Source organism: Amblyraja radiata, chromosome 36 (assembly GCF_010909765.2).
Source record: "Amblyraja radiata isolate CabotCenter1 chromosome 36, sAmbRad1.1.pri, whole genome shotgun sequence".
NCBI classification, from domain to species: domain Eukaryota; kingdom Metazoa; phylum Chordata; class Chondrichthyes; order Rajiformes; family Rajidae; genus Amblyraja; species Amblyraja radiata.
This window is the reverse complement of record NC_045991.1, coordinates 4,558,966-4,631,054: the sequence shown is the minus strand read 5'-3', so window position 1 is coordinate 4,631,054 and position 72,089 is coordinate 4,558,966.

The following is a 72,089-nucleotide window of genomic DNA, read 5'->3' as shown; positions in this document are numbered from 1 at the left end:
GAACTGGGAATTTCTGCCCAGAAATCTGCTGCAGAGATCCATACTGGGAACCGTAGTGTATATAACTGATATCATTGATTTGGGCAAGCTTATTGCCGCGTGTAATTGCAGAGCACATTTAGGGAGATATAGACATAGGGCTGGCCCGGTGGCGCAGCGGTAGAGTTGCTGGCTTATGACGCCAGCGACCCGAGTTCGATTCTGACTACAGGTGCGGTCTGTAAGGTGCGTGTGCGTTCTCCCCGTCACCTGCGTTGTTTTTACCCGGCTGCTCCGGCTTCCTTCCACACTACAAAGAGGTACAGGTATGTAACTTAATTGGCTTTGGTAAAATTGTATGTGGTCCCAAGTGTGTATAGGGCGGTATTAGTATACTGGGATCGCTGGTCAGCTCGGACTCGGTGGGTCGATGGGACTAGGAATAAACTGAAGGTGCTAGTTTAATGCGAAGATCGACGGAAGAAGCTGGAGTAACTCAGCGGGACAGGCAGCATCTCTGGAGGGAAGGAAATGGTGACGGTTCTTCAGACTGATTCCTTCTCGTCAAACATACTGCCTGCCCGGATGAGTTACTCGAGTCTATCTATCGAGTGTGTCTATCTTCGGCGGGCCGACGGGCCTGTTTCCGCGGTGTATCTCCAAATTAAACATACAAACTAAATATAACGGAATGAAAAATGTCAGGAAATAGCCGATGGAACGCAAAAGGATATAAGGAGGGATCGTGTAAGTTGTTCTGAAGTAAAGGGATCATTATCGTTTTCAAATAAAGGCCTAAAGCTGATGATATCCGCACCGATTTTGTTGTATCCAGAAAAGCATCATGTAGGTGCCGCTCCAACACCGACTTGAGTTTACGAGCCCAACACTACTTTTGTTCAATTGTGCTGCAATGGGATAACGTCCCAAACATTATAAGGACACGGTTGCGGTAGATGAACTGGCGCGAATGTTAAAACCGTGATGCATCGGAGAGGAATATGTCTTCTATAAAATGATACAACATTTGAGACCTTTATAGAGTATCATTGTCATTAGTTTATTGTCCCGTGTACAGTGAAAATCTATTGTTGTGTGCTAACCAGTGAGACGAAAAACAATACATGATTATAATCGAGCCGTCCACAGTATACAGAGACACGATAAAGGGAATATCGGCAATAACATTTAGCTCTGGATAAAGCCTGTAAAGACCGATCTAAGATAGTCCAAAGGTCTCCAATGAGGTTAATATCAGTTCAGGACTGCTCTCTGGTTGACCAATACGGTGGGGTGTTATCCGATTTATAGTAGTGGAGCAGGTACATAAAGGTTTGTGTGGGGGAAAGCCTGGCAAGTGAAGAGGTAGATACACATGAGGAAAGTTTGGTTCGCAGATGGGTAGAGTGAGTGACAAAGACTAGATGTGGAAATGTGGCAAGATCTGTCGGATACGGAGAGAAGACGCTGAAATATAAAGCTAGAGGAAGTGACGTCGATTGGCTGGAACAGGCGGTAGTTTTAGTCTGTATGTTGTATTAATAGCGAATAACGTGATATTACACAACATATTATCTTTCATTCACGACGCAACAAAATGGTTCAATCCTAACCTTGACCCCTTCCTTTTGATGAGGTCAGTTCCACAATCTGACAATTTATTGCAATATTTCGCAATTTTTGGCAATAGATATTTTAACATTGTCTTTAACTCTTCCCTAAATATACTCTGGATCACCGCATGAATAAACGTATTTGTGCAGCAACTGAGAAGCAGAAGCATATACCCTGCTTCCTAGAGATTATAAGCAGGGTCATTACATCGAGAGTATGTTTAAATTCTGGTAAATTGAAAATATAAGTAATGCCCAGCGTATGTCAGCCATAACAGTATAAAGATGCCGGATATGCTGAAAAGTAAAATGATTGATGTTCTCCGGTTAGGTTAGGCTAGGTTAGGTTAGAGATAATGCCCGCAAACAGACCATTCGGCCCAACGAGTCCTCACCGACCTGCAATCCCCACACACCAACACCGTTCCACACTCAATATGGACATTTTGCACATACACCAAGCCAATTAACCTGTACGTCTTTGGAGTGAGGGAGGAAACCGAATTTCTCTGAGAAAACCCAAGCTGTCACGGGGAGAACATATGAAGGTCCCCTTGCACTCTGGCAATTGCAGCGCCCTAACTAAGGTTCTTTTCGGGTGCTACGGCATGGGCTACTACTTTTGTATTGCACATGGGGGTCGGCAAGAGGCTGTGTCGGTGGCTCGCTTGATGCCGGCCCATTTGGACCTGAGTGAGGCAGGCCAAGTGGCCGAACCACGACGTCAAGGGCGTTCTCCGTTTCGGGTCCCACCTAATCCTTCCTTGCAGGGTCGCCCCCCTTCGCGTGGGAATGTGCGTACGAGGTCCGGCCGCCTCGTTCGGCTGCCAGTCCGTTTTTGTGCGTCTGGTTCTGGGAGGGGACCATGTGGCGGCCTCCATGTACTGTGGAGGTGAGCCATGCACAGTACATAACCTTCTGCTCTGGGGGGTGTCACGTATCCCGTTGACGAGAGTTAGGGGGCACGGAATGGTCACAGGTGCCCCTGTGGCTATTTAAGGCGGTAATCGCGCGCGCACGGGGTGCGGATTTGGGAGTCTTAGGGTAGGAATAAAGAATTATGTGTTCGGACAAACTTGGCGTCCTGCCTCATTCTTTGACGGACAGCTCCGTGTCCGCTACAGGTATCAATATTGTGTGTGTTTCTGCCACGTCTTGATGACTAACGATATATGAAGTGTACGGTGATCTGATTGAACAAACAATTGCACTAATTCGTAGAGGAAGTACTTAAAGGGAACAACAAATGGAGACGAGGTTGAGAATTTTGGAATGAAACTTTGATTCACCTGGAACGGTGTATTCACACCCGGATGTTGGTGAGGGGGGGGAGAGTGTGATAATTTTAGTTCGCCGCGCCATAACCAGTTCTCCAAAGCGCTCCCATTCACAATTCAATTTCCTGTCAATCACCGCTGCACGTTGGGGCAGCCGTGGGGTTCCTGTCTTACACCGATTACAGCGCCAGAGACCGGGATTGATCCTGGCCAAAAGTTGTGTCTATACGGTGTTGCTGTCCGTTCTCCCCGTGACCCCGTGGGTTTCTTCAGAGTTCATCGCTTTCCTTTCACACTTCAATGACGCACAGGTGTGTCGCGGTAATTGGCTTGGCAAAAATCGCTTAGTTTTATTGTAAATTGTCCCTAGTCTGCGTAGGATAGTGTTAAAGTGTGTGGATCGCTGGTTGGCGTCGACTCATTGAAACATAGGTGCAGTAGAGCAAGGCACCGTCATTCAATGTGATCATGGCTGATCATCTAAAATCGTGCTTTTTCCCCAGATTCCTTGATTCCTTTGGCCATAATAATTAAATCTAACTCTCTTTTGAAATCATCCGGTGAATTGGCCTCTACTGCCTTCAGTGGCAGTGAATTCAACAGATTCACACCTCAACAGATTCACACCTCGTCTGTCTTAAATGCCTTATTCTTAAACTGTGACCTCTGGTTCTGGACACCGCCAACAACGGTAGCATTTCCCATCATCTAATCTGTCCAATCATTTAAGAATTTTATATATTTCTACAGGACCCCTTCTCCGACTTCTAAATTCCAGTGAATACACGCCCTGTCGCTCAATTTTTTCATCATATGTCTGGCCCGCCATACCTGGAAATAACATGGTGAAACTACCCTGTACTCCCTCAATAGCAATAATGCCTTCCTCAAATTGGAGACCAAAAGTACACACAATGCTCCAGGTGCGGACACTGTGGGCTGAAAGAGCAGTTTCCCACTGGTGTTATTAAACTAAAATTAAATCCACCAGAGAACGATCCTCGGGTTAACCAGTTCTAGATTGTCTTAGCCCTCACAGAAAAATCCAGGTAACATCAATAATATCTTTACTTTGGTTCGTCAAATTGAAAATACTACGCGGTCTTCTGGTGTCATTTAAACCGGTTTCCGTAAAGAATGAATGGCTCCGAATCTACCTGTTGATTCAGTAAACTCCGGAGCACTGCTTGGTTAGCCCTGTCAATATCCTACTTTTGTAATACTGGGCCATTTGAATTTTACTCGCAGTAATACAAGTGTCTACTGACCCTGTGGATGCTCCGAAACTCAAACGACGTCATGTCTGTGGAAGGTCATTTTTGTAATGTTTTTTATTGTGCACAGAAAAATAAATGTTGGCAAGGAAGTTGCTAATTTCCCTCGACTGGAATTAACATCAGTGACGGCGGGTGCAATTTGCGCCACTGGGGAGATATTCCCTTCTAATAATAGGGGATTTATTCGTGGCCTTATTCCATAGTGTTGATGAGAGCAGCACTAGCGGCTTTAATCGATTTGAGCGGGTTCTCGACATGGAGACAACGAGGAGTTTCAACGAATTTCAACTTTATCTGTTCCTTCTGAAAGCACAACGGATATATTACCCGCTGCTCGCCGTCTTTGCTGTCCCCGGTATGTGCCTTGATGCAGACATTAATTCATCATATCATGCTTTGGTATAAGGATGCTGTCGTTTTGTAAGCTCCGGAATTCAAACAGATATCGTATTCTTTTGCTCAGCTTTGTATTGGTTTTGTTAAATCTTACGTTTAGATTATTTCAGTTACACATTCAATGTTCTGAGATCCCAAAAGGCGCAAGATGAAAGAAAAAGCATTTCCCAAACAGTGGAGTCCTCTCAATATTAACAACTCCGCATGTGTACAGCGCAGAAAAGGCTACATATATTTGTTGGGACCTTAAAAAACTGGTCTAGCCGAGTGGACCATATAGTGGCGCAGCTGCGAGGGTTTAGTTTTGTTTAGCGACACAGCGTGGAAACAGGCCCTTCCGCCCATCGAGACGGCACTGACCAGCGATCTGAAGAAGCGTCTCGACCCGAAACATCACCCATTCCTTCTCTCCAGAAATGCTGCTTTCCCGCTAAGTTACTGCAAATTGTTATGTCGATATTCGGTTTAAGCCAGCATCTACAGTTCCTTCTGACACAGGTACCAGTACGTGGGGCTGTACCCTACGTAAATTTTGATTCTGATGTCAGAGATACAGCGCGGAAACATGGCCTTCTGCCCACCGACCAGCGATCCCCGCACACTAACACTATCCTACACACTTGGGTCAATTTACAATTTTACCAAAGCCACTTAACCTACAAACCTAAAAACCTGTATTTTTGGGGGCGTTTGGAAGGAAACCGGAGCACACGGAGAACCCACACGCGGACACAGGGAGAACCTACAAACCCCGTGTAAACAGTACCCGTATCAGGATCGAACCCGGGTCACTGGCGCTGTAACGCAGCAACTCTACCGCTGTACCACTCTATTTGACACAGTATTTTTGTTACGTTTCGTTTAGTGGCGTTTAGTTTAGTTTAGTTTAGTTTGTTTTAATTTAGTTTAGTTTAGTTTATTGACACAGAATTTGAACCGCACTTTCGGCCCATCGTGACCATGCTATCTATGTGATAGTCTTGCGTTTTGTCCTGGTGCTCCGGCTTCGTCCCGCATCCTGAAATCCCGCTGGTTTATAAGTTAATCTTTTCCTTGTAAATTGTATACAGCATCCTTAAAGACTGGACGAGAAAGTGGGAGAGACCTTGTGAGATTGGGTCTTCCAGGAAGTAGTAGTCCGAAGGTTCTGTTCCCTCCCAGACTGTTTACATTTTTTCGCTGTTATGTCATCCATTCCCTGCAAACAGATACAATTTACAGAAGCCCATTAACCTGTAATCCCGCACGTCTTTGGAACGTGGGAAGAAACAGGATCACCATTTGAAACGTCAGATGGTCATAGGGGAACATGCAAACTCAACACAGACAGCACCCGAGGTCAGGATCGAAATCGAATCTGAGCTGAAACGTTATTCTTGCGATAGTCATCATTCACTGGTAAAGCGGCGGATTGAACACACATTATAGGAATCCCACACCTCACACTGAATCGTGCTCTGACCTCAACCATGTTGTGCCCACTCTTTACACGAATATGCAGTTGTGCCGTTCACAGAGTGGTTGGGTTTCTCCAGCGATTTATGCTATTCACTCAAGTGGCCGAACGATGGCGAAGCGGTAGAGTCAAAACCCCCGGTTCGTCCCTGACGATGTGTGCTGTCTGTATGGAATTTGTACATTATCCAAGTGGGTTTTCCGTAGGTTATCTAGTTTCCTCACACGCTCCAAAGACGTGCAGGTTTGTCGTTTAATTGGGTCGGTAAATAATGTAAATTGTCCCCAGTATGTAGGACAGTATAAGTGTAGGATCGTTGGCCGGCACGACTTCGGTGGACCGATGGGCCTGCTTTCGCGCTGTACCTCGAAACTAAACTAAAACTAAACTAAACTAAACTAAACTAAACTAAGCTAAACTAAACTAAACTAAACTAAACTAAACTAAACTAAACTCTAATCTAAACTAAAGTGAACAATTTCACCCCCTATTGGGTACGGTCGTGCTTTTTGGAAGAGACGAATATATTTCCTCTTCAAGTAGTAACTCTTTTCTCCGAGAAATGCCTAAAGTCTGTTTATTTTCCTTCCTCGTAGTTAACACGGTGACGATTGGCATCCTCTCGCGTGGTAAGTGCGGTCTCTCCAGGTGTGTAACTCGCTACCTGGTGGCCATGGCGGCGGCTGATTTTCTGGTTATCATCCTGGATTTGATACTGCGGCAGATCCCCATAGCTTTTGCTGTGTATTTCCTTCCTATGCTCGATCTCCCTATTTGCAATGTCCACGCCGTGCTGCTTTACACCGCCACGGACTGTTCTATCTGGTTCACCGTCACCTTCACCTTTGATCGATTTGTCGCCATTAATTGCCAGAAGCTGAAAGTCAAATATTGTACCGAGAGAACGGCGGCTGCTGTCCTGGGAACAGTCACCGTGCTGAGCTGCTTAAAGAACAGCACCTGGTACTTTACATTAAGTGAGCAATACGCCTATCTAAATTTCCCCTGGTTTTGTGCCATCCCACTCTAGTTTATGGAATCGCCGATCTGGGGGTCTGTCGAAGTCCTTCATTACTTCCTCAGCCCCGGACTGCCATTCGCCCTGATCCTCTTGCTTAACGTTTTCACCGTCAGGCACATTGTAGCTGCGACCAGAGCGCGCAGGAGGCTCCGGGCTCACAGCGGCGGGGGGAGGCCCATTGACCCGGAATTGGTCAGCAGAAGAAAAGCCATCATTTTACTCTTTTTCATCTCGTGGAATTTCATCCTGCTCTGGGCGGTATTTCTCGTGTACACCATATGGTTCAGAATGTGGTGGCTGGGCTTTCAGTCCGTAATTATGCCAGTTTTTGTACAGGAAATAGGCTTCATGCTGCAACTGCTCAGCTGCTGTACAGACACTGCTATATACACCGCGACCCAGACAAAGTTCAAAGAACAGTTGAAGATTCTGTTGAAATATCCTATTGTACTAATTGCGGAATTCAATAAAAAATGATGTGACCTGCACGGATTTCCTTTGTGTTGGTACCAGAAACAATACAGACAGCAAGAAAAATGGAGTAGTAAATGCAAGTCGTAGAATCCTAGCGTCATGGCACTAATTCACGCCGTTCGCTCCACTTGTTTAACGCTGACAAAGCTGACATAATGGGCCAGTCCCATTTAGCCCATATCCAACTCAAACCTACGTCTCCGCATATTTATCAACATGGTTTGCAGATGTTGTAATTCTGTCCGCTTCTTTCCCTTCCTCCATCAGTTCAAGATTTCAAGGTTTCAAGGTCATGGTCAGTTTATTGTCACATGCACCACTTACGGTAGAGTGAAATTCGATTTACCGTACAGCTATACGAAAAAAAAGCAACAAGGCACACAACCGCATAAAATACAGCGTAAACATCCACAACAGCGGATTCCCCACGTTCCTCACTACGATCGAAGGCACTAAAGTCTCAGCAAACACCTCTTTATTCTTCCGCGGTCGGGGCAGTCGGAACATCCGCAGTCTGGGCGATCGAAGCTCCTCCGTCGGGGCGGCGAAGCTCGTGCGGCTTGCATCTCCCGAAGTCGGTCTTCGACCAAAGCCGGCAAACTCCACGATGGTAAATCCGCACGCTCCCGCGGTTGGAGCTCCAAGATCGATCCCCGGCGGGGATCGCGGTTTCCGCGATTTAAAGTCCGCAAGCTGCCGCGGTTCAAGCTGCCGAAGTCAGTCTCCAGTAGATGCCTCCAGCTCTTCGTTGGCAGGCCGCAGTGCGGACGGAGATATGATACGGAGATATAATCGGCCATCATTTAGATAATAGTCTAATTTCCTGTTTTTGCCACCAAAGTGGATAACCTCACATGTATCCACATCATACTGCATCTGCCATGCATTTTCCCACTCATCCAGGCTATCAAAGTCACCCTGCAACCTCCTAGCATCCTCCTCACAGCTAACACTGCCCCCTAGCTTAGTGTCATCCGCAAACCTGGAGATGTTGCCTTCAATTTCCACATCCAGATAATTAATATATATAGTAAATAGCTGGGGTCCCAGCACTGAGCCTTGCGGTACCCCACTAGTCACTGCCTGCCATTAAGAAAAGGACCCGTTTACTCCTACTCTTTGCTTCCTGTCTGCCAGCTAGTTATCTATCCACATCAATACTGAACCACCAATACCGTGTGCTTTAAGCTTGTATACTAATCTCTTATGTGGGACCTTGTCGAAAGCCTTCTGATAGTCCAGATATAACACATCCACTGGTTCTCCCTTATCCACTCTACTAGTTACATCCTCCAAAAATTATGTAAGATTTGTCAGACATGATTTACCTTTCGTAAATCAATGCTGACTTTGTTCAATGATTTCACCACGTTCCAAATGTGCTGCTATCCCATCTTTAATAACTGACTCTAGCAGTTTCCCCACTACCGATGTTAGACTAACTGGTCTGTAATTCCCCGTTTTCTATCTCCCTCCCTTTTAAAAAATGGGGTTACATTAGCTACCCTCCAATCCTCAGGAACTACTCCAGAATATAAAGAGTTGTGAAAGATTATCACTAATTCATCCACTATTTCTGGGGACTACTTCCTTAAGTACTCTGGGATGCAGCCTATCCGGCCCTGGAGATGTATAGGCCTTTATTCCATTCAATTTAACTAACACCACTTCTCGGCTAACCTGGATTTCACTCAGTTCCTCCACCTCATTTGACCCGCGGTCCCCTGCTATTTCTGGCAGATTATTTATGTCTTCCTCAGTGGAGACGGAATTAAAGTAGTTATTCAATTGGTCTGCCATGGCTTTGTTCCCCATGATCAATCCAACTGTTTCTGACTGCACGATACCTACATTTGTTTTAACTAATCTCTTTCTCTTCATATATCTATAAACACCTTTGCAGTCAGTTTTTATGTTTCCAGCCAGTCTTCTTTCATAATTTATTTTCCCTTCCTAATTAAACCCTTTGTCCTCCTCTGCTGGACTCTGAATTTCTTCTTTATACATTGACATTTTCATTAGTTTATTGTCACGTGTACAGTGAAAAACATTTGTTGTTTGCTAACCAGTGACAGAAATGACTATACATCATTGCAATCGAGCCGTCCACAGTGTACAGATATATGATACAGTGAATATCGTGAATAACATTTAGTGCTAGATAAAGCCAGTAATGTCCGATCAAAGATAGTCCAAGGGTCTCCAATGAGGGTAATAGTAGTTCAGGGCTGCTCTCTGAATGACGAATGGTTGGGGGGGGGGGGGAGGGGGGATGATGTATCGAAATTAGCAAGCGGTCCCCTCTAAAGCAGGCAGCAAAACACGTTCCGTTGCAGTTAGGACTTTGGCAAAATATACATTGTATCTTTATGCGGGTCATCTGATCCAATTGGAGTATAACGATCGAATAACATGAGATTCATAAACCAAACATACAAATAATGGATCGACTGGGCTTGTATTCACTGGAATTTTCAAAAACGAGAGGGGATCTTATAGAAACAAACAAGATTCTTGAGGGATTACTTGAGCAAATTTCTTCCTGGTCTAAGCGACCTATGTGACCCGCTACACTAGCTGACACAAAAGGATGTAGTTTGGTGGTGGGCACAGGTGCATGCCGGGGCGGTGATGAACATAAAGAAGCTAGTAACTGCAGAGCCAGTACTTAGATACGATGATCCATCCATGGAGCTGAGAGTACAAGCCGGCGCGTCAGAAACTGGACTTGGTGCGGCGTTGATGCTGGAGGGCAATCCAGTTGCCTATGGAGGGCCATCCAGTTGCCTATGCCAGCAGGGCCCTGACGGACGCGGAGACAACATATGCACAAAAATAAAAATAATTGTTGGCAGTGGTGTTTGGTCTAGAGAGGTCCCCTGTGTACACATATGGAAGGCCAGTGAATGTGCAGTCAGACCATCAGCCACTGGAGATAATCGAAACAAAACCACTTCAACGTGCACCAAAGAGATTGCAGAGGATGCTGGTGAGGACGCAGACCTATGATGTGACAATAAGATACAGACCAGGGAAGGAGATGCAGCTTGCGGACACGCTAAGCAGAGCATGTATTCAGACTGGCAATACTGACATGACCATGGGAGAACTGGAGACGGTAAACAAGGCAAGGCACATCCCAATATCACAGCCTCTGCTAAATGGTATAAGGGATGCACGAAAAAAGATGAGACTATGCAGCGACTGCAGGGGGTGTTCAAACGAGGCTGTCCAGAGAACAAGAAAGATGTTGACCCAGAGTTTATCTCCTATTTCCATGCGAGGGACGAGCTGAGTGTTGGAGATGACCTCATATTTAGAGTAGAGGGAGTAATTATACCTAAAGCCAGGAGACGAAACATGATCACACGAGTACATGATTCCCACATTGGTGTGAATGGCTGTCGAAGATGGGCAAGAGAATGTCGCACTGGCCCGTAATTAGTGCTTACATCAAATACTTTGTACAGTAATGTGAGACATGTCAAGCTCAAGGGAAAGAGCAACCAAAAGATACACTACATTCCCATGAAATACCAGAGAGGCCATGGGCGAAGGTGGGTGCAGATTTGTTCCACGTGGATGGAAGGAACTACTTGATCACTGTGGACTACTTCTCAGGATATTGGGAAACAGAGGATCTAGGGAAAATACTGGCATTTAACGTCATCCATAAATTCAAATGCCAGTTCGCAAGATATGGAACACCAGATCAGCTCATCACAGATAATGAGCCACACTTCACAGCTGAGGAGTTCAACAGATATGCCACGAAGTGGCAGTTTGAAAATAGAGCAGTGTGAACGTTGCAAAGTCATTGCTGAGGAAACATAGAAACATAGAAAATAGGTGCAGCAGTAGGCCATTCGGTCCTTCGGAAGGCTAAGGCTGCAATTGCTGACCCTTACCGTAGCATGCTAGCTTTCCGCAACACACCAACACCTGGACTTGGCAGTCCAGTACAAAGTCTGATGAACACTGGTGATCCAGTGACTTGGATAGGCTGGGTGAGTGGGCAAATGTTTGGCAGATGCAGTATAATGTGGATAAATGTGAGGTTATCCATTTTGGTTGCAAAAACAGGAAAGCAGACTATTATCTAAATGGTGGCCGACTAGGAAAAGGGGAGATGCAGCGAGACCTGGGTGTCATGGTACACCAGTCATTGAAAGTGGGCATGCAGGTGCAGCAGGCAGTGAAGAAAGCGAATGGTATGTTAGCTTTTATAGCAAAAGGATTTGAGTATAGGAGCAGAAAGGTTCTACTGCAGTTGTACAGGGTCTTGGTGAGACCAGACCTGGAGTATTGCGTACAGTTTTGGTCTCCAAATCTGAGGAAGGACATTATTGCCATAGGGGGAGTGCAGAGAAGGTTCACCAGACTGATTCCTGGGATGTCAGGACTGTCTTATGAAGAAAGACTGGATAGACTTGGTTTATACTCTCTAGAATTTAGGAGATTGAGAGGGGATCTTATAGAAACTTACAAAATTCTTAAGGGGTTGGACAGGCTAGATGCAGGAAGATTGCTCCCGATGTTGGGGAAGTCCAGGACAAGGGGTCACAGCTTAAGGATAAGGGGGAAATCCTTTAAAACCGAGATGAGAAGAATGTTTTCACACAGAGAGTGGTGAATCTCTGGAACTCCCTACCACAGAGGGTAGTCGAGGCCAGTTCATTGGCTATATTTAAGAGGGAGTTAGATGTGGCCCTTGTGGCTAAGGGGATCAGAGGGTATGGAGAGAAGGCAGGTACGGGATACTGAGTTGGATGATCAGCCATGATCATATTGATTGGCGGTGCAGGCTCGAAGGGCCGAATGGCCTACTCATGAACCTAATTTCTATGTTTCTATGTTTCTATGTAACAGACGTACCAGGACCATTATACCAACTACTCAGAGACTGTTCAAACAGAAAATTCGGAAAAAATGTAGGAGCTAAGTAGAGAGAAGCTGGAGACAGACAAGCAGACTACTACAACAGAGGATCCAAAGATCAGATTCCCCTGAACACTGGTGATCCAGTGAAGCCGACCGGTGACCGATGCAACTCAGATCTTATGAAGTCAGAACTCAACCAGGCGCACCATAGATCCAAGGAATGAGAATTTGGAAGCTACCACGGAAATGGACTAGCAAATGCATGTTGGAAAAAAGGACTGTTGGACGCATGTTGGACATTGAAATAAGATGCCATGGAAGAATTTAATTTATTGTTATACATGCAAAGTGCCTGTACAAATGTGTTTTGTAAACAAAAGGGGTTGTTATAGGAATAGCGCCATAGATGGTGCAGTACCGATGATGCAATACCCATGAGGCAGTAGCCAAGATGGATCCTGAATTATGTATGGCTGAACCCAAGGCTCAAGTGTAAAGGCTCTGTTAATTAGTAGTGTAGCTGTAACAGTATACAGTAAGGAAACACAATATTAAAACACCGGATATGGATAAAAGCAAAATGATTAATTTTCTCCTCTTAGGTTAGGCTAGGTTAGGTTAGAGAGGCAGCGCGGAGACAAGTCTCCCAATGTGCATGACACTCCGAGGTACGAAATGCACGCGCAAGCGGCACAGAAGCGCAACCTCACAGCACCAGAGATCCGGGTTCCATGGTAACCTCGGGTAGACACAAAATGCCGGAGTAACTCAGCGACACCGGCATTATTCCTGGAGTGACGTTTCGGGTCGAGACCCTGCTTCAGACAAACCTCGGGTACTGTCTGGTTACTGTCTGTCTGGGTAATTACTCCTTGTGACCGCTTGGGCTCCTCCGTGTGATCCGATTTCCTCCCACAGACCAAAGAAGTGGAGTTTGTTGGTTAATTGTCCGCTGTAAAATTCCATATAGGCTGTGGGCCGAGCATCAAAAATGTGTCTAGAAATCGATTTTCGTGACCTACATCTCGAAATTACATGAACATTTCCACAGATTTAGATGAAATATAATTGACAAGGAAGTCATAACTCGTCAGTGCCAAAAGTTGCACATTAATTAATTAAACTAATTAGAAAATGAGATCGGATAAGTAAGCGCCATCAAGTGGCCAATACCCATATTGCACAATGGGGAGCCTATTTCCGTGTTGCAGTCCATTTAAACTATATATTATTATACATATATATATATATATTTGATTTGTAAATATGAATGTAATCATATATAAGTAAGTATAATTATATTATATAAAAATAATATAATGAATATAATTGTTAAATCCTAATTAACTATTAAATCCTAATCAACACAACCTTACAGAAGATTGTATTAATACTATGCACAGCATGAGTCTATTTCCTAAAATCACTAGACCGAGTAGAATTACTTCCCATTGCGCTACACTCATTGACAATATATTTAATAATGATGTGGAAAATAAAATAGTAAGTGGATTATTAATTAATGATATAAGTGACTATCTGCCAGTTTTTATAGTTTATGATAATATCCACAGGAACAACAAACCAAACAAATTAATAGAATATAGACGAGTGAGATCGGAGGAAGCTATCAATGCACTAAAAAAGGATCTATTGGCACAAAACTGGGATATAATATACCAAAAAAGAGACACCGATAGTGCTTATGAAACATTTATTGCAATATTTAAGTCATTATATGATATAAAATTGTCCAATTAAAGAATATAATAGAAAATCAAACTATACTAAATGTCCATGGATTACAAAGGGATTACAAAATGCTTGTAAAAAAAAGAATGCCCTATACAGAGATTTTATAAGAGAGAGAACTAAAGATACAGAAAATAAATATAAAAAGTATAAAAATAAATTAACTTACATCATAAGAGAAAGCAAGAAAGATTATTATAAGAAGAAATTAGATGAAAATAAAGACAATATAAAAAGAATATGGAGCATACTTAATAGCATTATCAGAAATGGTCCGGGGAGAACAAATTATCCGAAGTATTTTATTGATAAGGATAAGGAAAATTACAATATGGAAGATATAGCTAATAGTTTTAATAATTTTTTTGTAAATATTGGACCAGACCTGGCTAAACAAATCCCCGATTCAGAGACATCTGGAGAAACTCCTGAGAATTTAGTGGAGAGAAATCCCTGCTCTATGTTTCTTACGGCAGTAGAAGAAAAAGAACTGTTGGATATTGTCAAAACATGTAAAAATAAAAAGTCTACCGATTTCAACGACATTGACATGTCGCTAGTTAAGATGGTCATTGAGGGGATCTCCAAACCTTTAACATTCATCTGTAATTTATCCTTCCAAACCGGTACTTTCCCAATTCAAATGAAAATAGCAAAAATAATACCAATATACAAAACTGGGAACAAGCATCATTTTACAAACTATAGACCTGTTTCCTTACTCCCACAATTTTCCAAAATATTAGAAAAAATGTTTAATAATAGATTAGACAAATTTGTAGAAAAGAATAAATTAATCACAGAAAGTCAATATGGATTCAGAACAAATAGATCAACATCACTTGCAATACTAGAATTAATTGAAGACATCACAAACGCCATTGATAAGAAATTATATGCAGCTGGGATATTTATTGACATAAAAAAAGCATTTGATACAATTAATCATGATATTTTATTTTAAAAATTGGAGAGGTATGGAATTAGAGGAATAGTACTGGACTGGATTAAAAGCTACTTAAGGAACAGGCAACAGTTTGTAAATCTGGGTAGTCATAATTCTACATGCTTGGACATTGTGTGTGGTGTACCACAGGGGTCAGTGCTGGGCCCAAAATTATTTATCATGTACATAAATGATATTTGTAATGTGTCCAATGTCTTGAGGCTGGTTTTGTTTGCAGATGATACAAATATTTTTTGTTCTGGGGAAAATTTAAAACAGCTATTGGATAAAATAATAAAAGAAATGGGTAAATTGAAAATATGGTTTGATAGGAATAAAATTTCATTAAATCTGAGTAAAACTAAAATAATGTTATTTGGTAATTGTAGAATAAATACACTAGTAAGTATAAAGATAAATGGGGTGGAAGTTGAAAGAGTGCATGAAAATAAATTTCTTGGGGTTATAATTGACGATAAAATAAGCTGGAAATCACATATTAAACATGTAAAATTAAAATTGTCAAAAAGTATCTCTGTATTATACAAAGCCAAGCAAGCTCTGGATTACAAATCACTCCGTATTCTTTATTGTTCATTGATTTTACCCTACTTAAATTATTGTGCAGAAGTCTGGGGTAATAACTATAAAAATTCGATACACTCATTAACCATGATGCAAAAAAGAGCAATTCGTATTATCCATAATGCTAAGTATCTGGGTCATACGAATCCATTATTTTTAGAGTCAAAATTATTAAAATTAGAAGATTTGGTTACATTCAAAACAGCTCAGATAATGTTTAGGGCCAAAAATAAAAATTTACCTGGAAACATTCAAAAATTATTTAACGAGCGTGTGGGGGGTTACAATTTAAGAGGAATATTTAACTTTAAGAAACAAAAAGTCCGTACGACTAGAAAAACCTTTTGTATTTCGGTTTGTGGAGTAGGAGTGTGGAATAAATTGAACGGGGAATTGAAGCAATGCACAAACATGAATCATTTTAAAATGATATATAAAAAAATAATTCTCAAGGGGTACAGGGATGGAGGGGATGGTTGACAAGTGGGGGTTAGTGTTTATCTATTGCTTTACTATTGTTTACTTATGTTTGGGTACTTCAGTTATGAAGTTTGTATGTACATAATAGTTGTATGTATATATATGTCTGTAGGTATTACGGGAAATTGCCTAGGGTAGTATTATTAATAGTAATGAATTGATTTTTAGATATGGTAGAAGTGTTGGGGAAAAGGGGTGAGATTTAATAAGTTATTCTTCTTCTCACTCCTTTTCGAGCTTGTACAGACACAGAGTTGGACATTGGAACTTTGAATTTGTTCTTCTCATTGCTTTGTAAATATTGATTGTAATGTCCAATTGTTTGATAATTTCGATGTTGTTAATATTAATGTCGTTAATGTCTTTACTTGTTCGGAATAAATAAATAAATAAAAATAAATTAAAAAAAAATAAAAACAAATTGTGAGTGTGTGTTTTGTATGAGTGCTGCAGAGGTCTGGCTCCTGAAGCAGCCTTATTAATGGGTGAGGGCAGTTCTTGTGGGTCCCTCCCTTTACTGAATCCCACTGACTGCCAGTGTGCAGAGTGGGGGTCACCGGCATAGTGGGACTGGGACACTGCCAGGCTGGGGGACAGACCTGCAAGGCATCTTCCAGTCGCTTTAATAGGAAGTTGATTGAGACTGCCGCAGAGGTCCCTGGTTTTAAGGGCTCATGAACCTGCTAATTAAAGGGTCAGGACAGATCCCCTGGGTTCCCGCGTTTACTGAACCCCACTGACTGACATAGTGGGGGGTCACGGACATAGAGGGACTGGGGCAGTGCCAGGTTGGAAGACAGAGCTGTAAGAGTAACATTTTATTTCTGATGTTGCTGTCACATCCTGAACAAGAATCGAATGCACTGATGTTTACTTGATGAGTATTCGTATTAAGCTACAATGAGCCTATATTTCTGTTAAAGACCAGTCCCCCCCCCCCCCCCCCCCCCCCCAGAATGCCTTTGCGAATGAGGGCTATTACCTTATAAGAAACTAAAAAGTGTTTCATTGTTTGAGTATCTGCATTTTGTTTGTGTGTCTGTGTGATCCTGTCAAGCGTGTATCTGTAGCTGTGTGGATGAAAATGTGTGGATGTGTGTGTATGTGAATGGATGTATGTGTGCATATATGTGTGGATGTGTGTGTGGATGTATGTGTGCGTGTGTGGATGTATATGTGTGAATGGATGTGCGCATGTATGTCTGAGTGCGGATGGATGTGTGGATGTGTGTGTGTGCGGATGTCTGTGTGGATGCGTGGATGTAGGTGTCCATGTATTGTGTGTGCATCCAAGGAAGTGTGCGTTCGGATGGATACAATACAATACAACCAATACTATCAGTTTTGCAGATAAAATGCAAGTGAAGTGAATTTGCCAGCAGCGGTACAATGATAAAAAACACACAAAAACACACTGACAATATAACACAAACATCCACCACAGCATTTATCACTGTGGTGGAAGGCACAACATTTATCCAGTCAACCACCATTTCCCCCGTGGTCGGGACCTCAACCCTCCGCAGCCGCCGCTGCGGGCGTCCAGATATACAGACAGGTAAAACTCCAGGTAAGTCCAGAATCGGCTCTTCCCCACCGGAGACCGCGGCTTAAGTTTGGTGTAGGCCGCAGGCCCGCGGTCGAAAATTTAAAGTCCCCGCCGCGCCGCAGCCAGAATCACCGCAGGCCGCAGGGCCGGCAGTCGAAGCTCCCCTCCAGGGGTCTCCGGCGAGGGACCCCGCTCCTGATGCTAAGTCCACGCCGGGCCCGCGGTAGAAGTAGGCCGCGGGCCGGAGGTGGAAGCTTCTTCTTCTCCCGGAACCCCCACGAGGGATCCCAGCCTGCGGAGCTCTGCAGACCGCGACTTCAGGCTGCCGGCTGCCGCGGGCCAGCGAATCGGAGCGTTCCCCTCCGGCGAGCCCCGATGAGGGCTCGCCCGCTCCACGCCGAGAGTCCGCGGTGCGCCCGCCCCTGAAGCCCCGGGCGCGTCTCCGGCAAAGGCCGCCCGATCCTCGTTGTTAGCCCACGGGGGAGGCGACCTGGAAAAAGTCGCTTCTGTGTGGAGGATGCGACCGAAACGGTTTCATCCTCACCCCCCCCCCCCCCCCCCCCCACACCACCCCCCAAACAAGACACGCGAAGAAACATTAAAAACACACTTTAAAACACACTGTGTGTGTGGATAGGGGGTGTTGTGGATAATGAAGAGGATTTCCAAAGTCTACAGTGTGATTTAGGCCATTTGGAAAAATGGGCTGAAAGATGGCAGATGTAGTTTAATGCTGATAAATGTCAGGTGTTACACCTTGGCAGGACAAATCAAAATAGGACGTACATGATAAATTGTAGGGAATTGAAGAATACAGTTGAACAGAGGGATCTGGGAATAACCGTGCATAGTTCCTTGAAGGTGGAATCTCATATAGATAGGGTCGTAAATAAATTTTTTGGTATGCTAGCCTTTATAAATCAGAGCATTGAGTATAGAAGCTGGGATGTAATGTTAAAATTGTACAAGTCATTGGTGAGACCAAATCTGGAGTATGGTGTACAATTTTGGTCGCCCAATTATAGGAAGGATGTCAACAAAATAGAGAGAGTACAGAGGAGATTTACTAGAATGTTGCCTGGGTTTCAACAACTAAGTTACAGAGATAGGTTGAATAAGTTAGGTCTTTATTCTCTGGAGCGCAGAAGATTAAGGGGGGACTTGATAGAGGTCTTTAAAATGATGAGAGGGATAGACAGAGTTGATGTGATCAATCTTTTCCCTTTGAGAATAAGGACGATTCAAACAAGAGGACATGACTTCAGAATTAAGGGACAGAAGTTTAGGGATAACAAGAGGGGGAACTTCTTTACTCAGAGAGTGGTAGCGGTGTGGAATGAGCTTCCAGTGGAAGTGGTGGCGGCAGGTTCGTTGGTATCATTTAAAAATAAATTGGATAGGCATATGGATGAGAAGGGAATGGAGGGTTATGGTATGAGTGCAGGCAGGTGGGACTAAGGGAAAAAGTTGTTCGGCACGGACTTGTAGGGCCGAGATGGCCTGTTTCCGTGCTGTAATTGTTATATGGTTATATGGTTATATGATGTGTGGATGTATGTACGTACGTGTGGATGGGTGGGTGGACTGTCGCACTGTCATTCACCAGCACGCCATTATCATAAGTAATTCACTCATTGTTTAAATAATTTGACCAAATAAACAATGAAACGATCGACATTAAATTAAAACTTTATATAATCATTTATTTCCCCAATTTATTTGTTTACATTACGTCTGATCTTCATCTGAATATTCTTCATCAGATTCCAAGTTGTTTGCAGTAATAGAGTTTCTGCAGTCAACACACTTACATAAATCTGTACATGGCTCACCATGCTGATAACATGACCATCTTCCTTTCCCTCTACTTGATTTCTCACATCTTGTTTTCTTGCATGAACAGTATGTTAATTCTAGCATGGTGCTTGGGGCTGGAGGCAGATCACCCCCAGTCAATGTCCAATTCACCACCTACAATTTTCCACCCAAGTCCATGTTTGTTGACCATCACTTGTCATGGATCGAAGCAGTCTCTTTGGGGCCGACTCATCTGCTTCACCATCAGGTACTGCCTCTTGAAGTGCTTCATCTGCTTCAGACTTTTCAGCGTCTTGAACTCTATTGAAAGAGGAAAAAGAAAACAGAAACGGAATGAAAAGTAAAATAAATCAACATCCTCAAATATAACTTTGCATTTTTCAAAGTAACATCATAAGACCGTAAGTAAAAATAATTGTTGTTTGAGTCCTATCATTACCTTTCTTCCTTCTAGACCTTGTTCGATGTATTGTTATGTTGCAGAAGTGACAATAGCACTCTGCATGATAACCCGGGGTACACTGCTGCCTCCTAATAATAGAAGATAACATGTATCAGGGAGTATTTTACATCTTTTCATGTTTTATATTATGTACGACAATATCAACATATCAAAGGGGAAATTATACATGTGCGCATGTCCAGTTAGATGGGAGGGGCAGAAGCTGCAGAAAAAAATCTCATAGTACTTACGTCTGCATGGACTTCAATTCATAAAATGTCAACCTCTTCCTAATGTCAATGGGAATTACACTGTAATTTACCGCCATAGATAAGTTAGTTCAAGTTCAAGTGGAGGGGCAGATGCTACATAATATCTAGAGAAATAAACATCTCATAGTACTTAGGTCAGCATGGATTTCAATTCATAAAATGTCAACTTCTTCTTAATGTCAATTAGACTTACACTGTAATTTACTACCATAGATAGAAACATAGAAACATAGAAACATAGAAAATAGGTGCAAGAGTAGGCAATTCGGCCCTTCGAGTCTGCACCGCCATTCAATATGATCACGGCTGATCATCCAACTCAGTATTCTGTACCTGCCTTCTCTCCATACCCCCTGATCACTTTAGCCACAAGGGCCACATCTAACTCCCTCGTAAATATAGCCAATGAACTGGCCTCAACTACCTTCTGTGGCAGAGAATTCCAGAGATTCACCACTTTCTACGTGAAAAATGTCCTCATCTCGGTCCTACAATATTTCCCCTTTAGCCTTAAACAGTGACCCCTTGTTCTGGACTTCCCCAACACCGGGAACACTCTTCCTGCATCTAGCCTGTCCAACCCCTTAAGAATTGTGTACGTTTCTATCAGATCCCCCCTCAATCTCTAAGATAAGTTAGTTCAAGTTCAAGTGGAGGGGCAGAGGCTACAGAAAAAAACAATCATATAGTCACTAGTCTGCATAGATTTCAATTCATAAAATGTCAACCTCTTCTTAATGTTAATGAGACTACCACTAGGTTACTTCCATAGATAAATTAGTTCAAATTCTAGTTCACATACACTAATTCATTTCTAAATAAACATCAACCGTTTCTGACCATTTATTACTCCGATGGAAGCCAATAAAGTGCAGTCAATATTCCTCCGTTGCTCTCCAGGGGCCTGGAAACGGCCGCTACGTACGGCACTGTGAACAGCTTTTTTTCCACTTCTATCCACTTAGCTGCACATTCTTCAGACTTCTTAATGCGTTTCTCATGAAATGTAATTACCCTGCTGCAAGTTTCTACTACATGTAATCCACAGAACAACAAATAACCTTCATCGGAATCTCCAGTAAAACTGGCATCAGTAGAAGTACCCTCAGCCATAATGTGTGCACCCTGCCTATCTATCGTGAAACAAAGCATGTGGTTGTCCAAATGGCGTCCGACTCAATGGTACACCTGCTTTGATTGGACTAAAAATACCGGGGGAAATTCAGATTTTTCTCTAAATTAATAAAAAAATATGCAAGTTCTTGACGAGTTTCACTGATTATTTATATAATATTTTTACACAATATATGAACATTTCATGTAGTACCGTGAGTTGGGTCATGAGACTGCACAAAAAAGCTCCTCGGCCCACAGCCTACTATTCTTCAAGGGATATGTACAACTGTCCTGTGAACGGATGGAATACGGTTGACGTGGACTCGGTGGGCATATTGTATCACGACCCTGAACTTAAACAAAACAAAGTAAACTAAAGCAAATTAAAGTAAGTTAAAGCAGACTACACCAAAAACGAACCATATTATAGTCAAACTGTGCTTCCTTTTAATGTGCGTGCATGTACCATGTTCCACCATATACCACGTTCCACCATGTACCACGTTCATCATCTACCACGTTCCAGCAATACCACGTTCCACCATGTACCATGTTCCACAATGTACCACGTTCATCAGATACCACGTTCCACCATGTACCACGTTCCACCATATACCACGTTCCACCATGTTCCATCGTTTACCACGTTCCACCATGTACCTCGTTCCACCAAGTACCACGTTCCACCATGTACCACGTTCCACCAAGTACCACGTTCCACCATTTTCCAGCATGCACCACGTTCCACCAAGTATCACGTTCCATCATGTACCACGTTCCACCACGTACCACGTTCCACCAAGTACCACGTTCCACCATTTTCCAGCATGCACCACGTTCCACCAAGTATCACGTTCCATCATGTACCACGTTCCACCAAGTACCACCTTCCACCATGTTCCAACATGTACCACATTTCACCATGTACCAAGTTCCACCATGTACCATTTACACCATGTTCCACCATGTACAATTTCCACCATGTTCCACCATGTTCCACGTTTCACCATGTGACACGTTCCACCATGTACCACGTTCCACCATGCTACATGGACCATCCATCGAACTCAAAGAAAATGTTACTATTCAATTTTAATTTTCTAATGTGATTAATGTAAAACCATTACCGTGCACTTGCACAAATATGTATATCGAATTCGCCTGGTATTGCTTTATATTTAAAATACAATTTGTGGAATTCGCAAATTCGACAATTCCCAGGAAAATATAATTCATGGAAAATGACTCCACAGCAAATCTCCCACCGCACAGATAATCGAGAACTCGAAGAAGAGTTCCGATCCGAAACGCCACCTAATTTTCTTTTCTCCAGAGATGCTGCTTGACACGCTGAGTTACTCCATCATTTTGTGTCTATCTTCGGTATGAATAAGCATCTGCAGTTCCTTCCTACACAGATAATCTAACAGGATACGCAATGAGAACAATGAAATAGGGGTTTGCTCGATGCGATAGGTTACCTGGGATACCAAGAGCAGAAAGGATTGGATAGCAAATTACATACAACGGGCCACTTGGCGGTTCGTGCACGTTTTGCCGGAAACGCTGCCTCGATGGACGTCTGAGGGACAGTCACTATATAGAAACATAAGGGAGAAGGTTAGATTACATAATTAGTGGCGCCAGTTCCATGGCTTGCACGATCATACCAAGCGTGGTAACATTGGTTCAATAATTACATTTATTCATTGGATTGCATGGCAAATAGTCAAAGCAACAGTGGTTGTGTTAACGACAATCCATGCGGCAATAAACGAAGAACGATTTACAATATCAAAGAATGAATGACAGCCTCTGATGGATTTAGGGAGAGACTAGACTAAGTGGGACACGTTGGGTCCCAGCATCACACGAGAGAGCTGGTCACCCAACGCAATATTCCACCTCTCCACCAATTCCAATATTGCTGGCCAGTGGTCTTTCTGTTGCGCTAGTATGGGTGTTGTGGGCCGAATGGACTGGTTTCCAGAGGGCTAGTATGGGCATTGTGGGCCGAATGGATTATTGGGCTGGCAGCTCAGTCACTGAGGTCAGGCAGCTCAGTCACTTAGGCCTGGCAGTACAGTCACTCAGACCTGGCACGCTGGCAGCTAAGAAGCTGCCAGAACTTCTGCCCAAACCAGGTGACATACTCTGTGAGAGAGGAGGGGGAGAGGATGGACTGAATGGAATTTTGGGCTGGCAGTCACTTACGGCTGGTGGGCTGGCAGTTCACTTACTTCAATAGTGGAGAATTCACTTCACTAGTGGAGAGCAATGAAGATATCTAAGGTGACATAGATAGAATAGAAAAAGTTGTGAGCACTGCCCAGTCCATCACCGGCTTTGACCTTTACATTCTGGAGTAAATCCTGAGGATTGGAGGGTAGCTGATGTAACCCCACTTTTTAAAATGTGAGTGAGAGCGAAAACGGGACATTACGGACCAGTCAGTCTAACATCGGTAGTGGGGAAAATGCTAGTTATGAAAGATGGGATAGCAGCACATTTGGAAACTGGTAAAATCATTGGACAAAGTCAGCATGGATTTATGAAACGCAAATAATGTCTAACGAATATTTTAGAATTTTTCGAGGATGTGACTAGTAGAGTGGATAAGGGAGAACCAGTGGATATGTTATATCTGGACTTTCAGAAGGCTTTCGACATGGTCCGACATAAAAGACTAGTATGCAAACTTAGACTAAGTTTTACAAGTTAGACTAGTATGCAGGGGAGAGATACGCAGCGAGGAGGAGATGCGCTGTGATGTATGTCTGTGTAAATTGTGTTGTGTCTTGGGTCTTTTTCTTTTTGTATGTATGACTGCAGAAACAACATTTCATTTGGACCTCAACGAGGTTCAAATGACAAATACAATTGTATTGCATTGTATTGTATTGTATTGTAAAGCACACGGTATTGGGGGTTCAGCATTGATGTGGATAACTGACTGGCAGACAGGAAGCAAAGAGTAGGAGTAAACTGATCCTTTTCAGAATGGCAGGCAGTGACTAGTGGGGTACCGCAAGGCTCAGTGCTGGGACCTCAGCTCTTCACAGTTAATCTTAATGATTTGGATGAGGGCATTGAATGCAACATCTCCAAGTTTGCGGATGACACGAAGCTGGGGGCAGTATTAGATGTGTGGAGGATGCTAGGAGGCTGCAAGGTGACTTGGATAGGTTGGGTGAGTGGGCAAATGCATGGCAGATGCAGTATACTTTCAGTATAATGTGGATAAATGTAAGGTTATCCACTTTGGTGGCAAGAACAGGAAAGTATATTATTATCTGAATTGCGGCCGATTAGGAAAAGGGGAGATGCAACGAGACTTGGGTGTCATGGTACACCAGTCATTGAAAGTAGGCATGCACGTGCCGCAGGCAGTGAAGAAAGCGAATGGTATGTTAGCATTCGTAGCAAAAGGATTTGAGTATAGCAGGGAGGTGCTACTGCAGTTGTACAGGGCCTTGGTGAGGCCAAACCTGGAGTATTACGTACAGTTTTGGTCTCCTAATCTGAGGAAATACATTCTTGCCTTAGAGGGAATACAGAGAAGGTTCACCAGACTGATTCCTGGGATGGCAGTACTTTCATATGAAGAAAGATTGGATAGACTCGGCGTGTACTCGCTGGAATTTAGAAGATTGAGGGGGATCTTATAGAAACTTACAAAATACTTAATGGGTTGGACAGGCTAGTTTCAGGAAGATTGTTACCGATGTTGGGGAAGTCCAGAACAAGGGGTCACAGTTTAAGGATACGGGGGAAATCTTTTCGGACTGAGATGAGGAAAACATTTTTTACACAGAGAGTGGTGAATCTGTGGAATTCTCTGCCGTCCAGGTTCGGGAACAGCCGCTTCCCCACTGCCATCAGGCTCTTAAACACAACGAATAAACGATGAGCTCTGAACTGCAAAAGTATATTATTATTTGTTATTTGCACTATATTTGTTATTCATTGAATTTTCTCCCCCCCCCCCCCCCCCCCCCCCCCCGTTATATGCAATGCAGCGATGTAACAATACCTACCAGCTATTGCCCGTGCGCGCGAATTTGGCGCCTTTAAAACGGGATTAAAATGCCGTTTTCTCCTGCCTGTCGGAGTCGAATTTTTTCAGGCTGTTCATCTGCTGCAGAAAGATCGTTCCGAGTTCCGTTCTCGAAGTGAAATAAAACGCTACTTCGAACGCCGTCAACGCCTACAACGGACCGGGTCTCACGTACGGGACAAAACATAAAATAAGTCGTTTATTTGACATATAAAATTGCTTCTTCGGATGACTTTAATCCAAATTTCATTGGCGAAAATTTGATTTTGGCCCCATACGAGCCGGAAGTGTTTTTCCTGCCGATATGGGGTTCAAATTCACAGTAACCGCAACGTTCCAAACGATCGCGTTCCACAAAAACCCAGTCGCAAGATAATGTCCTTTTATTTACGGGAATTAAACATTAAATTCCTTCCATTTGGCCAATAAATTAATGACAAGGTCATCCAAGTAAGATTGTTTCATTTTTGTTTCAGAATAATTCAGTCTATAATAACTGAAAATTTCATTCAATTTTCTTAATTTTTAAGAAAGTCATGGGCGCTTGACTGTCGTCGATCACAGCTTTTGTGTTAAGTCAATGGAAAAGCAACAGGGAACAAGATGCTACGTTCAGTGTATTAAAATGGCCATAACTTTTTTAATACTGAAGATATGAAAGTGAATTAGGTGTCAAATTAAACGTGGCTTAAAGGGAGCTTGACGTAGCTTTGTTTTTATTTAAAGATTGTATTTGTTCGATTCGTTTGAGATAATGTAATGATTCGAGGTGAACCGTCGATATGAAATGTTCTGTGACAATATGAAGACAGTATATCCCGGATTGCCTATGGGCTTTACAGTTATAAAAATGATTTGCAATTGAGCCTGAATGTCTAAGTTAGTTCGGAATAGTTCATAGTTCTGTGAAACCGTGTGTTGAGGCGCATTATTGTCGTAGATGAGTGAGAGGGAGGAGCTATATTTTTGGGGTGCTCCGTTGTGAGTCAAAGATGTTCCTGCAAGAAGACAATCGAATCCGTCGGGTCATTCTTTGTCTTGGTGGAACAACGTGGCGGTGCTGTTGGTGATAATGTGGTAATGGGGACGGTGCTGGATCTCGTGTGAGTGCGGTTATGAGTCCAGAAACTACTGGCGATTCGGTGGGGCAAGGCAAGGCAATGCAACTTTATTTATATAGCACATTTCATACACGAGGCAGACTCAAAGTGCTACACATAAAAACATGTCATACAATAAAATTAAATAATAAAATGAAATAAAATAAAAGAATTAAAAGAAAATAAAAGCAAAGTTTAAAATACATTATAAAAGGCGCAAAAGTTAAAAGTGCAATGTAGTTAAGATTTAGCTGAAAGCTAAAGTAAACATAAAAGTTTTCAGTCTTGTTTTAAAAGTGGTCAAAGTTGAGGCAAGTCTTAAATCTTCAGGAAGTTTATTCCAGCTATTTGTTGCATAGTAACTAAATCCTGCTTTCCCATGTTTTGTATTTACTCTGGGAATCACTAACAGATTGGTCTCAGAAGGTCTTAGCGGTCTAGAAGGCTTATATAGTGGAAGCATGTCAGTGATATACTTTGGCCCTAAACCATGTAGTGATTTATAGGTGAGCAGCAGGATTTTGAAATCAATTCTCTGAAATACAGGGAGCCAATGTAATGATTTAAGAATTGGTGTAATGTGTTCAAACATTTTGGTCTTTGTTAGAACACTAGCAACAGCGTTCAGAACAAGCTGTAGCTGCCTGACAGTTTTTTTCGGAAGACCTGCAAGGAGACCGTTACAATAATCTAGCCTACTAGTAATAAATGCATGTACAAGTTTTTCTAAGTCTTGAGCTGACATGAGTCCTCTTAATCTTGCTACGTTTTTGAGGTGATAGTAGGCCGATGTTGTTACTGATTTGATCTGACTGTCGAAATGTAAATCTGAATCCATAATGACCCCAAGATTTCTGGCTTTGTTTAAAGTTTTCAGGGACAGAGACTGAAGGTGTTGGGTTACTTTAAGCCTTTCTTTTTTAATCACCAAAAACAATTATTTACGTTTTGTCCTTATTTAGTTGGAGAAAATTTTGGCACATCCAGTCTTTGACTTGCTCAATGCACTGGCACAGCAGATATATGGGGCGATAGTCATTTGGTGATAGCGCTACATAGATTTGAGTGTCGTCGGCATAGCAGTGGTGGTCAATATTATTATTTCGCATGATTTGCCCTAGTGGGAGCATGTAGATGTTGAATAAAGAGGGCCCTAAGATCGAACCTTGCGGGACTCCACACGTTGGTTGGTTCTGATACAAAGTCGCCAATGGAAACAAAATAGTTCCAATCTTGTAGATATGACCTGAACCAACTTAAGACTGTGCCTGAAAGCCCCACCCATTTTTCCAACCTGTACAAAAGTATTGAGTGATCAACAGTGTCGAATGCAGAACTGGGGTCTAATAGCATTATTATCGAAACTTTGCCAAAGTCTGTGTTAAGACGGATGTCGTTTACAACTTTAATAAGGGCGGACTCGGTGCTATGAAGAGGTCGAAATCCTGACTGGACGTTGTCGTAGCAGCCAGTTGAAGCCAGGAAGTGATTAAGTTGCTGGAGGACAACTTTCTCAATGATTTTACTTATGAAAGATAGGTTTGATATTGGTCTATAGTTGTTAATAATAGAGGCATCTAGGCTCCGCTTTTTTAAAAGAGGTTTAATAACTGCAGTTTTCAAGGCTTTTGGGAAATTGCCTGATTGCAGAGAGCTGTTAACTATTTGCAGTATGTCTATTGCTAGGCAGTCAAAAACATTTTTAAAGAAGTTGGTAGGTAACGCATCAAGGCAGCAGGTGGATAGCCTTAGTTGTGTCACCGTTTCCACAAGAGTTTTAGAGTCTATGACATTAAAGCATGTCATCATTGCCACGTTACCTTTGCCTAAACAGGGTGGTGATTCAACATTTTTGTTTGAAGCGGTGATATTGATGGCACGTCTGATGCCTTCAATTTTATATGAATAAAATAATGCAAACTCATTGCATTTCTGCGTGGAATGGAGTTCAGGTGGTATTTGTGTTGGGGGGTTGGTCAGTCTGTCAACAGTTGCAAATAGGATTTTTTCCTTATTAGTGTTGTTGTTAATGATATTGGAGAAAAATGTTTCTCTAGCACTTTTTAAGTCTAAATTGTAGGCACGGAGGCTCTCTTTATAGATGTCATGGTGAATATGAAGTTTTGTTTTCCGCCAGATGCGATCAGCTTTCAGGCATTCTCTTTTCTGGGCTGTTGCAAAAGCAGCTTTTCTCCAGGGTGCCTTTTGCTTACCAGAAATCGTTTTAACCGTAATAGGTGCAATGCCATCTATAACTTTCACGATTTTGGAGTTAAAGTTATCTACAAGATCATCAGCAGAACATGGGTTTAGAGGTGGTAACAAGGAGATGGCATTTTTAAAGAGTACATTAGAATGTTCATTTATATACCGTTCTTTGACAGTATTTGATTTTGTCTGTATGTCGGGAATAAAATATATATTAAAGAAAACACAGAAGTGGTCAGACAAGGAAGGATCAGTCACGAAAATATCAGAAACATTGAGACCCTTTGTGATAATCAAGTCCAGGGTGTGCCCCTTACAACGAGTAGCCTCTTTCACATGTTGAGACAGTTCAAATGTGTCTAAAATAGTAAAACATTATTTTGCACCCTTGTCATTCAAATCATCAGTATGAAAATTAAAATCACCAGTTATAACTAGACAGTCAAAGTCAGTGGAGATGCTAGACAATAATTCTGTAAAGTCATTGAAACAAATAAATTAAATACATTTTTAAAAAAAAATTGCATAATATTTAGGAGGCCTGTAAATAATTAATAGGAGAACTCTGGGGGAACATTTCAATACAGCACAAAGGTATTCGAATGATGGAAAATCACCAAGTGACATCTGTTTCCCCTGAAATACATTTTAAAATATAGCAGCAACCCCTCCACCTCTTTTTCCAGATCTACATACATCAAAAAAGTTATAGTTGGGAGGAGCTGTCTCGATCAGAATGGTTGCACTGTTATTTTGTTCTAGCCATGTTTCAGTTAAAAACATAAAATCCAGTTTAGAGGTGGTAATAACATCGTTGACTAAAAATGATTTGTTATTAAGAGACCTAACATTAATTCAATTCAACTTTAATGTCATTGCACAAATACTAAGTATGGGTAAGCATACCATCCTGATGGTATTATTGATAGGCTTTATGGTTGGTTTTGGTTTGGAGGGAATAGGTATTAGATTTGTTAGGTTAACAGTGTGTCTAAGTTTCCCTGTGTTTACTCTCTTAGTAGTCACAACAGGAATGCAGAAGGCGACCTTGGGTTCAGCTGATTATGCGGAACTTCCTTCGTAATGTGTCTACGGCTGAACCCTTTCTTGTCTCAGTAATATCCATAATGGGAGGAGACAGTGGAGCTGGTGTTGTTATGGCTATGGGAGAGATGAGGGTGGAGGTCATCGTCGATGGGGGAGTGCAGAGGAGGGCGGTGGCCGTACCTCTCCAAGCCAGCATCAGCGGTGGGGCATGGTAGGGTGTGGGGGGGGGGGGTGTTGTCTCTCTTCAAGGTCTGTGGTCTGACTGCGGCCTGTGTGTCAGACAGTGGCAGGGTAGATGTGTGTGGGGGGGGGGAGGGAGGGCTGTTGCCTCGCTTCTCTACCTGTGATCTGACTGCGGCCTGTGTGTCAGACAGTGGCAGGGTAGATGTATAGGGGGGGGCTGTTGCCTCGCTTTTCTACCTGTGGTCTGACTGCGGCCTGTATGTCAGACCGTGGCAGGGTAGATTTGTGGGAGAGCGAGAAGAGAAGATTGTCCCTTAACAGTCTTGAGCCGAACCTGTTTTGGTGTACACCATCTGATCTGAAAATATATTTGCGCCCCCAAAACAAGTTAAAGTTGTCAATAAAGCTCCTTCCTCTTTCATTGCAGACTCTGGAAAGCCATGTATTCAGTGCAAGTAGCCGACTGAATGTGTTTATTCCCCTGTCAACTGCTGGTATGGGACCACTGATGAATGACTTAATGTCTAATTTATCCAGTGTATCTAATAGTTCAGTGAAATCCCTCTTTATAAGTTCTGACTGTTCTTTTCGAATATCATTAAATCCTGCATGCACAATTACCTGTGGGAGTTTTGGATTTTCCAGTATAATTGTGGCTAGTTTCTGGTTGACATCACTAACCGTCACATCTGGGGAGCCGCATGTTTTGATCTTCTTACCGGTTATATCCTTTATGGCCGAATCTCCTACAATCAGAGTGTCTGGTTCGTCCGCTTTCTGTGTGATGGGCCCTTGTTTTCTCTGTCTGCGCCGTCTGTCCGGACGCGCCCCGGGGCTTGAGGTGCCGGTGGCGGACCCATGCGCAGCTCGCCTCCCTGGCGACGTGTTCATGGTCCGTCTCTGTCCGCGCCGTCTGTCCGGACGCATCTCCGGGCTCACGGCAGCTTGCCTGCCTGGCGACGTGTTCCGTCTCCGTTTCTCGTCACGTTTCTGCGGGCTGTCGTTCGTGAATGAATGAATGAATTAATTAATTAATGAATCTCTTTATTGTCATTGCACATGGTACAACGAAATTTAAAAGTCAATCCCACGGTGCGATTCACAAGAGCAATTTTAAATATATAAGAAAAGGTAAAAATATATACATATAAAAATGTTTACAGATAAATAACAATAGCAGCTGAGGTAGAACCATTCAGTTGAATGTGAGTGTTATTTCTTATTTTGCATTGTTAAGTTCACTTATGGCTATGGGGTAGAAACTGTCTCTGAGTCTGTTTGTGCGAGTTTTGAAAGACCTGTACCGTCTGCCAGAGGGCAGCGGGTGGAACAGGTTGTGTCCAGTGTGGGAAGGGTCCTTCAGGATGTTGGCTGCCCTGCCAAGGCAGCGAGAGCTGAAGATGTCCTTCAGGGAGGGCATTGGGCAGCCAGTGATTTTTTGTGCGGTGTTGATAACCCTTTGAAGGGCTCACCTGTCCGCTGCAGAGCAGCTGGCATACCATGTGGTTATATAGTACACCAGCACACTCTCGATGGAGCAGTGGTAGAAGGACACCAGCAGCTTCTCCTCCAGGTTGTTTTTCCTGAGGATCCTCAGAAAGTAGAGTCGCTGCTGGGCCGTCTTGACTGCTGTGGTGGTGTTTGTAGTCCAGGAGAGATCCTCGGTAATTAGTGTGCCCAGGAATCTGAAGTCTGAGACCCTTTCCACACAGCCCCCATTGATGAATAGGGGTTTGGGGGCTGCACTGTTCTTAAGGAAGTCTGATAATTTCCTTTGTTTATGTGGTGTTTAGGATGAGGTTGTTGTCTGAACACCACGCTGCCAATCTTTGGACTTCCGCCCTGTAGACTGTCTCATCTCTTCCTGACATACGTCCAACCACAGTTGTGTCGTCAGCAAACTTGACGATGGTGTTGGTGGAGTGGGCGGGGGCACAATTGTGGGTGAAGAGGGCGTAGAGGAGGGGGCTCAACACACAGCCCTGTGGGGAACCGGTGCTGAGTGTGGTGGGGGTGGAGAGGTGATGGCCCAGTCTGACGGCCTGGGGGCGGTTAGACAGAAAGTCCTTGATCCAGAGGCAGATGGGTTGGGAGAGTCCTAAATCCATGAGTTTGGTGACCAGTCTGCTGGGGATGATGATATTGAAGGCGGAGCTAGTCAATGAAAAGCATCCTCACATCGCTCCCCTGGTGTACGAGGTTGGTCAGTGCAGTGTGAAGAGTGCAGTGCAGTGTGGATTCTCGTAGTGGCAGGAACCGGTTTTTCAGCGGCAGAGTTAGCTTCGGGGACGGGCTAATCCGGCTGGTACGTGCTACTTTGCTTTGGTTAGCCTAGCATTTGGCGTCGAGTGAACTTGTTGATTCACTGTGGTTTTCCGTTTGGGCGTAGCGCCGACTTGGTGCCAGTAAGAGGCAGCTGGAACTGCCTCTCTCTTGTCCAGTTTCGGGAAGGATATAATGTAGCTGTCATCGTCATCATTTACTTGTGTGTTATTCGGAGCTAGTTCAGCTAACTCACCCATCGGCATTGTATCCTGGAGGACGTGTTCATTATCCGTCTCTGTCATTGACTCTTGCAGTATTTTTAGTCCTTTGCATTTTTCTAATGCTGCTATCCTCGTTTCAAATATATCCAATGTCTGCAGCAGTTTGGTGCAGTCTGTGCATTTCCCAGTCTCAGTGCCTGGGAGAAGCGCATACAGAGGAATGATAGGCCGTGGGCAGAAGTCCAGTCCCTCACCCAACGTCTGGGGCTGGCTGTGGGCCGCAGGTAAGCTGACACCGTCGCTCCTAGCTGTGCTCGATGAGCCTTACTGCCCTGCTTGCTTTCCTTCGCTCTTCCCTGAGCTATTGCTTCCCGTTCCTACCTTTTATTTTATTTTTGGCGCCAATTCAAAACCAATTGGCTTGGTGCTGTTTCCAACTTGTTTCCAAATACTACTTATATTTTTAAACTTGTTTTCAATTCTTCTTGCTGGCCTTGTTCTTATCTTCGTTCTTTTATGCTCGTCGCCAATTGTTGTGTATTTGGGTGCTTTGAACAGACATAAAATAAGGCTCGGACACGGGAGTAATCATACAAGCGTCTTTACTGCAGGACGCCACCAAAGAAAAGGTGAAGGGGAAAGAAGGGGCAGAAGAAGAGATCCTCGTGGCGGAATCGGGGGAATTGCCAAGTTCACAAGTGTCATCTGTGGATCAGGTCACCGAGGATCCACAGCGTGTCGGGGAGTGAGGGGGGAGGGTGAGCAGATGGGATGGCGAGGGCACGGATTCCTAAACCCTGCGGCGCTGAGTGTAATTTACCATCAGACTAAAGGGCGATTTCACCACTTCTTTGAACTGCTGCCTGAACTTAGTCTGGGTGATGGCGTAAAGAGCCGTGTTTATGCAGCAACTCATGATCTGCAGCATGTAGGCTAGTTCGCCGATGGCGGATTCCGGATAGTTCCAGCTAGGAATTAATCCAGCCAGTCTGAACCACACAACAAATATCGCTTGGAGCGCTCACAACACGATGAAATTCCCCGAGATGACTAGCAGTAAAATGAGGGATTTCCTGCGGCTCTCCATCTCTGGGTCTCTGTCACTCTCCCCACTGCTGGGACCCCGTAGTCTCCTGCGGGCTCTGCTCGCCAGTAACACGTATCTGATGGTCGAAGTGTTGAACAAAACAATGAGGACAAATGGGATCACGGGGATGATGAGATGCTGGAGAAACTCCCTGATTCCCCTAACCAGTGAGGATCGAACACCGCGTCTTACCCAACAAAACCAGGGGGCATTAAATAGCAAGTACCTACCGCTCAACATAAAACACCAGAGCGTGTTCTTTAAACAGCTCAGCACGGTCACTTTCCCCAGAACCACAGGCGCCGTTCTCTCGGTGCAATAGTTTGTTTTCTGCTTCTGGCAACAAATGGCCACAAATCGATCAACGGTGAAGGTGATGGTGAACTAGACAGAAAAGTCGGTGACAGCGTAAAGCAACACGGCGTGCATATATTACACACTCGGACGTGGAGTAGGAACACAAATGTTTCATAGTAAGCAATGGGAATCTGCCTCAGTATCAGGTCCAGAATAATGACCAGTAGATCGGCCGTTGCCATGGCGATCAGGTAGTGAGTGACACCTGCGGAGAGACCGCAATTTCCCCGGCACAGGACCACAATCGTCAGCGTGTTCACTGTGAGGAGGGAAGTAAACAGAGACATGAGAGCGGACAAAGCAAACTCGACTAATTCATCCTGTTCTGGTATTCAGAGCTGTAGAAGCTTGTCTAACAATTTTGTCTACTAGTATCTATTCAACGAAATAAATTTCTAATGGTAAAATAACCTCATCTACTCGACTAATTAACAAATGAGAAGCAGCAGTCAGGCGGTTCGGCTATAAAATCTGGCCGGTTTCTGACCATTTCTCACTTCACCATGGGAATTTAGCTCATTGGTTCACTGTGAATCTGGTTCAGTGTTGGCTGGAGAACAAGCACGCGTCCTGCTCGTTATGCAGGGACGTTGCGTTAGTGTGAATCAACCAGCCCAGGGTTCTCCGTCTATTAATTGCCCAATGCGTACGTGTCTGTCTGTTGGGGGCAGTAATGATTCCGAGCATTACCCAGATACAGTGATATTGGGCGAAAATGGGGCAGATTTTAAGCAGGAACTGCCCCCTTCAGTCGCACCTGGGAGGAGGAGGAGGGAGGCCACGGAACAAACATCTACTGTTAACTCGGTTGTGTCCGGGCACAAATTGCCGCACGAATAGGGGAGCAATCATCATGGGTGATGATGGCCATTATTTATGTTCTGTCGAGTAGACTGGTGTTGCCGGGGAGCAATCTACGGAGCTAATAGAGTCCGCACATTTCCTTCGCAATCCCAATAATCGTGAAAATACAGAACGCCTCCTTTATTTTCACACTTTGCCTTCTGACAACCAGCCAACCTGCTATCCATGCTAGTATCTGCACTTTGAAGTAATGGGCTCATATCTTCATTAGCAGCCACGCGTGTGGCATCTTATCAAAGGCTTTCTGAAAATCTGGCTAAACAACATCTACTGACTCTCCGTTGTCTGTCCTGCTGTGTACTTATTCAAAGACTTCCAGCAGATTTGTCAAGCAAAACCTCCCCTCATAAACCGACTGTTTTATGAAACCCATGTAGACTGGATGAGATGTTTTCTGTGTGCTCTCACGATTTGAGTTATAATTTCTAAGGCGACTGCTCCTCACGTGAAATCCAGGTTTAGGGTGGAGGTCAAACACACCTCCTGCAGAACGAAGGTCCTGCTTCTGTGCTTTATGGCTCCATGACTACATGTTACACAAGAGAGTGCTCTACATCCGTAAAATATGGTCCAGCAGTCATGCCGATATAAATCACAACGAGATCTCCAACAACGTTACATGTTATTCGCTCTCTCTCCATCCCACCCCACCCAAGTCGTAGCAGCCGCAAAGTCTTCTTGATGAGTCACATTTTACTTGTTCTCACCCAGCAAACAACTAACACTGGCCTGTTTCCTTTATTATCGTTATATTTTTGCATATCTTTCATTCATTTATTCAATATCTGTCCATATTATCCCTATCTCTCTTTCCCTTTCCCCTGGCGCTCAATTTGGAGTAGGATTTCGACCAGAAATGTCACCTATAGAATAGAATAGTATAGAATAGAATGCCTTTTATTGTCATTCAAACAGCTTGGTTTGAACGAAATTGCATTTTCTATAGTCTTATATTCCAAAAAAAAACAAGCCCACACTTAACACAGTTTACATAAACATATTACTTTTCTCCAGAGATGCTGAGTTTCTCCAGCTTTTTGCATCTATCGGCATGTTATTGGAACAGGTTGATCACCAGGTCGAACATCATAAGGATATGAAAACGATGTGAGGTGAGGAGGCTAAATCTCAACAGAGCCTAATCGGTGAGGACGCTGAAAGCATGAACTGTATTCGAACAGTTGATTTTGAAACGTCGGCAGTTTCTAACAACCTTGAGGGGAATTCTTTTCTCCCTTTCCTCAAGTGCAATCAAACTGTTGTCTCGCGTCCGATGTCCTTGTCAATGACCGGGAAATATTCAGCTCATTGGCAAGTTCACGAGTGTTCAAACTACATCGGAATATTTAGTCTAAATGAATTGCTCAGATGTGTACACACACTATCAATATTGTATAATTGCAAGAGAAAAACTGCGCGTTTTGTCTCAATGAATCAATGTCACTGCTTCTCTATATTCTCGGAAACAGACCTGAATGAATACGCCACAGTCGTTACAGACTTCATAGGCAATGTGTGGCGGACTGTGTTCCAACAAAAACCTTCCGAGTGTTACCTAACAAGAGGCCTTCGATGAACCATGAGATCCGCATTCTTCTGAAGGCAAGATCCGGGATATGCAGGTCTGGCGATGTAGAGGTCTATAAGAAGTCCAGATACGACCTTGGTAAGTCCATCAAAAGGGCCAAATGGAACCTGCTCTAAGCTGGAGGAGGAGACGGATGTTCGGCAACTGTAGCAGGGCTTGAATGCCATCACAAGGCAAACTCAGGAGGCGGCTCAAACGACCAATGGCCCTAACGTCTGTGGTGATGAAATGCTTTGAGAGGTTGGTTATGGTGCACATCAACTCCTACCTCGACAAGAACCTCGACCGACTACAGTTCGCATACTGCCACAACAGGTCAACGGTAGATGCAATTTCACTGGCTCTCCACTCCGCACTGGACCACTTTGACAATCAAAACACTTACGTCAGGCTGTTGTTTATAGACTAAAGCTCGGCGTTTAACATCATCATCCCTTCCAAGCTGGTTAACAAGCTCACGGAACTGGGCCTCTGCGCATCCCTCTGTAATTGGATCCTCGACTTACTCATCCACAGATCACAGTCTGTTCGAATTGGAGGAGCCACTTTATCCTCAGTAACAATTAGTCCGGCAGCACCTCAAGGCTGCTTGCTCAAGCCCCCTGCTTTACTTACTCTATACTGCGTAGCCGGTCATAGTGCGACCTCCGCCATCAAATTCGCTGATGACATCACTGTGGTTGGACGAATCACAGATGGGGACGAGTCAGAGTATAGAAGTGAGATCGACCGACTGACCAAATGGTGCCAGCGCAACAACATGGCTCTCAACATCAGTAAGACCACGAAACTGATTGTGGACTTTAGTTGGGGAAGGATGAGGACCCAGAAACCTGTTTATATCAACGGGACGATGGTGGAGAGGGTCAATAAATTCAAATTCCTGGGTGTGTGTATATCAGAAGAAATTTCCTGGACCCAGCACACCGATGCAATTGTAAAGAAGGCACATCAATGAACATTCTTCCTGATAAGATTACGGAGATACGGCATTTCGAAGCGTATTCTCCTAAACTTCTACAGGTGCACGGCAGAGACCATTTTGACTTGTTGCATCGTGGCCTGGTTCAGCAACTTGAACGTCCAGGAGCGAAAAAAGGCGACGGAAAGTTGTGACCACTGCCCAGTCCATCACCGGCATAACCTTTAGATTCTGGTGTAGTTCCTGAGGATTGGAGGGTAGCTAATGTAACCCCACTTTTTAAAATGGGAGGGAGAGAGAAAAGAGAACATTACAGATCAGTTAGTCTAACATCGGTAGTGGGGAAACTGCTAGTCAGTTATTAAAGATGGGATAGCGGCACATTTGGAAAGTGGTGAAATCATTGGACAAAGTCAGCATGGATTTATGAAACGTAAATCATGTCTGACGAACCTTTCTTCCTGTCCAATTCCTTAAGAATTGTATATGTTTCTATAAGATCCCCACATGCTTCGAAATTCCATATTTAGGCGGGTTATCTAAAAGCCCTAACAATCTAAGTACTTGGACTGTAAGATTTCGTGGTTCAGCAACACGCCCCATGATCTACCATTCACTGTATATCGTCCAGCCAGGTTTAACTTCCCAAAGTTGCACAATTTCACACGTACCTGAGTGACATTTTAATACCCATTCGCTTTCCAACTTTCCCAGTTTTATCTGGATCCTTAGCTAATGTTAACCCACTTTTCAAGAAAGGAGCGAGAGAGAAAACGGAGAATTACAGACCAGTTAGCCTGACTTCGGTGTTGGGAAAGATGATGGAGTCAATTATTAAAGAGGTAATAATGCGGCATTTGAATAGCAGTAAAAGGATTAGTCCTAGTCCACATGGATTTATGAAAGGGCAATCATGCTTGACTATTCTTCTGGAGTTTTTTGAGGATGTGACAAGTAAAATGGATGAGGGGGAGCCTGTGGATGTAGTGCTCAGAAAGCATTTGATAAGGTCCCGCACGGGAGACTGGTGACTAAAATTAGAGCACATGGTTTTGGGGGTAGGGTGGTGACATGGATAGAAAATTGGTTCACAGACAGGAAGCAAAGCGTAGGAGTGAACGGGTCATTTTAAGAATGGCAGGCAGTGGCGAGTGGAGTACCGCAAGTCTCGTTGTTGGGGCCGCAACTGTTTACCATGTATATTAATGATATGGAAGAGGGAATTAGGAGCAACACTAGCAGGTTTGCGGATGACCCAAAGCTGGGTGTCAGTATGAGCTGTGAAGAGGATGTTAGGAGGTTGCAGATTGACATGGACAGGTTGAGTGAGTGGGCAGATGCGTGGCAGATAAAGTACAATATAGATAAATGTGAGGTTTGGCGGAAAAAAACAAGGGAGCAGATTATTATGTCAATTGGGTTAGGTTAGGTAAGGTGGGAAGCAGCGAGACCCGAATGTCCTTGTACACCAGTCACTGAAAGTTGGCGTGCAGGCACAGCAGGCAGTGAAGAAAGCTAATGGAATGTTGGCCTTCATAACAACATGATTTCAGTAAAGGTGTAAAGAGGTTCTTCTGCAGTTGTATAGGGCTCTGGTAAGACCACATCTGGAGTATTGTGTACAGTTTCGGTCTCCTAATTTGAGGAAGGACATCCTTGTGATTGAGGCAATGCAGCGTAGGTTCACGAGATTGATCCCTGGGATGTCGGGACTGCCATATGAGGAAAGATTGAAAAGACTAGGCTTGTATTCACTGGAGTTTAGATGGATGAAGGGGGATCTTATAGAAACATATAAAATGATAAAGGGACTGGCAAAGCAAGATGCAGGAACAATTTCCCAATGTAGGGCGACTCCAGAACCAGGGACCACAGTTTTAAAATAAAGGGGAGGCCATGTAAGACTGAGGTGAGAAAAAACGTTTTGACCCATAGATTTGTGAATTTGTGGAATTCCCTGCCACGGAGGACACTGGAGGCCAAATCACTGGATGGATTTAAGAAAGAGTTAGATAGATCTCTAGGGGTTAGTGGAATCAAGGGATATGGGGAGGAGGCAGGCACGGGTTATTGATTGGGGACGATCAGCCATGATCACATTCAATGGCGGTGCTGGCTCGAAGGGTCGAATGGCCTCCTCCTGCAGCTATTTTCTATTCTATCTATGTCACCTTAGATATCTTCATTGCTGTTCACTATGCCATCAATTCCGTTGTCATCTGCTGAATTGATGACGACACATTAATCATCTTGGGCTGAATTAATACTTTGTTAACGTGAAACTACATTAGGTTTATTTCAATGTACTTTCTTTTTCACAAATGATGCACAGTAGATTAATCCTGCAGACGGTAGCCAAACAATGCATGAAGGTGATCTCGCTTACCCGAGCTAGTACCGTAGCCCCTATAGTCAATAGCATTTCGGGAATTCGACTACAATGCTTTAAATGTGGAGAGACGTTTAGCCACGTGTTTGCACGATTTCGATAGAACTATGAAATAATAAAAGTTGGACAGGAATGATTTAAACTGGAGTTGGTCATTGAAGGCCTGCTTGATGAATTAATGAATGAATGGATGAATGGATGATACTTCATGTGACAAACCACAGTGATATTATTTATTTTGCATACCCGAGGTATGCAAAGAGTTGCAACGTAAAGGGCGCCGAAAAGTTACAAAGTCTCCCACGACAAGTGCTCCTTGGCCCCATCCCCCTCCCCCATGACGCTCCCACTCCGCCCCCCTCACGGCAGTTCCCCCTCGCCGTGTCCTCCGTTATGCTCGGCGGCTCTTCCGTCATCGAGCACCCACATGGCCCGTCCTCGACCGCTCGCTCCCTGGAACTGGAAATGGAGCGCCCCCGATATAGGTAGCACAATTGTCTATGTATCTCCTTTTCCCCTGACATCAGTCTGAAGAAGTGTCTCGACCCGAAACCTCACCCATTCGTTCTCTCCAAAGATGCTACCTGCCCGTTGAGGTACTACATCATTTTGTGTCTATCCTAGGTTAGCACAGGGCAGTTAATTCGTTAGTTAGTTAGTTAGTTAGTTAGTTCGTTTGTTACCGCGGTACAGTGAAAAGCTTTTGTTGCATGCTGACCAGTCAGCAGAAAGACAAATTATGATTACAATCGATCCATTTGCAGTGTACAGATACATGATAATGGAATAAGGTTTAGCATCATGCGCGTTCAGAAGATCTATTTGAATTCAATGTGGTTAAACCAATTCTTCACCATAACAATTTTATCAACATTGTCTATTAATGTCATTGAGCCTCAATCGCATGGGGTGAAAATATAAGTCTATTTTTTTTTAATTAATCCGATATAAGGTTGAGCCGCTGTTATTTTTCAACTGTTCCTTACCAATATTACTAATGATGTTGTACTGGGAATCCACTGGGGACGTCCCTCAACTATATATCAGGATGGGTTCAACCAGTCACTGCGTGTGGCGCAACAGAGCTCTTCGAAACACCGAATCAAAGACAAGATGCACGAACCGGTTAGCGGCGTGGTTTGTGCCATTTATTATACAATTCTTGCAGCAATTGGGATCCCAGGTAAGTCTTTTTATTGTTCAAGAAGGAACTGCAGATGCTGGAAAATCGAAGGTAGACAAAAATGCTGGAGAAACTCAGCGGGTGAGGCAGCATCTATGGAGCGAATGAAACAGGCAACATTTCGGGCCGAAACCGTTCTTCAGACATTTTTTTTAATTTTTAAAAACATTTTATTATTTTTTTTTAAATATTGTCACAAGGTAATACGTGATCGGAATAGAATTAGGCCATTCGTCCCATTAAGTCTACTCCGTTATTCCATTACGGCGGACCTATCTCACCCTCCCAACTACATTCTCCTGCCTTCTCTCCACAACCGCTGACATCCGTAATCATCAAGAACCTATCTGTCTATGCCTTAAAAATGTCCGTTGACGCTGGCTGTACGGAGTTTCGACGTTCTCCCCGTGACCATCTGGGGTTTATCCGGTTGCTCTGGTTTCTTCCCGCCTACCCAACACGTACGGGTTTGTAGGTTAATTTGACTTTGTTGAAAATGTAATTTCCCCTGGTGTGTAGGATAGTGCTCGTGTATTGGGTGATCGTTGGTCGGCGCGGACGTGGTGAGCCAAATGGTCCGTTTCCGCGCTGTATTTCTGATCAAAACTAAACGAAACGAAACTAAGGGGACCGATTCAAATTTTCAAATTGAGTAAAAGTGAAGGATCAGGTCAAGTGAGTGAAGATGGTTGGCCAAATATATAAAACTGACAGTAAAACAATTGTTCGACTCAGCAAATAGCGGAGGACACGGCAGTCACGGTGGCGCAGCAGTTGAGTTGCTGCCTCACAGTGAATTCAGCGCCTGAGACCCGCGTTCGATTACGACTGCGGGTGCTGTCTGTACGGAGTGTGTACGTTCACCCCGTGACCTGCCTGGGTTTTCTCCGAGATCTCCGGTTTCCTCCCACATTCCCAAGACGTACAGGTTTATAGGTTAATTGGCTTGGTAAATGTCAAATGTGTCCTTAGTGTGTGTGGGACAGTGCGGGGATCGCTGGTTGGCGCGGTCCCGGTGGGCAGAAGGACCTGTTTCCGTACTGTATCTCGAAAGTAAACTAAAGACAATTCATCAGGAACTTTATGAGAAACTTCGAGCTCCTGCGACGAGAGTAGCTCTACATATTTACGTTTTGCATATGTCTATTTTGTTTTTGCTTACGTATAATAATCCATTCAACCCATAAAGTCTATGACGGCATTCAGACAATCAGTGCTTTATCCGAGGAATGGTGTGCTGGCTCTGGAGAGGGTCCATGGGAGGTTTGCGAGGAATGAGTGGGTAAACTCATGATGAGCGTTTGACAGCACTGGGCCTCTACTCGCTGGAGTTTAGAAGGATGAGGAGGAACCTAATATGGAATAACCGAAAAGTGAAAGGTTAATTGGCTTCGGTAACAATAGTAAATTGTTCCTTGTGTGTAGGGTAGTGCTAGTGTTTGAGCATCGCTGATCGGCACGCACTCGATGGGTCGAAGGGCTTGTTCCCGCGCTGCACTTCTAAATTTAACAAAATAAACTTAACTTAGTTCTGCCCATTTGCGTATGTTGCCAATTGTGTCCGCTTAAGGTGGTATCGAATACGCATCATAGTTCAAGAGAATTTGAACAGTAGCGTTAAGCGGCCTTTTCACGGGGCGACTTGACGCATGAGTTAACCGGAGTTTAACATCGTGGGAACCTCGTGCGATAACAGTACGGCATTCGTGGACCACCGTGGACCACCGTAGCGCTAACGGCAGGTCATCGTGTAACTTGGTCACTCGGGAGAAAATTCAAGAAAGTTTGAATTTCTCCAAGATTGACTTGTACACTTGTGGTTGAGTATTGCAACATTATATGAACGTAGTGGCCAGTGCGATATCCGTAATAACTCTTGCGGGTACCGTGGGAACTCCTGCGAACGGTGAACCCGGAAGCTGGACAGAGGGGTCAGAAGGTGAGTAAAACTTATCTTCTGTGGGATTGAATTTAAAAAATAAATAAAAATAAAGATTTGCATCCGCATATGGACATCAACTTATTCATGAGTTATGTTAATGAGATTCAAGAAAATAACTATAATCTTTAAAAGGGACTTTACTGAAAGGTTACGCATTTTTATGGTCCGTGAGAAATTTTTCACATGTACTTCTTTGAGAGATACAGGTCGGAGTCGTCGGGTCTAGGGGTCCGGAACGCTACCAATCAATGTTGTACAGAGACCCGTGTAAGGAGTGAACTGCACATGCTGGTTTAAACCGAAGACAGACACAACAAGCTGGAGTAACTCAGCGAGTCAAGCAGCATCTCTGGAGAAAAAAAAGCTGATGTTTCGGGACGAGACACACCTTCAGACTCAATTCCGATTAGGCTGTCTGAAGAAGGGCTCCGATTCGAATCGCCACCTATTCTTTTTCTCCAGAGATGCTGCCTGACCCGCTGACTTACTCCAGCTTTTTATGTTTTTCTTCCCAGATCTGACTTACCTGCTGAGTTACACCAACATGTTGTGTCCTTCTGTGCGTATTAACCAGCATTAACCAGCGTCTGCAGTTCCTTTAGACATTACCTAACTTCAGATTTTAGAGATATAGCGCGTGGGAACTCCTGCGAACGGTAAACCCGGAAGCTGGACAGAGGGGACAGAAGGTGAGTAAAAAACGTGGTCTCAATATTGACAAGGGAACATGTGTCCTTCGAGGACGTCCCACCTAATTGTCATTGTTGGATAATCTTTTTAACAGGAACACTTGCAGAGATGGCTCCCAGAAAATCTCAAAGAAAGGGGGTAAAGCGTGTCAGAGATGTTTATGCCATGTTGCGCTATTCAGTTTCTATATTGTTTCAGTTTCTATATCTATATTGTTGCTCTATTCAGTTTCCCAGGGGGTCGGTACGGGACTGGAGTTGGGAGGGAAAGGTGGGGGAGTCGAGGGAGAGGAGGGGGAGACAGATGGGGGTGTCTTCATTTACTGGCGGCGGGTGTCTGTCACTGAAACAGGCAGGTGAGATTTCACATCCACCTTGTGTGTGCCTCTCTCTCTCTGTCCCTCCCTCTTACACAGGCTGAGAGACTCTGCCTCTGTGAGTGTGCGTCTCTTTCTCCCCCTCTCCCACACACAGTAAGACCGAGGTACTGTGCTCAGTCCATCTGTATCTCCCACATCCACAGTAAAATATGTCTTCAAATGAGCCAATTCAACCAAGGGAGGATATATATAGTGTGTGAAAAAAAAAGTTACATCATTTGTGTCACGTGTAGTTCACGATGTTCATTCAAGATTTAACGCGAAAGCTCGGGAAACGGACAAGTCACTCGCACAAATAACAGAAATGCCGAGTACCGTGGGAACTCTTTATCTACACCCGTTATATCGTGCGAAACTCGTGCTGGACCACGACCTCTTCACTCTGGTGACATCTTGCGTCAACTCGCCCCGTGAAAAAGCCCCATTAAAGGACTGAAATGTTCATTCATACCTGTCATACAATCATGCAGCGTGGAAACAGGTGTTTGGCCCAACTTGCCCATATCGGCCAACATGTCCCAGCTACACTAGTCCCATCTGCCTGCGTTTGGCCCAAATACCTCCAGGTATATTCTACCCATGTGCCGGTCTAACTGTTTCTTAAACGTTGCAATTGTCCCAGCCTCAATGACCTCCTCTGGCAGCTCGTTCCTTACGTATTTTGTTAATTTCTCCTTACGGATATATGTTAGATTTTCATTTGACCGCTTCAGATCATATAGATTTATATTGGGTAACAGCGCAGAGGAGAGGAGACAATCTTTCCGGGTCATTTAGAAATGGTGAGAATTTTTGCTCCATCTGAGGAAATAGCATTAGCACGGGTTAGTACGCGTCTCATGGATTATGGGGAGATGAATTAAATTAAGAGGGAAATATAGATCAACCATGAATGAATGGCGGAGGAGACTCGACGGGCTGAATGGCCTAATTCTGCTCCTATAACATGAACTTACTAATGTTTTCCGAACTCTTTTCGTAGAGAGGCTTGCAAACCCACTATTCTAATGCAACGACCAAATAACTTGGTATAAAGGGTGCAGAAGTCACCGTTAGTCCCGCCATTCACGAAGGCGTCCGCTTGCAAATCAGTACTTAAGCATTTCCTGGTATTTGATTCAATCGTGACATTAACACCGATGTCATGCTCTCTCTGCTCGCTGGTGTTGGTCTCGCCTTGAGTGATTGTCTTGCATGTGTCATAATTCATAAGTTCATACCTTCTAGGAACACAATTAGACCCTAACCTTAACCCTAACCCTAACCATAACCCTTACCCTAACCCATCAAGTCTACTCCGTCATTCAATTCTGACTGATCTATCTTCCCCTCTCGACGCCATTTTCCTGACTCTGCCCAATAACCCGTGACATCCGTACTAATCAAGAATCTGCCCATCTCCGCCGGAAAACGGCCCATTGACGTGGCCTCAACTGCCCTATGTGGTAATGAATTCCACATAACCACCACACTGTGATTGAATAAATTCCTTCGTCTCTCCTTACTAAAGGTACGTCCTTTAACTCTGAGGTTATAAATCGATACGTCTTTCGTTTCCGCTCTCTGAGCAAGTAATATTTGTAAATAATGTTTTCTCAGATGGAAACTAAAACCCCTCTTCATTTCTAATTCTGAACCAAGGGAATATTACTTTCCGTAATCTCGCTATATATGATATATAAACACAGGGATGGCTTTGAACATCAAATGGACATGTTGACCAGGAATATTACATTGTGTGTGAATAGATATCGACACGAGTTTGTGCAAACACACAAGTAGAAATACTTTCTTGTTATCATAATTATATATATATATAGATTTGAATATACATATAAGATACATATCATATAAAATTAGAGACATACTGTATGCACATACATATAGTGAGATTACAGAAAGTAATATTATTTTATGTCAGGTCAGGGGGAGTTCCCCTCGCCACGGGTACCATGTAATCCCGTGCTGCCCGAGGTCTTTATTCTCTGGAACGCAGAAGGTTAAGGGGGGACTTGATAGAGGTCTTTAAAATGATGAGAGGGATAGACAGTTGATGTGGACAAGCTTTTCCCTTTGAGAATAGGGAAGATTCAAACAAGAGGACATGACTTCAGAATTAAGGGACAGAAGTTTAGGGGTAAAATGAGGGGGAACTTCTTTACTCAGAGAGTGGTAGCGGTGTGGAATGAGCTTCCAGTGGAAGTGGTGGAGGCAGGTTCGTTGGTATCATTTAAAAATAAATTGGATAGGCATATGGATGAGAAGGGAATGGAAGGTTATGGTATGAGTGCAGGCAGGTGGGACTAAGGGTAAAACGTTGTTCGGCACGGACTTGTAGGACCGCGATGGCCTGTTTCCGTGCTGTAATTGTTATATGGTTATATATGGTTATATGGTTACTACTTTCTGTAATCTGATTATATATATCTATCTGATATATACATTCAAATATATATATATATAACTAGACCAAGGGGGGAGGAGAGGGGGGGGAGGAGAGGGGGGAGTGGAGGGGGGGAGGGGGGGAGGAGATGGGGGAGGAGAAGGGGGGAGGAGAGGGGGGGGGGTGAGAGGGGGGGAGGAGAGGGAGGGGGGAGAGGGGGGGAGAGGGGGGGGGGGGAGAGGAGAGGGTGCCTTTTTACTTCAACCCAAACAACCATTTGCAGGCAGTGCTTTTTTCCTCAAACTAACTATACTATCATTTTCAAACCACAATATGGGTACTCACAGCTGAGGAGACATTTGTTCAGTGTTATTCACAGCTGTGATTGAGGCACACCACTTGCAGAGACTGATTGAGGCACACCACTTCCTGGTTTTATAGTCCATCCCCCTCCCTCCAGCAGGGGCAGCAGAGAGAATGGGGAATTTTGTAAAAACATTAATATATCTGACAATTTTCATCGACGGGAAAAATCCTCGATACACATGCGGCGGAGCGGGGCTCTGAGCGAGGTGGCCAAAAATGACGGCCGTAGGTGGCGGCGTTCTCTCGGAAATCGCAGCACAGAAGGCCAAAAGCGGTCAAGAACAGAGATTTAGTAATATAGATTATGGTGAAAGGAAGGTCTATTGCAATTGAGGAATTGCAGCGTAGGCTCATAAAATTAATGCCATGGATGGCGGGACTGTCATATGCTGAGAGATTGGAGCGGCTGAGCTCTGTAATTCACATGGATGAGTGGGTATCTTATTGAAACATATAGCATTATTAAGGGTTTGGACACGTTGGAACCATGTTCCCAATGTTGCGGGAGAACAGAACCAGGGGCCACAGTTTAAGAATACGGGGTAGCCATTTAGAACCTAGATGAGGAAACACTTTTTCACGCAGTGAGTTGTGAGTCTGTGGAATTCTCTGCCTCAGTGGGCGGTGGAGACCGGTTCTCTGGATACTTTCAAGAGAGAGCTACAGAGGGCTCTTAAAGATGACGGAGGGATGGGGAACGTTGTGGATGCTCAGCCATGATCACATTGAATGGCGTTGCTGGCACCTATTGTCTATTGTCTATTGTTTGTCCACTTGTGTGTTTGCACAAACTCGCAAAGCTAGCAAAGTTGGACGAAGGATATATGTACGTTATATATATGTACGCTATATATATATATATATATATATATATATATATAATAAAGAGGCTCCCTCATGCACTGAAACATTACATTTCGCCGAATTCATTAATCACGCCAAAAGCAATCATCCTTTTTTCTTCTTTCAGTTAATTTGACAGCGATTGTTATCCTGAGTCGGGGAAGGTGCGGACTCTCCAAGTGCATCACCCACTACCTGTTGGCCATGGCAGTGGGAGATCTACTGGTCGTTATCACGGCGTCATAATGAACAGAGTGATTGGTATCTACTTCCCAATGAGCGCTTTGTCCAATACATTGGCGTGTCGTCTCAAAACTGTCCTGGTTTTCATGACCAGGGACTTTTCTGTCTGGTTGACTGTCGCTTTCACCTTTGACCGGCTCGTTGCTATTTGTTGTCAGAACCTGAAAACTAAATATTGCACTGAGAAAACAGCGGCTGTGAACATATGCATTGTGTTTGGTTTGAGCTGTTTGCAATACGTTCCTTTGTATTTAGGAATGGAACCTTTGTACTTTGTTAACAGTGTCCCAATGTTCTGTGCCACTATACCGGGATTTTATACCGTCCCCGTCTGGGTAGCGTATTCCTGGATTAATCATATTTTAACACCGTGTCTAGCATTAACCCTCCTAATACTGTTTAATGCACTGACCATAAGACACATTTTCGTTTCCAATAGAGTCCGACGATCATTGAGAGGCATCAATTCGGGAAGTGACGTTGATCCCGAGCTAGAAAGCAGGAGGAAGTCCATAATTTTACTGTTCAGCATTTCCGGAAACGTCGTCCTGTTATGGGCGACATACATTGGGCACCGTCTGTACTACCGGATTACGAATACTTTTGTCTATGCAGATTACAACGACCCTATATTTATATTTCAAGAATCTGGGTACATGCTTCTCCTTCTCAGCTGTTGCACAAATACGTGCATTTATGTTGTGACACAGAAGAAATTCAGGGAGGAGTTGAAGAACGGTTTGACATATCCGCTGGCATTGATAATTAAACTAACTAAACGAACAAGCACAGAGGAGATCCCGATTTCTGTACGTGTATTGCATATAATCTCCTAAACTCTGATTATGCAAACGAGTGTTTCCATATGACGCTGTGGCACTTATAGTAGATGTGGTCGGTGATGGTGTGACCTGCGAACCCATCTGACCAGGGGTCGATCCTGAATGTGGGTGCTGTCCGTCCGGAGCGTGCACCCTGTGACTGCGTGGGTTTTCGCGGGTGCTCCGGTTTCCTCCCACACTCCATAGTCGTACAGGTTTCCAGGTTATTTGACTTCGATAAAACTTGCAAATTGTCACTTGTGTGTAGGACAGTGATAGTGTGCGGGGATCGCCTCGCGGCGCGGACTCCGTGGGCCGAAGAGCCGGTTTCCGCGTTGTATTTCTAAACCAAATTTAAATGTATTCCATAATTTTCTATTTTATATACATTTACCGGCGTGTGAAAGATTTGTTGGCTGTTTTTTCCTTTAAGAAAAAATTAAAGAAATGCCCCTTCATGTACTATGTTAAGTTACGTCCTTTTATTCGGAGGCTGTGCTATCTGGTCCTAGACTCTCCCACCAGTAGAAACAACTTCTCCACATTTTACTCTATCCAAGCTTTTCACAATTCGGCACGTTTAAATGATGCCCCCCCTCATTTTTCCAAACTCCAGCGAATAAAAGACCAATGCCGTCAAGCGCTCATCATATGTTAACACACTCATCACGAGATTATTCTCGTAAACCTCCTCTGGACCCTCTCAAGGGCCAGCACATCCTGCATATATGGGGCCCATAATTACCAGAATGCCGTCATAGACCCAAGGAGGTGAATAGATTATTCTGCATAAACAAAACAAACTAGAAATAGGAAACAAAACAGAAACACGCAAAGCTGCACCCCTCGCCGGAGCTCGAAGTGTCTCGTGAAGTTTCAGATGAAGTGCCCTCGCGCTATTTGTTCTGTCGGGCGTTTAATTTACTGTCAGTTTTAACAATTTGGCCGACCATCTTCACTCCACTTGACCTGGTCCTTCACTCTTACTCATTTTCAAAATTTGATTGAGTTTTAAACTGAATAAGGGGGGTGGGGTGTCGAATGGGCTAGTGGAGGATGGAGTTAAAGGGAAAGAGTTTCTTAAATGTGTGAGCGTAGAGACAGAGGGGTGTAAAATGAGGGTAGAAGCAATGGGTAGCAAGGTGAAAAGTAAAAGTGGCAGGCCGGAAAATCCAGGGCAAAAATCAAAAAGGGCCACTTTTCAACAAAATTGTATAAGGGGTAAGAGTGTTGTAAAAACAAGCCTGAAGGCTTTGTGTCTCAAGGCAAGGAGCATTCGTAATAAGGTGGATGAGTTGAATGTGCAGATAGCTATTAATGACTATGATATAGTTGGGATCACGGAGACATGGCTCCAGGGTGACCAAGGCTGGGAGCTGAAAATCCAGGGATATTCAATATTCAGGAGGGATAGAGAAAAATTAAAAGGAGGTGGGGTAGCGTTGCTGATTAGAGAGGAGATTAACGCAATGGAAAGGAAGGACATTAGTTTGCAGGATGTGGAATCGGTATGGATAGAGCTGCGGAACACTAAGGGGCAGAAAACGCTGGTGGGTGTTGTGTACAGGCCACCTAACAGTAGTAGTGAAGTTGGAGATGGTATCAAACAGGAAATTAGAAATGCGTGCGACAAAGGCAAAACCGTTATAATGGGTGACTTCAATCTACATATAGATTGGGTGAATCAAATTGGCAGGGGTGCTGAGGAAGAGGATTTTTTGGAATGTATGCGGGATAGTTATCTAAATCAACATGTAGAGGAACCAACGAGAGAGCAGGCTATTTTAGACTGGGTGTTGAGTAATGAGGAAGGGTTAGTTAGCAGTCTTGTTGTACGTGCCCCCTTGGGCAAGAGTGACCATAATATGGTTGAGTTCTTCATTAGGATGGAGAGTGACATTGTTAATTCAGAAACAATGGTTCTGAACTTAAAGAAAGGTAACTTTGAGGGTATGAGACGTGAATTGGCCAAGATTGACTGGCAATTAATTCTAAAAGGGTTGACGGTGGATATGCAATGGAAGACATTTAAAGACTGCATGGATGAACTAAAAAAATTGTTCATCCCAGTTTGGCAAAAGAATAAATCAGGGAAGGTAGTGCATCCGTGGATAACAAGGGAAATCAGGGACAGTGTCAAAGCGAAGGATGATGCGTACAAATTTGCCGGAAAAAGCAGCATACCGGAGGTCTGGGAGAAATTCAGAGACCAGCAGAGGAGGACAAAGGGCTTAATTAGGAAAGGAAAAATAGATTATGAAAGAAAACTGGCAGGGAACATAAAAACTGACTGCAAAAGTTTTTATAGATATGTGAAAAGAAAGAGATTAGTTAAAACAAATGTAGGTCCCTTGCAGTCAGAAACGGGTGAGTTGATCATGGGGAACAAGGATATGGCGGACCAATTAAATAACTACTTTGGTTCCGTCTTCACTAAGGAATACATAAATAATCTGCCGGAAATAGCAGGGGACCGCGGGTCAAAGGAGTTGGAGGAATTGAGTGAAATCCAGGTTAGCCGGGAAGTGGTGTTGGGTAAATTAAATGGATTAAAGGCCGATAAATCCCCAGGGCCAGATAGGCTGCATCCCAGAGTACTTAAGGAAGTAGCTCCAGAAATAGTGGATGCATTAGTAATAATCTTTCAAAACTCTTTAGATTCTGGAGTAGTTCCTGAGGATTGGCGGGTAGCAAACGTAACCCCACTTTTTAAGAAGGGAGGGAGAGAGAAAACGGGGAATTACAGACCAGTTAGTCTTACATCGGTAGTGGGGAAACTGCTAGAGTCAGTTATTAAAGATGGGATAGCAGCACATTTGGAAAGTGGTGAAATAATTGGACAAAGTCAGCATGGATTTACAAAAGGTAAATCATGTCTGACGAATTTTATAGAATTTTTCGAGGATGTAACTAGTAGCGTGGATAGGGGAGAACCAGTGGATGTGGTGTATCTGGACTTCCAGAAGGCTTTCGACAAGGTCCCACATAAGAGATTCGTTTACAAACTTAAAGCACACGGCATTGGGGGTTCAGTATTGATGTGGATAGAGAACTGTCTGGCAAACAGGAAGCAAAGAGTAGGAGTAAACGGGTCCTTTTCACAATGGCAGGCAGTGACTAGTGGGGTACCGCAAGGCTCAGTGCTGGGACCCCAGCTATTTACAATATATATTAATGATCTGGATGAGGGAATTGAAGGCAATATCTCCAAGTTTGCGGATGACACTAAGCTGGGGGGCAGTGTTAGCTGTGAGGAGGATGCTAGGAGACTGCAAGGTGACTTGGATAGGCTGGGTGAGTGGGCAAATGTTTGGCAGATGCAGTATAATGTGGATAAATGTGAGGTTATCCATTTTGGTGGCAAAAACAGGAAAGCAGACTATTATCTAAATGGTGGCCGACTAGGAAAAGGGGAGATGCAGCGAGACCTGGGTGTCATGGTACACCAGTCATTGAAAGTGGGCATGCAGGTGCAGCAGGCAGTGAAGAAAGCGAATGGTATGTTAGCTTTCATAGCAAAAGGATTTGAGTATAGGAGCAGGGAGGTTCTACTGCAGTTGTACAGGGTCTTGGTGAGACCACACCTGGAGTATTGCGTACAGTTTTGGTCTCCAAATCTGAGGAAGGACATTATTGCCATAGAGGGAGTGCAGAGAAGGTTCACCAGACTGATTCCTGGGATGTCAGGACTGTCTTATGAAGAAAGACTGGATAGACTTGGTTTATACTCTCTAGAATTTAGGAGATTGAGAGGGGATCTTATAGAAACTTACAAAATTCTTAAGGGGTTGGACAGGCTAGATGCAGGAAGATTGCTCCCGATGTTGGGGAAGTCCAGGACAAGGGGTCACAGCTTAAGGATAAGGGGGAAATCCTTTAAAACCGAGATGAGAAGAACTTTTTTCACACAGAGAGTGGTGAATCTCTGGAACTCCCTGCCACAGAGGGTAGTCGAGGCCAGTTCATTGGCTATATTTAAGAGGGAGTTAGATGTGGCCCTTGTGGCTAAGGGGATCAGAGGGTATGGAGAGAAGGCAGGTACGGGATACTGAGTTGGATGATCAGCCATGATCATATTGAATGGCGGTGCAGGCTCGAAGGGCCGAATGGCCTACTCTGCACCTAATTTCTATGTTTCTATGTCTATGTTTAGTTTAATGATACAGCGCGGAAACAGGTCCTCCAGCCCACCAAGACAGCGCCGACCAGCGAACATCCCGTTGGCAGGACAAATCAAAATAGGACTTACATGATAAATGGTAGGGAATTGAAGAATACAGTTGAACAGGGGGATCTGGGAATAACCGTGCATATTCCTTGAAGGTGGAATCTCATAGAGATAGGGTGGTAAAGAAAGCTTTTGGTATGCTAGCCTTTATAAATCAGAGCATTGAGTATTGGAGCTCGGATGTAATGTTAAAATTGTACAAGGCATTGGTGAGACCAAATCTGGAGTATGGTGTACAATTTTGGTCGCCCAATTATAGGAAGGATGTCAACAAAATAGAGAGAGTACAGAGGAGATTTACTAGAATGTTGCCTGGGTTTCAACAACTAAGTTACAGAGATAGGTTGAATAAGTTAGGTCTTTATTCTCTGGAGCGCAGAAGGTTAAGGGGGGACTTGATAGAGGTCTTTAAAATAATGAGATGGATAGACAGAGTTGATGTGATCAAGCTTTTCCCTTTGAGAATAGGGAAGATTCAAACAAGAGGACATGACTTCAGAATTAAGGGACAGAAGTTTAGGGGTAACATGAGGTGGAACTTCTTTACTCAGAGAGTGGTAGCGGTGTGGAATGAGCTTCCAGTGGAAGTGGTGGCGGCAGGTTCGTTGGTATCATTTAATAATAAATTGGATAGGCATATGGATGAGAAGGGAATGGAGGGTTATGGTATGAGTGCAGGCAGGTGGGACTAAGGGAAAAAATTGTTCGGCGCGGACTTGTAGGGCCGAGATGGCCTGTTTCCGTGCTGTAATTGTTATATGGTTATATGGTTATATGGTTACACTAGTCCTATCCTACACACCAGGGACAATTTACAATTTTTAGCGAAGGTCATATTAACCTACAAACCTGTACATCTTTCCAGTTTGGAAATAAACCAGGGCACTTGGAGAAACCCTACAGGGTGACGGGGAGAACGTAGAAAGTCCATACATACCTATATGGAACCAGAATCGAACCATGGTCTCGAGCGCTGGATGGCAGTAACTCTTATGCTGCGCCGCCGAACAGAATTACCCCTGCAAAATCTTCCAATAAAATAGTAAGCTATCTCTCCAGGATCCCTTGCGAACTGGGTGGCGCGACTCTCGTCAGCAGCGGCCTCTGCAGTCAGTCTGTGTTTTATTATTTTTGTATCGTTTTTATGTAGTTTTTGTTATTTTTGTTATTTTTTTTGTTGGGGTATGTGTGTGGGGGGGCGGAGCTGGGGGGAGAGGGTAACTTTAAAATCTTTCCCCTGCACGGGACACCCGACCTTTTCTTTGTCGGGTCTCCGTTGTCGTTGGGGCTGCAACGTGGAGCGGCCTCCAACAGGAACGACCTGGGGTTCCAGCTGCGGAGCTGCCGAATACTCACCGTCACGGGGCTGGCCGAGTCCGGAGCGGGTGGAGCTGTGGTAGAGCGCTGCTGCCACCCGACCTCCGGAGCTCCGGAGGCTGCAACTGCGGGTTTGGCGGACTGCGGCACCGGGAGCCCGCGGGTCCCTGCTGGGTGACCGCTTTTCGGGACTTCCGCAACGGCGACTTCTCCCGCCCGAGTTGCGGGGTTGAAGAGCACCTGAGCGGGGCCTTACAGCACCGCCCCGCGCGGCTTGGAATGGCCGCGGGACTTTGCGAGCGCACGCCGGGGGCTCTAACACCAAGACCCGGTGCGCGACCTTGCATCACCCGGCGTGGCTTTAATGGCCGCGGGACGATCGCCACCGCCAGCCGAGGGCTTTGACTTTGACTCTGACTCTGACATCGGGGGGGAGAGTGCAGTGGGGAGATAAGGTTTTGTTTGCCTTCCATTACAACGATGTGATGGATGTTTGTGTGAATTGTGTTGTGTCTCGGGTCTTTTTGTTTTGTAATGTATGGCTGCAGAAACTACATTTCTTTTGGACCTCAAGGGGTCCAAATGACAATAAATTGAATTGTATTGTATTGTATTGTATAACTAATGGTCCACAGCAGCCCATCACGCAGAAGCGTATGACATAGTTCACTGGAGTCCATTTAGGTTCAGCAACCTTCATTAAAAAAAACTCAATCGAATTCGTGAGAGACATTGTCACGTTGGAACGGGCACAGAGAATATTTACGAAGAAGGTGCCAGGACTAGAGGGTCTGAGCGATATAGAGAGGTTGGAGGCTGGGACTCTATTCCATGGTGCACGAGCAGGATCTTAGGTAAGTGCATTAGATCATGAGAAGAAGAAAGATTCCAAGGGGAGTAAGGAGAGACCGTGGCTGACAAGAGAAGTCAGGGACAGTATGAAAATAAAAGAGAAGAGTTACAACATAGCTAAGATGAGCGGGTAGCCAGAGGATTGGGTAACGCTTAAAGAGCAACAGAAGGTAACTAAAAGGTAATATGTGAGGGGGGGGGGGGGGAGATGAGGTACGAAGATAAGCTAACCAAGAATATACAGTAGGATAGTAAAAGTTTCTGTAGGTATGTGAATAGGAAACAAATAGGTTAGAACAAAGTTGGACCCTTGAAGACTGAAAAGGGTGAAGTTATTATCCAAGGAAATGGCTTGGATATTAATGATTTAGATGAAGGGATTACGTATCTTTAGCAAATTTGCAAATGACACAAACCTGGGTGGCAGTAGGAACTGTGTGGAGAATGCTATGCGAATGCAGGGTGACTTGGACAGGTTGGGTGAGTGGGCAGATGCATGGCAAATGCAGTTTAATGTGGGTAAATGTGAGCGTATCCTCTTTGGTAGCAAAACAAGAAGGCAGATTACTATCTAAATGGTGTAAAGTTGAGAAAAGGGGAAGTACAACGGAACCCTGGGGTCCTTGGTCATCAGGCAATGAAAATACGCATGCAGGTACAGCAGGCAGTGAAGAAAGCGAATGGCATGTTGGCCTTCATAACAAGAGGAGTTGAGTATAGGAGCAGGGAGGTCCTTCTGCAGTTGTACGGGGCCCTAGTGTAACCACACCTGGAGTATTATTCCATTCAGCCCCTCCTCCCTCAGACATCCACCTCCTTTGTGAACTCCGACACAATGTACTCGTCCAGTACCTCGCCTACATCCTCTGATTCTAAGCACCCATTCTAAGCACCCATTCCATCCTTTATCCTTGAGCGGCCATACTAGATTAGTGCGGATGTCAGATGTTATGGGAAGAAGGAAGGAGAATGGTGTTAGGAGGCACAGATTGATCAGCCATGATTGAATGCCGGAGTAAATTTAATGGATCGAATGGCCTAATTATGCTCCTAACATTTCTGACCTTTTGATCTTATGATCTTATTTTTCTCTGCAATCGAGGTTTTTTTGAAATGTATATATAATAAGCTTCGGGGGTTTATTTTAGCTTAGTTTAGTTTAGCTTTGTTTCGAGACACTGCGCGGAAACAGGCCCCTGTTCGAGACCGCGCCGCCCAGCCATCCCCGCACATGTACCCGACCATGCACCCTACTAGGGAGAAATGACAATTACACCAAGTCAATTAACCTACAAACCTGCACCTCTTTGGAAAGTGGGAGGGGACCGGGGATCCAGGAAAAACCCACGCAGGTCACGGGGAAAACCTGCCAACTCCGTACAGACAAGCACCCACAGTAAGGATGGAACCAGGGTCTTTAGCACTGCAAGGCAAAAACTCTACCGCAGCGCCATCGTGCTGCCCTTGCGACTAGCCGAAGACATTTCACTGCCACATTTGCGGCATGTATGTTAATTTGTTAAGATTGGATAAACGCAGACGGTCATAAGTGAAAGTAGCAGAATTAGACCAATCGACCCATCAAGTGTACTCCGCCATTCAACGCTGGTCTGTCTCTCCCTCCCGATCCCATCATCCTGCCTTCTCCCCATAACCCCTGATGCCCGCACTAATTAAGAATCTATATATCTCTTACTTAACAATATACACTGAATTGGCCTCCACCGCCGTTTTTCGCAAAAAACTCCACAGATTCACCACCTTCTGACAAAATAAATTCCTCCATATCTCTTTGCTAAAGGAACTTCCTTTAATTCTGTGGCTGTGACCTCTGGTCCTAGACTCTCCCACGAGTGGAAAGGTCCTCTCCACATCCAGTCCATCCAAGTCTTAAATGAGTAGCATTTAAGTGTCACTCCATCAGACGCGACAAAGATGTTTTAGCACTACACAACATTAATAATATCTCTTAAGTGTCATTTTCTAACAGAACGACAAATCGTCAACGGAACAGAGTAGCTCGAAATATGTGATTTCTCCAAACGACTTTACAACAAATAAAATTAATTCATATCTTCTAGATAAGCAGGGGTAAACACTCATATGGAGCGTTCGAAGTTAATTACAAATAGTTTACAATTCATATGTTTTGCCACCATGTAAATAATATCATTGTTCCATATCAAAGAATATAATATTTAGGAACATTAATTTCCCTTGTAACACGTGTATTATTGCAGATTGCCCAGTTCCAGAGTGAGTGCGTGAACGATCAATCCTTCCTGGCGAATGAATGTGATATGTGTTGGTAAGTGCAGGATGGAATTGCAGAAGGAAAGCAGGAGATGCAACACCAGTCCCTTTACCCTCCCCTCTACTCCGTCCAAGGACCCCGATAGACTTTTCAGATGAGGCAGGGGTTAATTTGCACCTCCTCCTACCTCAGCTAATGTATCTGCTCTTCCAGGTGTGGACTCCTGTTTATCAGCGAGACAAAGCGCAGGCTCGGCGAACATTTCGCTGAACACCTCCGCTCAGTCAGCCTAAACATTCCTGACCTCCCGGTTGCTCAACACGTTAACCCCCCCCCCCCCCCCCTCCCCCCCCCACCCCCCACCCTCCTCCCCCCCCACCCCCCCCCCCCCCCCCCACCCCCTCCCATTCCCACACTGACCTTTCTGTCGTGGGCCGCCTCCATTGTCAGAGTGAGGACCAGCGCAAATTGGAGGATCAGCACCTCATATTTCACTTGGGCAGCTTACAACCCAGTGGTATGAACATTGACTTCTCTAACTTCAAGTAGCCCTTGTTTCCCTCTATCTCCACCCCCTACCCCTTTCCAGTTCTCATAGCATTGTTAATGTCTCCGACTACGTTTTATCTCTGCACCGGCCACTCCCCTGACATCATTCTGAAGAAGGGTTTCGACCCGAAACGTCACCCATTCCTTCCCTTCGGAGATGCTGCCTGTCCAGCTGAGTTGCTCTCGCATTTTGTGTCTATGTTCGATTTAAACAAGCATCTGCAGTTCTTTCCCACACAAGGAATTGCAGCTGCTAGTTTACACCGAAGATAAACACAAAATGCTGGAGTAACTCAGCGGGACAGGCAGCATCTCTGGATAGAAGGAATGGGTGACGTGACCCTCCTTCAAACTGAAGAACCGACCAGAAACGTCACCCAAACCTTCTATCCACAGATGTTGCCCCTCCAGCTGTGTTACTCCAGAATTGTGTGTCCATCTATGGTTTGGTAATCCAGGTATCTTGTCCAATATAAGTGAGCTAAGGTCTCATACTTTGTGTATGAAGGTACTGCAGATGCTGGTACAACATGCTGGAGTAACTCAGCGGGACAGACAACTTCTCTGGAGAGAAAGAATGGCTGACGTTTCGGGTCGGGACCCTTCTTCACTCATACTTTGTTACATTTTATAAGATTAATCTGTTGAACTCCAAATATATACCCGTTTAGATTTCCGCAAATGATTCAAAAGCTGGATGTGATTCAAAGTTTTATGGAAACATAAATTCCTTCTTATCCTCAAGGGGTGTCCTTTAATGCTGAGGCTATTACGTCTCGTCCAACGTGCTCCCATTAGTGGAAACGTACACTCCATCCAATCCTACCTAACCCTAACTACCCTATCCCTATCGAACAGCAGCCACTTTATCTAACCCTAATTGTGTTGGAGACCAGTATAGTCGAACGAACAATTGCGCTGTTTCCTGAATGAACGTTGTTTTTTTAATCCTTGAACAAATACGTGTTAACGGGCGCCAGTGTGACCGTGACGAATACCCCGCTGGGGATATTGTTGGGACATATATAAAGGATGTCGTCGTCACTGGCAGCATTTATCGCACGGCAAACGCCCTTCTAGATTTATACCAGTAAAACAATGCACGAGCCAGCGAAGGGTTTACTTTATGCTATTTGGTATCCCGTTCTTGCAGCTGTCGGTATTCCTGGTAAGAGATTGGTTTAATTTTAATTGTGCGACTTCGGTTCAGTTGTTTTAGGCACGTGTTATATTCCTTGCGTTTTTGCATTTACCCGATTGTACTTCCCACACCTCCCTCGCTTGGGCAGATTAATCCACATACGTGGTTCGTTTAGTTTAGAGATACAGCGCGGAAACAGGTTTTTCGGCGACCGGCCAGCGATCTCCGCACATTGACACTCTCCTATCCTAGTATCCTACGGACACTTTTGAGTGTAGGAGGAAACCGAAGCCAAGTAACCGGCACACCAGTAAGTCTTTGTAGTATGGGGAAACGGAAGTTCTCGGAGAAAACCCAGGCAAGTCACGGGGAGAACATACAAACTCAGTACAGACAGCACCCGTGGTCAGGGTCGAACCTAGGACTCTGGTGCTGTCAGCGCTCTAAGGCAGCAACGCTACCACTGCGCCATCGCGAACATGACATCACGAAAATGTATCTATTTGATGTAGACCACTCTATCAATGCCAACGTTGGTCTCTGAACAGTGTGTGTTATTCACCATGTAGTAACTTAGACTCTACCAACGTATAAACGCAGAGGATTTGATGCACCGTCTCAGGCCTCCGCTACTTCAGCGAGTTAACTGGTCGGAAAGACCCACCCGGCGACGACCGGCTACGTGACGGTCGATTCAATGATATGTTATCCGATTGTCAATCTTTTGTCCTGTTTCTACCTTCTTCGTCAGTTCACACATAGCTGGTCTGAAAAGTCGAAATGCCTCTTTTTTTGCTGAAAACCTTTAAAGATCTTCCAGAAATAAAAACGTCGTGTTTATGCTATATTCATAAGGTCATTAGTGTTAGGAGCACTATCTCGTCTAGGGTGTGCTCCGCGATTCAATCATGGCTGATCTATCACTCCCTTTTAATCCCATTCTACTGCCTTCTCTACACAATCCCTGACACGTAATAATAAATAATCTATCTATCTCTGCCTTTAAAATATCAATTGACGTAGCCTCCACAGCCTTCTGTGGCAAATAATTCCAGAGATTCACCACCGCCTGACTAAATGAATTCCTTCTCATCTCCTTCCTAAAATAAAGTCCTTCAATTTTGAGGCTATGACCTCTAGTCCGAGACTCTGTCACTAATTGAAACATCCTCTCCACGTCTATCCAAGACTTTCACAATTCAAAAATATGTTTCACTACTGTGGAGTTGTTCTTCCATGCAATGTCTCTTTGCTTAACCCGGAATTTTCTGTCGCGGTTTGAATTTGAATGGAATTGAAATTAATTGACGAGGGAATGCATATACTCGTTCTATTCGGTCGGGCAAGACACGGTTCCTTGGTGCAGAAACAAAAAGATGAACAATCCCTTGGAAACCTTACCCCATTACTCAAACCTTACTTCAAGATCCTCGGCGTGATATTTGACTCAGCGTTGAAATTTGACAAACAAGTCAATGCCGTCGTAAAAGCTAGCTTCTTCCAGCTTCGGACGATAGCTAAAATAAAACAATTCCTCCAATTTGACGACCTCGAAAAGATCATCCACTCATTTATCTCCCCCCGCCTCGATCACTGCAACTCCCTTTACACTGGCATCGTCCCTGTCCAGCCTGCAACTGGTCTAAAACGCCGCAGCGAGACTCCTGACGGGCACCCGAAAAAGGCACCACATTCTGCCTCTCTTCAGTGGCTCCCTCTGCGGTTCCGAATAAATGTCAAGCTCCTTCTTTATTTTTACAATGCCCTTAACGGGCTTGCCCCCACTTACATCAAAAATCTGCTTACCCACCACACCACCTCCAGGTCCCTCAGATCGGCCGACGGGGTTACTGACCATCCCGCGGTCTAGGCATAAGCTCAGGGGCGACCGCGCTTTTGCGGTTGCAGCTCATAGACTATAGAACAACATCCCTCTTCCCAGCAGAACTGCCCGCTCCATCGACTCTCTTAAGTCGAGGCTTAAGACTTATTTTTACTCTTAATCTTAAGCCTTTCCTGAGGACCTCTGAGGGAGCGCTGTATGTATGTATTTATGTATGTATTGTTGATCTACGTATCACTGTTTGTATAACGTTAGTACATGTACCAATGTAAAGCACTTTGGTCAACGAAAGTTTTTTTTTAAAATGTGCTATAGAAATAAAAGTGGCTTGACTTGACTTCTACCCGATTATATTTAAGAGAAATGTGCACATAACGTAAATACTATAGCTGTATAGCTATAGCTGGTAATAGATGAATCCGTGTAGTTGTGAATATAGGCACACAAAATGCTGGAGTAACTCAGCGGGACAGAGAGCATCTCTAGAGAGAAGGAATGGGTGACGTTTTGGGTCGAGACCCTTCATCGGATTGGAATGTCGCCCACAGCTTCTGTTGATATTCTCCTTTGGAACGCGTTTTTTAGAGGAGCTAGTGTCATTCTTGAAAGCGCACTTCGCAGTGAGAATAACAATGGCTACATATTCTAGGGTACGCTCACAGCGCATGTCATGTGATAGGAGCAGAATTGCGCTATTCGGCCCATCAAGTTTACTCCGCCATTCCATCATGTTCGATCTGTCTCTCCCTCCTAACTTCGTTTTTCTGCCTTCTCCCCATAACCTCTGACACCCGCTCTAATGAAGAATCTATATATCTCCGCCTTTAAAATGTCCATTGACGACATCAAAGGCAATAAATCCACATTTTAACCACCCACTGACTAAAGAAATTCTTCCTACTTCCAGAACGTCCTTTAAATCTGAGGCCATGACCTCAAGTCCTGGACTCTCCCTAAAATGGAATGATCGGCTCCACATCGATTCTATCCAAGTATTTCACTAATCGGTTAGTTTCAATGGGTTACCTCTGACACCCAGAACAAATATGTTTTAATTGTGCACCGCTTCATTCGTGATTTTCATTCTTTCCCAAACCAATCTTCTGCTTTAAACGTTTGATGTTCGGCTGCGTATTTAGTGATCCCGTTGATTCATATGGATTAACGTAATGTAGGTACTTCATTTTATATTCAACGTTTCCCTCCTATATTCTGTTCTACTATGAATGTGACTTGTAATGTAAGAACCATGGGCGGCATGGTGGCATAGCGGTAGAGTTGCTACCTTACAGCCCTTGCAGAGCCAGGGAATGGGTTTGATCCCGACTACGGGTGCTGTCTGTACGGAGTCTGTACCTTCACTCCGTGACCGCCTGGAATTTCTTCGAGATCTTCGGTTGCCTCCCACACTCCAAAGACGTACAGGTGTGTGTTAGTTGACTTCTATAAGTGTAAATTATCCCTAGTGTGCGGAGGATAGGGTTAATGAGCGGATCTCAGGTCGGTGCGGACGCGGTGGGCCAACATGCCTGTTTCCGCGCTGTATCTCTAAATTAAACTAAACATAGACGTTCGGTATCTGTTCTCATTCAGGATCCGTGTGCGCTGATTAATTCTCAGGGGCATACAAAAATATCTGTAATGGACAACCTGTTCTGTAGCCCGGGCAGTGGGGTGTTGTTGTTGTATATATAAGTGGAGATGGAGAGACAGATGTCCCAGGTATGACCGACATTCCGCAATTAATGGCAGGCGAGGAAGAAAAAAAATCAAGGAAAATTGTGCAGGAAGGAAATGCAGATTCTGATTTAAACCGAAGACAAAAAGCTGCAGTAACTCAGCGGGACAGGCAGCATCGTTGGAGGGAAGGAATGGGGGACGTTTCCGGTCGATACCCTTCTTCACGCTAAGGGAAACGGGAATTATGGACGATGGTGAAGAGAGATAAAGAACAATGAGTGAAAGATATGCAAAAAATAACAATGATAAAGGAAACAGGCCATTGTTCGCTGTTGTTGGGTGAACACGAGCTGGTGCGACCTGGGTGCGGTAGGGATAGAGGGATAGATGGAAAGATTTGTCATAAAGTCATAAGGTCATGAGTGATTGGAGTAGAATTAGGTCACTCTGCCCATCAAGTCCACTTCGCCATTTAATAATGGCTGATTTATCTCCTCATCCTTACCCCATTCTCCTACCTTCTCCCCATAACCCATCAGAGCAAAGATTGTCATATGGAAAGCGATGCCTGAAAACTTGTAGTGGTAGAAGCTGTAAACATAAGCATTTAGTTGAGCGCTGAATGGGATAATGGTTGTCGGGGGCAGCTAAACTGCGAAGGTACCAGCACCGTGGTCCTGTTCTCATCGCGTATGTTCCTGCAATCGTGTGACCACCGCAGCTAACAGCTTACGCTATAAAGTTGTAGCAAATTATGCAAAACGAAAACATAGAAACATAGAAACATAGAAAATAGGTGCAGGAGTAGGCCATTCGGCACTTCGAGCCTGCACCGCCATTCAATATGATCATGGCTGATCATCCAACTCAGTATCCTGTACCTGCCTTCACTCCATACCCCCTGATACCTTTAGCCACAAGGGCCACATCTAACTCCCTATTAAATATAGCCAATGAACTGACCTCAACTACCTTCCGTGGCAGAGAATTCCAGAGATTCACCTCTGTGTGAAAAATGTTTTTCTCATCTCGGTCCTAAAAAAAATCCCCCATCCTTAAACTGTGACCCCTTGCTCTGGACTTCCCCACTATCGGGAACAATCTTCCTGCATCTAGCCTGTCCAACCCCATAAGGATTTTGGAAGTTTCAATAAGATCCCCCCTCAATCTTCTAAATTCTAGCGAGTAAAAGCCGAGTCTATCTAGTCTTTCTTCATATGAAAGTCCGGACATCCCAGGAATCAGTTTGGTGAACATTCTCTGTACTCTATGGCAAGAATGTCTTCCCTCAGATTAGGAGACCAAAACTGTACGTAATACTCCAGGTGTGGTCTCACCAAGACCCTGTACAACTGCAGTAGAACTTCCCTGCTCCTATACTCAAATCATTTTGCTATGAATGCTAACATACCATTCGCTTTCTTCACTGCCTGCTGCACCTGCATGCCTACTTTCAATGACTCCAAAGGAATGAAGAATCTATCTATCTCTGCCTTAAATAAATCCACCGAGTTGTTCTCCACATCTTTCTGTGGCAAATAATTCTACAGATTCACCACCCTCTGACTAAATAAATTCCTCTTCATCTCCTTCCTAAAAGAACGTTCTGAGGCTGAGGTTAAGACCTCTAGTACTAGACTCCAACAAGTGTCTCTCCACATCAACTCTATCCGACCCTTTCACACTTTGTACGTTTGAATGATCCCCCTTCCTCATTCTCTAAACTTCAGCGAGTATAGGCCCAGTGCCGTCAAACGGTCATCATATGTTATCACTCCCTCGTCGCTCACCACTCCCCCTATTAATGCTTCCTTCCCTGCTTTCACATTTTCTTCTTATCTGCGAGGCATTTCTAGTGCAGTTTTGCAGCCCCCCCCCCCCCCCCCCCCCCCCCACACACACACACACACACTCCAAAGGCGCACAGCTTTGTAGGTCAATTGGCTTGGTATAAATGTAATTTGTCCCTAGTGAGTATAGGCCCAGTGTTCATGTGCGGGGGTCGCAGGTTGATGCGGACTCCGTGGGACGAAGAAGTCTCCACGCTGTATTTCTAAACTAAACGAACTAAACCACAGTCCTTGCAGATTAATTGTAAATTCACCACCCTGAGCCACACCCTGTCATCTGCGTTTGTTCTAGATAATGGCTCAAACATGCAGGGTATAGAGGAAGATGGATTAAGTGTAGGCAGATGGGATTAGGTTATTTTAGCATCATGTTCGGCATAGGCATTATGGGTCGAATTACTTGTTCCCTGTATGCAGTTTTATCTCAATAACCTAATGTCAAATTAATACATGAATGTAGTGTAGTTTACAACATATAAATGCTGTTATTTTAGTTTGACCATCTTGTTTTATTTCAGCTAATGTAGCCGCCATTGTTATCCTGTCCCGGGGAAAATGCGGCCTCTCCAAATGCATCACCTACTACCTGGTAGGCATGGCAACGGCAGACCTTCTCGTCATCATCACCGGAGTCATATTAAATAGGATTGTTTGCATTTACTTCCCAGCAAGCTACTTGGCGATTACGCCAATATGCAGCTTCAAAATCGTTCTAATTTACGCTTCTAGAGACATCTCGGTCTGGTTAACCGTCGCTTTCACATTTGATCGCTTTGTAGCCATTTGTTGCCGGAAACTGAAGGCCAAGTATTGCAGTGAAAAGGTGTCAGCCTTTGTGGTTAGGATGATATTCATATTGGGATCGTTGCAGAATATCCCCTTGTACTTTAAGTTTGAACCCTTGCACATAATCGACGGCACGCCGTGGTACTGTCACACCAAATCCAGTTTCTACACCGCGACTTTGTGGGTAATATTTTCAGCTTTTAACTGCATCGCCACTCCCTTCCTCCCGTTCTTTCTCGTTGTGCTGCTCAATATCCTGACCGTTAGGTTCATCGTTGTGGCCAGCAGAGGGCGCAAAGCGCTCCGCCGCCACAATAACTCAGACAGTCACACTGACCCGGAAATGGAGAACAGAAAAAAGTCCATCATTTTACTGTTCGCCATCTCCGGAAGTTTCGTCCTCCTGTGGATGACGTTCTTTATCCATTTCCTCTATTATCGAATCAGCAACACCTTAACTTACTCTGGTTACAACGACCCCGTGTTTATCCTGCAGGAGGTCGGATACATGCTGCTGCTGCTAAGCTGTTGCACCAACACCTGCATTTATGCAGTAACTCAGCGCAAGTTCAGAGAGGAGTTAAAATATTCGTTGAAGTATCCGTTGAAACAGATTATGACATACCTTAAATAACGAAAGGCATGGCATCAAGCGCACACTAGAATGCGCTGCGTAATTGGAACGGCAACTTTCTAACAATAAGCAAGTTCGTGAACTGTCGTGCACAACCCACTTCCCAGTTCGACAACGGAAAACCACAGGTCACAATTTTCATGTTTGATTTGCATTGGTATCTTTCTTTTGAATGTCTTCGATTTTTTGCACCACCTCCCTCTGGACACAGACAGTCCTTTCAGGTTATGCAGAGGCTCACTGGCACCTCCTCCAAACAAATATACTGTGTCCGTTGTTCAAGGTATGGACTCTTATACATCGGCCAGACCAAAAATAAACTGGGCGATCGTTTCACTGAACACTTGGGCGTGGACCTACCTAATCTCCAGGTTGCCAAACATCTTTTTAATTCTCCTGTTTCAGAAGGAACTGCAGGTGCTGGAAAGTCGAAGCTAGACAAAAATGCTGGAGAAACTCAACGGGTGAGGCAGCATCTATGCTACGAAGGAAATTGGCAACGTTTCGGGCCGAAACCCTTCTTCAGACTTCAATCTTAATTATCCAACCCATTCCCACGATCCCCTTTCTATCCTGGGCTTCTTCCATTGTCAGAGTGTGTCCAAACGCAAATTGGAGAATCAGCACCTCATATTTCGCTTGGGCAGCTAAAAACACGGCGTTATCAATATTGATTTTTCTAACTTCAAGTAATCTTTGCACCCCCTCTCTCTCCATTCCTTCTCCCATCCAAGTCGCTGTCGTAACGTTTAAGTCGTCTTGTGGAACGTTTAAGTCGTTTTGACCTATCCCACAGTTAACAATGGCCTGTTGCCTTTATCATCATTATTTTTTGCATAACTTTCATTACTCTGTACTAGATCTCTCCATATCACCGTCTACGTCTCTCGATTCCCTTTCTCCTGACAGTGTGCAGAACGGTCTGATTCTGAAACGTCACCTAATGCTTTTCTCTAGAGACCCGCTGAGTTACTCTAAAAGTATAATTACTCCAATAGTCAGTCCAATGGTCTCATGACTATTCCCATTTCCAATGTAATTGTTATATGGTTATATAAGGTTATATGGTTATTACTTTCTGTAATCTGATTATATATATCTATCTGATATATACATTCAAATATAGATATATAACTAGACCAAGTGCAGGCCTGTTGGGTCTGTTCTCCCAACGTGCGGTTGTGGGGGGGGGGGGGGGGGAGGCGGCATGCAGTGTCACACACACTAGCTATAACCCCCCCCCCCCCGCACTCACGCTAATTACCCCCCTTGATATTATATTAATACAATTAATTTGCTCATTTTACCCCATAACCACCCTATCTACTGACGCCTAGCCCCCAACTTGCAGTCTGATCTAGAGAGAGGGTGGGGTGGGGAATGGGGGGGGGGGTTAGTGAGTGAGGGCAGAGAGAGAAGGGGCAGAGACAGAGAGAGAGAGACAGATACACCGAGAGAGGGGCAAGATGGATAGGGGGGTGGAGAGGAGGAGAAGCGGGAGGGTGGGTGAGGGGGGAAAGGTGGGGAAGGAGGGGGGGAGAGAGAGAGGGTGAGAGTGAGGGGCAGAGAGAGAGGGTGCTGAGAGGGGGTGAGGGGTAGAGGTGGGGAGTATGGAGGGGAATGGTGGAGGGAAGAGGGTATGGGGTGTGAAGGGGAGAGCGTTTTGGAGAGGGAGGGAGGGTGGGGGAGGGGATGGAGGGGAGGAGGGTGGAGGGAGGGGGGGAGGGGGCGAGAGAGGGAGGGGGAGAGGAGAGGGGGAGGAGAGAGGGGGAGGAGAGAGGTGGAGGGGGAGAGAGGGGGGAGGGGGAGGGGGGAGAGAGAGGGTGTGCTGAGAGGGGGGTGAGGTGAGGGGAGGGGGAGAGGTGGGGAGCAGGGAGGGGGAGGGAGGGTGGAGGGAAGGGGGTAGGGGAGTGTGGAGGGGAGGGGGGTTTAGGGGAGGGACGGTGGGGGAGGGGATGGAGGGGAGGAGAGGGAGAAAAAGAGGGGAGAGAGAGAGGGGGGAGAGGGGGGGAGGGGGGGAGAGGAGAGGAGAGGGGGGGGTAGGAGGGGGGGAGAGGAGAGGGTAAGAGAGGGGTGAGGAGAGGGGGGGGAGGAGAAGGGGGAGAGGGGGGGGGAGGGGGGGAGAGGGGGGAGGTGAGGGGGGAAGAAGAAGGGGGAGGAGAGGGGGAGGAGAGGGGGGGGGCAGAGGGGGGAGAGGGGGGGAGGAAAGGGGGAGGAGAAGGGGGGAGGAGAGGGGGGGGAGAGGGGGGGGGGAGTAGGGGGGGGGGGAGAGGGGGGGGGAGAGGAGAGGGTGCCTTTTTTACTTCAACCCAAACAACCATTTGCAGGCAATGCTTTTTTCCTCAAACTAACTATACTATCATTTTCAAACCACAATATGGGTACTCACAGTCGAGGAGACATTTGTTCAGTGTTATTTACAGCTGTGATTGAGGCACACCACTTGCAGAGACTGATTGAGGCACACCACTTGCAGAGACTGATTGAGGCACACCACTTCCTGGTTTTATAGTCCATCCCCCTCCCTCCAGCAGGGGCAGCAGAGAGAATGGGGGATTTTATAAAAACATTAATATATCTGTCAATTTTCATCGACGGGAAAAATCCTCGACACACATGCGGCGGAGCGGAGCTCTGAGCGAGGTGGCCAAAAATGACGGTCGTAGGTGGCGGCGTTCTCTCGGAAACCGCAGCACAGAAGGCCAAAAGCGGTCAAGAACAGAGATTTAGTAATATAGATTGTGAAAGGAAGGTCTATTGCAATTGAGGAATTGCAGCGTAGGCTCAAAAGATTAATTCCATGGATGGCGGGACTGTCATATGCTGAGAGATTGGAGCGGCTGAGCTTATGTACTCTGTAATTCAGATGGATGAGTGGGGATCTTATTGAAACATATAACATTATTAAGGTTTTGGACACGTTGGAACCATGTACCCGATGTTGCGGGAGAACAGAACCAGGGGCCACAGTTTAAGAATACGGGGTAGTAATTTAGTACCTAGATGAGGAAACACTGTTTCACGCAGTGAGTTGTGAGTCTGTGGAATTCTCTGCCTCAGTGGGCGGTGGAGACCGGTTCTCTGGATACTTTCAAGAGAGAGCTACAGAGGGCTCTTAAAGATGACGGAGGGATGGGGAACGTTGTGGATGCTCAGCCATGATCACATTGAATGGCGTTGCTGGCAACTATTGTCTATTGTCTATTGTTTGTCCACTTGTGTGTTTGCACAAACTCGCAAAGCTAGAAAAGTTGGATGAAGGATATATGTACCTTATATATATGTACGCTATATATATATATATAATAAAGAGGCTCCCTCATGCACTGAAACATTACATTTCGCCGAATTCATTAATCACGCCAAAAGCAATCATCCTTTTTTCTTCTTTCAGTTAATTTGACAGCGATTGTTATCCTGAGTCGGGGAAGGTGCGGACTCTCCAAGTGCATCACCCACTACCTGTTGGCCATGGCAGTGGGAGATCTACTGGTCGTTATCGCCGGCGTCATAATGAACAGGGTGATTGGTATCTACTTCCCAATGAGCGCTTGGTCCAATACTTTGGCTTGTCGTCTCAAAACTGTCCTGGTTTTCATGACCAGGGACTTTTCTGTCTGGTTGACTGTCGCTTTCACCTTTGACCGGCTCGTTGCTATTTGTTGTCAGAACCTGAAAACTAAATATTGCACTGAGAAAACAGCGGTTGTGAACATATGCATTGTGTTTGGTTTGAGCTGTTTGCAATACGTTCCTTTGTATTTAGGAATGGAACCTTTGTACTTTGTTAACAGTGTCCCAATGTTCTGTGGCACTTAACCGGGATTTTATACCGTCCCCGTGTGGGTAGCGTATTCCTGGATTAATCATATTTTAACACCGTGTCTAGCATTAACCCTCCTAATACTGTTTAATGCACTGACCATAAGACACATTTTCGTTTCCAATAGAGTCCGACGATCAATGAGAGGCATCAATTCAGGAAGTGACGTTGATCCCGAGCTAGAAAGCAGGAGGAAGTCCATAATTTTACTGTTCAGCATTTCCGGAAACGTCGTCCTGTTATGGGCGACATACATTGGGCACCGTCTGTACTACCGGATTACGAATACTTTTGTCTATGCAGATTACAACGACCCTATATTTATATTTCAAGAATCTGGGTACATGCTTCTCCTTCTCAGCTGTTGCACAAATACGTGCATTTATGTTGTGACACAGAAGAAATTCAGGGAGGAGTTGAAGAACGGTTTGACATATCCGCTGGCATTGATAATTAAACTAACTAAACGAACAAGCACAGAGGAGATCCCGATTTATGTACGTGTATTGCATATAATCTCCTAAACTCTGATTATGCAAACGAGTGTTTCCATGTGACGCTGTGGCACTTATAGTAGATGTGGTCGGTGATGGTGTGACCTGCGAACCCATCTGACCAGGGATCGATCCTGAATGTGGGTGCTGTCCGTCCGGAGCGTGCACCCTGTGACTGCGTGGGTTTTCGCGGGTGCTCCGGTTTCCTCCCACACTCCATAGTCGTACAGGTTTCCAGGTTATTTGACTTCGATAAAACTTGCAAATTGTCCACTTGTGTGTAGGACAGTGATAGTGTGCGGGGATCGCCTCGCGGCGCGGACTCCGTGGGCCGAAGAGCCTGTTTCCGCGTTGTATTTCTAAACTAAATTTAAATGTATTGCATAATTTTCTATTTTATATACATTTACCGGCGTGTGAAAGATGTGTTGGCTGTTTTTTCCTTTAAGAAAGAATTAAAGAAATGCCCCTTCATGTACTATGTTAAGTTACGTCCTTTTATTCGGAGGCTGTGCTATCTGGTCCTAGACTCTCCCACCAGTAGAAACAACCTCTCCACATTTTACTTTATCCAAGCTTTTCACAATTCGGCACGTTTCAATGATGCCCCCCCTCTATTTTCCAAACTCCAGCGAATAAAAGACCAATGCCGTCAAGCGCTCATCATATGTTAACACACTCATCACGAGATTATTCTCGTAAAGCTCCTCTGGACCCTCTCAAGGGCCAGCACATCCTGCATATATGGGGTCCATAATTGCCAGAATGCCGTCATAGACCCAAGGAGGTGAATAGATTATTCTGCATAAACAAAACAAACTAGAAATAGGAAACAAAACAGAAACACGCAAAGCTGCACCCCTCGCCGGAGCTCGAAGTGTCTCGTGAAGTTTCAGATGAAGTGCCCTCGCGCTATTTGTTCTGTCGGGCGTTTAATTTACTGTCAGTTTTAACTATTTGGCCGACCATCTTCACTCCACTTGACCTGGTCCTTCACTCTTACTCATTTTCAAAATTTGATTGAGTTTAGTTTAGTGATACAGCGCGGAAACAGGTCCTCCAGCCCACCAAGACAGCGCCGACCAGCTATCATCCCGTTACACCTTGGCAGGACAAATCAAAATAGGACGTACATGATAAATGGTAGGGAATTGAAGAATACAGTTGAACAGGGGGATCTGGGAATAACCGTGCATAGTTCCTTGAAGGTGGAATCTCATATAGATAGGGTGGTAAAGAAAGCGTTTGGTATGCTAACCTTTATAAATCAGAGCAATGTGTATTGAAACTGGGATGTAATGTTAAAATTGTACAAGGCATTGGTGAGACCAAATCTGGAGTATGGTGTACAATTTTGGTCGCCCAATTATAGGAAGGATGTCAACAAATTAGAGAGAGTACAAAGGAGACTTACTGGAATGTTGCCTGGGTTTCAACAACTAAGTTACAGAGATAGGTTGAATAAATTAGGTCTTTATTCTCTGGAGCGCATAAGGTTAAGGGGGGACTTGATAAGGTCTTTAAAATGATGAGATGGATAGACAGAGTTGATGTGATCAAGCTTTTCCCTTTGAGAATAGGGAAGATTCAAACAAGAGGACATGACTTCAGAATTAAGGGACAGAAGTTTAGGGGTAACATGAGGGGGAACTTCTTTACTCAGAGAGTGGTAGCGGTGTGGAATGAGCTTCCAGTGGAAGTGGTGGCGGCAGGTACGTTGGTATCATGTAAGAATAAATTGGATAGGCATATTGATGAGAAGGGAATGGAGGGTTATGGTATGAGTGCAGGCAGGTGGGACTAAGGGAAAACAATTGTTCGGCGCGGACTTGTAGGGCCGAGATGGCCTGTTTCCGTGCTGTAATTGTTATATGGTTATATGGTTATATGGTTACACTAGTCCTATCCTACACACCAGGGACAATTTACAATTTTTAGCGAAGGTCATATTCACCTACAAACCTGTACATCTTTCCAGTTTGGAAAGAAACTAGGGCACTTGGAGAAACCCTACAGGGTGACGGGGAGAACGTAGAAAGTCCATACATACCTATATCGAACCAGAATCGAACCATGGTCTCGAGGGCTGGATGGCAGTAACTCTAATGCTGCGCCGCCGAACAGAATTACCCCTGCAAAATCTTCCAATAAAATAGTAAGCTATCT